Here is a 71524-nt window from a genome sequence, read left to right as displayed (position 1 = left end):
ATACCTGGGATTGCCCCTACCCAAGTGCAGCACCCTGCTCTTGACATTATTGAACCTCATTAGGTTCGCATGGGCCCACTTCTCCAGCCTGTCCAGGTCCCTCTGGATGGCTTCCCTTCCTTTCAATGAATCAACTGCACCCCTCAGCTTGGTATCATCCACAAACTTGCTGAGGGTGCACCCGATGCCATCGTCTGTGTCACTGATGAAGATGATGAAGAGCACCGGTCCCAAGACCAACTCCTGAGGGACACCGCTTGTGAACGGCCTCCACCCTGACACAGAACCATTGATCACAACCCTTTGGCTGCGTCCAGCCAGCCAATTCTTAATCCATACAACAGTCCATCCTTCAAATCCATACCTCTCCAATTTAGAGGGAAGGATGTGGTGAGGAACCATGTCAAAGATCTTGCAGAAGTCCAGGTGGATGACATCCACCGTCCTTTCCCCATCCACTGAAGCCGTCACTCCATTATAGAAGGCCACCAGATTGGTCAGGCACGATCTGCCCTTGGTGAAGCCATGCTGGTCTTTAAGGTCTCTTCCAAACCAAGCTGTTCTATGATTCTATCACTGTGCTGGAGGTTGCCAGGGGGCTGTTTTTATAGCATGATGGTAAAACATGTATTGATCACTGTGGGGCCTAGCATCAACATAGTGGATTTGAAAGATGCCTCAGGCCTTCTGGGCTTGTGTTGGAGGAATGTAAAGGAGCAAGGAGGCAAAACCTGTCAATCAGAAGCTGCCTCTGTCTGCAAACAGTCCAGGACAAAGATCTCAGTAAGCAAACCAGATAATGGTGGTCCATTAAAGCAAGAATGTGGGGACAGATCTGCTTACAGCACTGACACTTTCTGACACATTCTGAAGTTACATTTGCCTCTTTTCATATTGCCTTGACACCATGATATCCTCCTATATTTGTCTGATGACAACCTACATAATAGCAGAGATTCCTAAGCCTATTGCTTTGTACTTGGCATTGTTACATGTCATTTCATCCTCAAATGCTTTTCCAATCCTCTTTTATACCTTCTGAACTTTTTTTATACACTCAATATTCAAATATTTTTTATGTTGATATGCTGCCTCTCAACTTCACATCATTTCCAGATTTCAGTGGGAGATACACATTTTCCCACGACAATATATCCTACATGAATATATTACATCAGAGACCACAATCAACACTGCTCCTGGAGAAATTCTGTGGCATTCTCCTCTCCGGTATGATATCTGCCTTTTCAGCACAACCTTCTATCATTTGCCTTTTAACTAACTGCTCTCTTTTCAATTCTTCTACGCATCTTCTTTGTCATGAACTGATGATCTTCTGTAAGGAATAGAAGGTTTAAGTAAAGTTCAAGTTGATTACAGCTATTGCATTTCTAGGGAATGATAAAATTGAGTAAATAATTTTTCCTTAAGAAATCATTCTGTTATGATATCATGTACTTCTGCTGAACACAAAACAGATTTTGTTCCATTTATTTCCAGCATACTGACAAAAAAGCTAGCAAGCTCATCTTTACTCCATAAGGCCTCCTTGGAAACCATTCCAGGAAAATGTTTGGTCTCCTTCTTTTTCCCTATGGGCGTTTTCTTATTTCTAATATTCCCCTGGAGTGGCCAATGGTCCAGCTCAATTCTCAAACTTTTCCTACCAATTCTGAATGAATGTTCTAGACTTTTTTTTTTATATTTTTGATTTCAGAAAAACCCAGCTCAAGCCTTTCTTTCCCTGAGCACTTCAGTTTAGCCCACTTCATTGTGTAGTTTTCCCAGCTTATCAAAGTTTATCTATTTGAAATCCTTACTGTAGGTACAGATCATTTTTGTTAATCCTCCCATTTCATCACCATTCTCTGCCAGAGACCAGCAAGCTCCTTGGTGTATTCTCTGTCTGAGTGTGAGTTCTGTTCGTTTAGGCTGTGGTTTAGATGTCCACACGAATGAGTCTGAATAAAGCCATCTCACCTGAGGCATCTCCCTGGCATTTGTTTGCAGTGAAGATGGATGCAGTGTCGCTGGCTTCCTCACCCTATCTGCATGTATAAATATTTGAGCATTTTAAAGCATAAGGTAGGCAGCACAAAGATCCTGCGGAGGGAGTCATGTAAGTGTCTGTCTGAGATAGTCACTGCAGGTTCCTCCTACAGACCCTGAAGAGAAGCAGACATTTTAAGGCTGCAAATCAGAAATGAATAATTCTAGTCCTTCCAGTGACTAATTTTGGGTAGGGAGGCTAGACGGTTAGCTGAGATGTAGGCACAGACACTGTAAATAGCTGCTGTTAAGGGAGATGAATCAAACTCCTGCAGTGCTCTAACCAGTTGTTTCTGAAACAAACTACTGCTCTCATGTCAGTGCTAATGAGGTTGTTACCTCTGCTGGAAACAGGATGCTACATTAGCTGGACCTTTGATACGATACATGTAGCGTGCTCTTATCTTAATCAACATACTTTATGTTACTTAGAATTTTAGTTTACTGTTAATTAATTGTAGTGAGATTCACTTGTTGGATAATATTTAGTATAATAATTAGTATTATCCCTCATAGCTTTGTATCTTAAGGGCAAAAGACAATGCTAGTTCAAAATGAAGTGCTGGTCTGCCTTAAACTGTGCACTAGATTTTGGACAGAGTACTATAGTTCCTGGAGACCTCAATGCTAGATAGTTCATATAAGCTTGTGTATATTCACACAAGGTAATCTGCTAATCTGATATCTATTCAGTCATCATACATTGCAAAAATGTTGTGCTAGTAAACATATTTATATTTGCCTAAAACAGTAAATTTGTACATCCATAACAAAATCATACGGTTGCTTTCTTCAAGCCACGTTTTTCTGACGAACCTTGCTTTCCCACATTCTTAGTTCAGCAGTCCGTAGAAGATCAGCAATTTACCATCTTTCTTCAAGCCAAGAGTGCTTTTTTTCCTGTGATTGTCCATAAAAACTTTTGTCAGCAAACATATTACTCTGACAGCAAATAACAGAATTAGGTATTTGGGCTTGTTTGCTTATTTAGATTGCTAAGCTCAACACACCTTTTCTTTAAATGTATGTCCTTGTCTGATATCATGCTAATCTGATACATAAGGTAATAAATGGTTTATAAAGAAATATGTCAACTTTTACTGTAAGGCTACAGGGCAGCAGAGAAAACTGCACTGACTATCAAATAATAATGAAATACCTTGACACTTAGATCACTTTATGATGCTACTATATCTTCAGTTTGACATATAAGAAAACAATAATACTGATGCTGAGCAGTATGGAAGTATCTCATACTGCTGACATTTTGACATAAGAAAGTTTAAGATGATATACAGATACTTGGCACCAGACTGCCTGATTCCTCCAGCTGAGGCCGTGGGGAAGTGGAACTGAATGTCCCCCGGAAGGTGTGTGCAGCACTACAGGGAGAAAGGACCGCCTCGCTTTCCATAGCACAAAGTTCTGCAGCACGAGAGTTGTGCACGGACTGTGGAGCTGTGTGTCACTGCATGAACACACAGCTTCATCCATAAACAACAATCTAATGATTGCTTTGAGCTTTTAAGAACCATCAGATAAAGAATGCAGCTGGCGGACAGAATGCAGCTGTGGTTGTTTGAGGATCTCTGAAATTTCATAGATGTCCCTTAATGTAGCTTTGGTATATATTGTGCACATACTTGAATATTACATGGGATGGAGGTGATCAAAACAGGTTAGGTTTTACATTTAGTTACATCAAAAATAGCCTAGACTGAATTATTTGGCACTAATAAACAAAACTCAGAAGTTACTTAATTTGTAAGAGCAGTGATTCTGTTATAGATGTTACACAGAATTTGTCTCTTAGTACATGTAAAGAATCACAGAATCACAGAATTGTAGGGGTTGGAAGGGACCTCCAGAGATCGAGTCCAACCCCCCTGCCAAAGCAGGTTCCCTACAGCAGGTCACACAGGTAGGCATCCAGGCAGGTCTTGAACATCTCCAGAGAAGGAGACTCCACCACCTCCCTGGGCAGCCTGTTCCAGTGCTCCGTCACCTCACTGTAAAGAAGTTCTTGCGCACATTTGTGCAGAACTTCCTATGCTGCAGTTTCTGGCCATTTCCCCTTGTCCTGTCTCCACTCACCACTGAAAGAGTCCGGCCTCGCCATTCTGCCCCCCACACCTCAGATATTTATAGACCTGGATCAGGTCCCCTCTCAGTCTCCTTTTCTCAAGGCTGAACAGACCCAGTTCACTCAGCCTTTCCTCATAGGGGAGATGCTCCAGGCCCTTCACCATCTTTGTGGCCCTCCGCTGGACTCTTTCCAAGAGGTTCCTGTCTTTTTTGTACTGGGGAGCCCAGAAGAAGCTTGGTTCATGGTACTTGTAATTTATCTTACTATGCTAGCACTAAAGTAGAAGGACTCAAGTGAATTTACCCCCAAGTGCTTGAAAATAATAGAAATAGAATACAATAATGGAATTTGTAATTAGACAAATGCCAGTTTCATTACTTCTGACCACCGTATTGCAGTTCCAGATAAAAGAACAATTGCTCCTTACTCCTAGATGAAAGATCATTTAAATCAAGGCTCAGCAAGGAGCCTGGGACAAACCTGATATATCTATTTCAAGCCATGACAGAGAAGAGCAATTTATCAACATCAGTAAATCCTGATGAATGCCAAGACACACAAGCCTCCTAAATCAAATAAGAGCCTCAACCAGGTTTTGTCTAATAATTGCTTGCTGAAAGCTGAATGTGAGGTAGGACATAATTGGATTCTCTCTCTCCCCATTATCACTAGCATAGCCCTAGATACAGGCAATGTTTAGGATGTTGAGCAGGAACAGGAAATGAACTGGTAAGGGCATAGGAATGGAATTCTCACCTTCTCCAGCAAATAAGGTCAGGTTGTATATGACAGCTTTCTGACTGACCTTTCCAGGCCTGAAATCTGTTTTGAAAGTGAGGAGTTCTGCATTCCATCTCTAAATATACCTGGCAGATATGAGAAATTTGCACTTGTTTTAGGTGCCATATCATACTCAGTTCCATAGTAATAGGACACTGATCTGGAAATGAAAAGGTTAATACACAAATTAAGGCACTGTTTTGGCTTGTGAAACAGATCAGGTGTTGTTCTGACAGGGAACAAATGTGATTTTTTGTGACCTTGGACATATGTAATATTGGTCAAGTCATTTACACTTCCTTCATCTGTTCCCTTTCTGGACAGTGTGAATAGCAGAGCTATACCAGCCTTATCACAAGATAGATCTTTTGAATGTGCTGGAGGAGGAGGAACTGTATAAGTATCTTCCAACTAGAATGCCAACATAATATTTCTCCCACGTTCAACCAAGGCATACAACGTGTGGATGAAGCTACAGAGACTATGGCACCCAAGGGACAGCAGAAACAAGTAACACAGAAAGAACCACATTTATCTAGTTTCCTGATGTTTGCTTGAAATGTAGATAATATTGGGGTCTACATCTGGTATATTGAAGTTTGGCCACTGGATGAAAAATATCACACACACACACTCACAGAGAATTCACAGGAATAAGTGAACTTCCTTCCTTTTCCATCAGTTTTTCTTGTGGAAAAGGAGAAATGGGATAAATGAGATCCACTTTCCTTTAACTTGCCAGAAGAGAGCTTTCCCTGAAAAACAAGCTTTCAAGCTAGCAGGCAAAGCAGCTGTAGTAACCACCTATCAGCAATCTCCTGTAAAGATCACACATTTTAAAAAGGCAAAAAATGTGATCCTTTTCCTTCTCAGCATTTTTCCTGGCTATTCTGACAGAAAGCATTGCTTCTTGGAGAGCACAGTCCTTGTGTAAGTGTGCTGGTGACTAAGCTTGCTGATGTTTTTCAAAACCTACTAGTAAAAATCCTCAACTCTTAGAAACACCTAAATCCCTGGCATCAGGACCATAACAGCCCAGATGCAGCTTATGTAGGCCTGCTGTCTAACGTGGAGGGCTTCCTGCTGTGAAATGAAGTGTTAGTCTCACTCTTGTAAGTGATCATCTTAGAATGGGAAAAAAGGGCAAAGGAGATAACAGAAATACACAGCTTGACCTTAATGAATGTTGAGTTTCCACTGATTTGTGATAGCTGCTGTCTGTGCCAGCAAAATGGTGGAGGATGATGTACAACATAATTACTACCTCGCTAGTGAAGGAAAGGACAGATGAAAAGAAAATTTAGGGAAAGAGTAGCCTGTTTCTTGTCATGTGCATGATATAAAATACACAAACAAAAAGGCGTAGAACCTGGATCACACAGCCAGATGAAAAAGTCATTCAACGTTCACACGTCACTGGATGTCACTTCCAACAATGAAGAAGGGCTGCTGCTGGCACTGCTGCAGTTACAACCTCTGCTGTGAGCTGCAGGGACATCCTGCCATAGTGGACGTAGTTCAAATTATGGTAAGTTTGTTTTCTTTTGGAACGAGGAGCTCAAAAGTGTTTTGATCTCAATGTAGTGGTACCCCACCCCACTCCCATCCATATTACTTTTCTCTGGTTTTAATCAGATGCAGTGAGCAAAAGAATTGAATTTGAGTGAAACCTTATTGGAGCAATGAATGCAACAGCTGCTCTTCGTTCAAATCAATTGTAAGGAGCTGCAGGAGGGGCCTCAGACCAGAACACAGCTACTTGTTACCACTCTAAACAAACGTGCACCCTGTGAGATCCCACCCAGGAATGTGAACCATCTGGGTGGAGGCTTAGAGAGGTGGAGCTTCCGTGGGTGTTCTCGTGGATGTGTGAGGGTGGGGCAGAGAGGAAGGGAAAGGCGAAGGAAGGAGCAAGAAAAGAACAGAGAATATATGATGTTGCTTTTGGTTGGTGGTTTGTTTTTCGGTTGTTTTTTTTTGGTCTTTTTTTTTTTTTTCTTTTGATTTTAAGCAGATGTGAGCTTGCTTTGGTTGTACTCCAAGCAGACACAACTCGTGCCCACGCTATCAGCACAGGCTTAGCAGTTCAGGCTTACTAGCCATGGCTGCGCTGTTTACAGTTTAGAGCTGACTCACGCCCATCCACAGTGCAGGCTCAAAACTGTGCAGTTATATCCAGAAGAAAAGAGAGAGGAAAAAAAATAATCCAGTCACAGGCAGAAAAAGCAAGCTCTGTCTCCTTGGAAATGTATATAGGTCTTAGATTTGCAGAAGGGCACTGTCCATGAAAGTCTAACATATAATTCTCATTTAATATTAGTACTGAGCAATGGGCATTCATCTTGCAGTCCTTGTACCCCAGTCCTGTAATTCAGTAGTAGGCAACACATAGTTTCTGGAAAAATTTCTGCTCTTGACTGTGAAATGAGAGGACATTCTGCAGTTACCTGCTCCATGAATGAGCCAATTTCACAGTTATCAAAAGTTTAGCTGACTTCAGCTTTCAGCTGTGAGATTGACTCATTTTTTTATTCTCTGCTATCTCATCCATATTATGTGATATTAGCTAAATCCAGCTGGTATGTATCAAATCAAATACTGATATACATATGGAAGAAAATGAAAAGAAAAAAATAAATCAATATTCTCAGGTTCCAAACATTCATAAGAGATGCTGAAGTCCAAAATGTCAAGGAGGAAACCTCAAAATATGTCACTACAAATCTCTCAGCTCTCTTCTGTAAGTGTATATGAAGCACCTCAGCGCCTATCTTGTATCTTCACCAACAGTGGTAGCAAAACCACGAGGTTGCTCCAACTCCCTGATAAGAGAGAATGAATACAGTCAGGAAACCTGAATGGCCTTAGAGAAATATCTGGGTGCTGAGCTCCACTTTGACGATTTCTGCCTTTTACAAGAAACTGTCAGTGAAGAAAATCCATGAACTGTTCTTGGAGCAAAAACTAAAAAACTGAATCTCCCCCCTCCTGTGTAAAGGCCCTACAGCTGAGAAGAATAAAATCACATCCTCTTTTCCACTGAGTAGAACTCAAAGGCTTTTTTAAATTCTTCTGGTCCTGATAAATTATTGGCAGTTGCAGCTTCAAGAGGCTGCAGATGTCCAGAAATGAGAGCCAAAAGACCACTGCTCTCAAGTTTGTAGTTCTACTCCTATCCTTTCAAAGAAATTGCTGACGTATAGCCTGAGGAGAGGAGATCCCTCTCACCAAGATGAATGCTTCAGTCCCAGAGCAGGGCTGGAATCACAGTCAGCACTGTGTATGCTGCCTGTAAATGCTCTCTTGATGCTACTACCTTCTGACCATGCAGAGCGCAAGGAGCTGAATTCTGCATGGGATCAAAGGGGCTGCAGCTTTCAACATGGTGCTGTTCACTTTTAGAAGGTGAGAGCTCTCAAGCAAAATGCTGATTTCTGAGCCGTGATGTTTGTATTATGTTCATCCTGAGGATATATATACGCTCATTTCAAGGACAACTCCAGGTATTTTCATGACCATGAATGTGCTTGAACACTGCATTGCAACAGTCTTCTATGAGGACAGTTCTGCCCATAATCCAGTAAGAGGTTTTTTTGTTGTTGTTGTTGATTTGCTTGTGTTTTTCTTAGTTTCAGTAAGATAGGATTTCTTTCTTCAGTCATCTCTCTGTCTCACAACATGATGGTCAGACTAGGCAATGCTTTCAGCCAGTGGTGAGGAGCATGTCCACACCACATAATGAAGGATGTTACAAAGGGCTGCTAAACAGAGCGCTACCAAACAGAGCTGACTGGAGCTGCTTGCTTTACACTGAAGCAAGTACACACTGTGTGCTACAGCATTCTTCTGGCACAATAGTTCCAGACAGGAGTATTTCATCTGAATTATAAAGTAACAGCAATTCTAGCAAATTTATTTCTCATTATTTGGCTACATAGTTTTTAGATAAGATATCTGAAGGGGAACAGAGAAGCAAATGAGCAGCAGATATATGAAGCTGAAGAAAGTGGGCTTGAGGCTGTGACTTCATCTGTTTCTCCTCTAACATCAAGACAAGCTTGCATTAAAGAAGCCAGAGAAGTCTTAAATCAACAGTGAAACCTTGTAATGTATACCTCATTATATATACAGAACATAATGTTACATGTAACATGTTACAATCATATACTACAATAGATCTGTTGTTATTATATTTCCTATTATATATTGTGTTTCACAGCAAGTTATAGATTTTGCGTTTTATATATATGTGAAATTGTATTTACTTCTTAATTTAAGGAAAGATTTTAACATTGATGGAATTCAGTATAGCAGAACAACCTCACCTCTTCTACACTTAAAGACAAGTCTCCCATGTACAGAGAAACTGTTGAAGACAATACTGCAGTAAAACACTGAGGAGTTTGTTCTAACTACAGTGTAGAAACACTTTCAAAGTATGTTAGCAGACAGTGCTTCGGCTGCTTTGATTTCTTTGCACAGGAAACAAGAAATACTATTAATCAGCACATCCAGGCTCAGCTTACCATCTTATGTTAATACATCCATGTCTTTGTTGAAGATAGCACTGTGAATGCTCAAAAAATCGTCGTAACTTCTGCTGGCAATTAGGATAAAGAAAATTAAACCCAGGAGACACACTAGTTGTAGACATAAAGCTGATCCTCACGGAGGTGACTTCATGCCAGAAGCATCACCACCATACTGGGAAAGAAAAAGTACTTCATAAAAATGTCAGTATATTTCCACAGATGTTGTAGACCTCTGAAATTTTTCATGATGTTATGATGTTATCATTCCTACATCAGAAAGGCATATCAAGTATGGCCTCAGCTATGGATACCCGTGTAGCAAACAGAAACAAAACGAAATAGAAGAGAGACCTTCAGTCAGCTATGGCTAACCTTCTTCTCACTAAAGTTCTCCACTGTTGAAATTCCAAATGCCTAAATTAACAACCACAGAATCCATTTGGTGTCCCACTGAAAACTCTTGTTAATATATTTGCTGACCTCCAGAGCTCACACAGCTGTGCAGGTTCCCCTCAAGGACAGCTAACAGTTTAGCACGTGGAGAAGTGAAGCAGCAATATGAAATTTTAGGAAGATTGGTTTATTTTTGGTTCTGTCTGTGATAGAAAGGGCTTTCAGAGTCAGTCATAAATGCTTATAAACATTTTAAATGTGTATTTTCAAATGCTTGTCATCTTTGCAGTTGACAGGGAAAGGATTTGCAAGGGCAAAATTAGGCCCAAAGTTAGCTTGGGCCTAACTTTGCTTGTCAAAGGCAATGGTTTCACAGCTTTCAGTGGCTGACAGCAAGTCTTTGGAAAACCTCATCAATTATGTCTCCACGTTTTCAGGAAGGTGAATGATGTCAACTCTTGTGGGTTTGGGGAACGGTGGCACTTGTTTTAGTTTTGTTGGTTTTACATATTTTAGGGTGTTAGGCACCAACTTGTAGGAGAAAAGGATGTTACTGTCTGACGTTTGCTCTTCCTAGAGTAATAGTAATAAGAATAATCCAGGAAAAGTAAGATCTGGATGTCAGAATTTATAGACTCCATCAAATTATATATTGCCTTCATTTCCTGAGTTTCAGTAACTGCTCAGCATCTCATTACTATGAGAAGACTGATCTATAAACAAATATAATTTATGATTTTGTGGCTAGTTAATGTTTACTCACTACATTATATAAAAGTTAATTTAGGATTTCTCATTCAAATTACATTGGCTATTTATTTGTCAAGATTTCCACTGTGTTTTTTTGTTCTTGTCATCTCAATCAATTATTTATTGACATATTTATCATGAAATAAACACAAAAGCTCAGAAAAACATATGCAAGGAGGATGGAAGGAATTAACATTTACAGTTCTTCCTAGCTAATAAACCAGCCTCAATATTCCTGGTGCAAGCTTAAAGATTGACTCATATCTAACATCAGTTTCTTACCCAGTAGAGAATGCAGTCTCAGTGTAAAGGATGGAAGAGAGAAATCTCGTTAGTGTAATCTCAGCAATTCCATACCAGACCACTGCAGCTACAGTTTATGTTCTCTTGTATGGTTGTGACCTTTCTAATCTAAGGAAGATGAATTCACAGTAGAGAAATATTTTGTGAAAGATTGTGAAGAGCTAGTAATAAGGAGATGCAGATGTGCCTGTTTTATTTAGTTGTTTTGTTTTTTTTTTTCTTCTCATTGTATGTGAGCAGAGGACTTATCACTTACCTAAGTCTCCCTTAAAACTGAACTTCAAAAAAGCTCTTTCTTGTTTTAGGCAATTAGCCAAAATATTTCAGAGAAACTTGATAGTGATGGAAATGTTACGCTATCAGGAAGATACATATCTGAATTTATAAACTGCCTCTCCTCCTGCTATTTATGTGGTCTTTGCAATTTCAAAGGACAACCCAGACCTTCAGTGGGATAAAGCACCTCCCATACCTACCTAAGAGTCTCCATCAGTGGAAAAGTGGAAAAAGAATGCCTAGGGCAGCCTGCTTCCCATGGTTATGCAGCTTGTTCTGGCTGCAGCTGGGCTGAGGGCACACAGGGCACCCCAGCTGCTTATTATCAACCCCATCACAGATTTCCATCACCTGGGTTCTGCTAGCATAACTTATGCTTCCCAAACCTGTGGTGAAATGAGTCTGTGCCATTTACTTCCAATGATGAGTCTTTGCAGGTGCACTTCAGTTTGCCCAGACTGAGGTAGAGAGTGACAGTATGAAAGAGCAGGCCAACAGAACTGGGGCATCAGCTTTTAGGTTTTCATAGATAAGAAAGTGGATGGGGTGGAGAGGTCCCTTCATGTAGCAAAGCTGCAGCTTGAAAAGAGGAATCGCTCCAGTTAGCAGGCTTAAGGCAGGACAAATAATGCATTGTACTGTGGTCAGGCTGTTCCACCAGCAGCTAGTTGACATCTGTCATCCTCAGCTACAGACTACTGCCCTGCTTCACCAGCTAGAGGTGAGCTGGTGTGTGTGATTGCCCTTTGTTCAAGCCCTATGGAATGGTTTGGGTTAATTAAATACTTCTGAACAGTTGTGTTTTTAATTCAGTAACTTTGATAGCCATGAACTATTGAGGTGTGCACACATAAATTGGCATACTGTCATTGCTGAGAAGTCTAGTCTCTAGCTTCAGTTGGTTCAGAGGAAGGAGAAAAAACATCTAAACCTGTGAAAAAGGCCAGGTCTGCTTTGACATGCTTGATATATATGACAGTGTGGAAAGGACTTCAGAATGATACTTGGTTCTAATTTATTTGTTCTAGAAGGATTAAGTGTGCTGTGAATACATGTAGGAAGGGAGCATGTAGGGGGTTAATCTATATTCAGAAAACAAATAGTGCAGTGAGTATATACAGGCATATGTTTGTGGATGCTTTTAGAAAGGGCTGGCATAAAGTTAAAGTCCTGAGAACAGTGCTATTGCAAGCAGAATGACACAGGAGAAAATTTAAGATGATACTGTTTTTCCTCTGGAATTCTCCTGTGGAGATCAGAAAGGCTCTTATGCTGGCTGTGCAGATTAATTAAAGATTTACTACTTTTTAATACCACTTTATCTCATAAGGTGGTATCTTTCTTGGTCCAGCTTTTGTATGCAAGGAGATTAGAAGGTAAGGAGCTGGTATGAGAGAGCGAAAATACTGTAAGAATATTGCTGGTTGTGGCAATCCAGTGTTCACATTAAGAAGGCATTATGGGTGAAGGTGTTGCTGAACTTAAGACAGATGAAGGCCTTCGCTCTTGCTTCACCAGGTCATGCAAAACAGTGCACTTATACAAATAGGTCATTTGTTGCCTCATGCTTGTATGTAACAACGTGGTGGAGAACTGTGTGGTGTGCTTCTTTACTCATTTTAACAAACAGTTGTCTCTCCAGGGTGAGTGTTTCTACAGTACAACTGCATCAAGACTGAACATACTTGTTTGCTATGAAACCCTGATTCTCCTCAGCTTTTTATAAACAACACCGACAAGGTCTTTATCTCGTTTTTATTTCATTTATAAGTATCAGTGAACGTTGGTATTGAGAGGATTTTCCTCATAGAAATCTCTAATACGTGAATTTAAAAAAAGGAACCTGTTTCACCTGATCAACAAGCCCCCAATAATTATCTTAATGAAAGACAATGAAACTACTTCTTTTGCTCTTGATTTCCTGCAACAAAAGTTGTTCCAAGAGAGCACTGGTAAGTGCTGAGGACACTGCCCAATGTCATTGTGATGCCACCCTTGATTTGAAAGGCCATAGGAAGAGGCCTGTGGACTGGGAGACAGCGAATATCGCACATGTGTACAAGGAAGAAGTACAGGCTGGTCAGATTTGCCTTCATCTCTGGAAACGTGACAGAGAAAATAATCTTGAATGTGTTTCTGAACATAAGAAGGGCAAGAAGGTGATTGAGAGTACTCAGGATGGATTTATGAAAGGAAACTCTTTCCTGATCAACCTGATAGCCTTCTATGAAAAGGTGACTGTGTGTGGAGGGTGTGGGTGTTACATGTTTTGACTTTAAAGAGGCTTTCAGTGCTTTTCCATGATACCCTTATTGAGAACATCCTGAGGTACAGGCTAGATAGTGAGATGGACTGATAATTGGCTGAGCTGTCAGGTCCAGGCTTGGCAGTGCAATCACAGGAGAGTGATTAGCAGTGATTGGAATTGCTTTCTGTTCTACAGTAGCTACCTACTAAGCGTCTCCATTTTCTGCTATTCCTTGCAGTACTCATGCAAAGCATGTCTGAATGGAAGTTGACTTTTTGTAATACAGGCAAGGTTTAAAATGTGGTTGTAGTTCCTCAAGATAGAAGTGTCTCTGAAACGTTGGTAGTAGGAGCTTTGTTGGAAACAGTGACATGTTCCAAAAGCTAAATAGCATGGAAGCCTTCATGATAGTAGTGTGGTGAATCTGAGTGCTTGAATGGTTCTCTTATTCAGTGACAAACCATAATGCTGTTCTAACTTCAACATTCTGAAGTAGTTTATGAAAATTCTTTCATATCATTTGAAGTGCCTTGAAGAAGTTTCTTCAAGCTAACTGTCACACATTATTAAGATCTGGTGCTGTCTGGAAATCTCAATTATTTCAGAATTGGAAATTATGAATGGTTAGGATGAAAGACAAGTTTACCAGACTTTGGGATGTCTATGTTTGAAAAAGCCGAACTAACTAAAAGGATGCTGATTGCTTACTTTCTGTATCTGCATTCCCTCGCCTTTTTATCTCCATGAGTTTGAATTATTGGCCTACAGCTACAAGTTCACTTGTAAGGAACTGATCACAATAACAACAGTTGATAGTTTCAAGGGTATCTGGGTTGTTCTGTATCACAAATGTCAGATCTTGTATGCGAAAGGTGTGGAAGGCTGCATTACTTTGGTCTGTGTACTTCCTAAATATTGCTAGAGAAAAGTGGTACTGTGTTACAGGTGCATTCCCTATTTATTTATAAATAGTAACAGTTATGAAATTATAAACTAATTTCTAGAACGACCATAAAAATGGTGAGTATATATATATATATACACATATTTAGCATGGCCTATACCTGTAATACAGAAGTTTTCATTACATATTGGAAGACAGCATTTTTGCTTCTGTAAGGGTTTGGGATTCCATTGAACACATACATATCAGTGTTTTTTTCTTGTTTGTGGGAGGGATTTTCAATCAAGAGGTGCCATTTAACACTATTGGGTCAGGTGTGTTAGAAAAAGGACAGCTGCAGAAAGGAAAAAAAAAAAACCAAAAACTACCAATGAATACTGATGATTTTTTACTGAAGGCTGCAGTGGCTGGCCAGGCACTCTGAAAATCTGTTACAGAGTGTAACACAGAGGGCTGAGTATATGGGTAGCAGAAACAACAACTTGCTGCTATTCTTACATCTTTGAAGTCATCCTACGACCTGCCACTGTGCAAGGAGCACGATAGGACTTGCTGTGAACAACTAGGAACAATTCTGAACTGACCCAGAGAATGCTGAAGGAGTAAAGAAAGAGACCAGACTGCTGTACAAAGCAGCGACTTTCCTGAGCAATTTCTTCCTCCGGTACAATGTTTACATTGAACTTCAGCTTGGTTCAGTGGTGCAAGAATAACATCTGCAAAGAACTGCAGGAGCTGACAAGTTATTTCTCTCGTTTTCTTACAGCTGAAGTTCTATCTTTCATGCTGCTTGCTAGGTTAACTAATTATAAGTGAGATGTCAGTAGGATTGCTTCTCCTCTTTCTGCAAAGCTAGAACACCTCTTCAAGTGTACGGGACTTTCCTCCTTTTCACAGTCTCCTACAGCTCTCAGGACAGTTGTCTTCTAGCTGAAAGTTTATAGGATCTTGAGTAAGTGACAGTGAAGAGGAGATGGGACAGTTTTAAAATTGAACTTATGCAGGGAAAGAACTGAAGTCTTGGTGTAGGTTGCAAGGCTATGTAATCTCCTTGAAAACTTGATGAAGCCTCAACCTCTGTCTGAAGCTGATGTCACCTCCTAAGATCCCTCCCAGCTTGAATTATTCTGCATCTAGAAGCAGAGGGAAAAGATCAACCAAGAATTCAACAAGAAGAAAGGTAGTCATAGTGCTAAACAGAACTCGTAATTTGTTCCACCCAAAGTTGTTTTGGTGTGAATTGGAAGTGGACTTAATCCAATTTTTCTAATGTCTCGAAAGAGGAAATACTGCAATTGTATTCACCAATTCAGCAGTTCTCCTCTCAACAGTTTTCATCTGTACTAATGGAGGTGTAGCTCTGGCTTCTCTTTTGGAATAGATGGCCTATAGTGAAGCTGCAGGGGTTGCTACTGTCATCTACAGATAATTAAAGACATTGTGGAACAAACGCTGGAGAGCAGGTGAATAAAGAAATAAGGAAAGGTTAAGCTCTGCTGTCATCCTGACTCATTTCCTCCCTGTGTCAATTAATATTTAGGCACTGGGCTTTCAGTGTTTCCGTACGGAACTATATCACTTTGGTGTAGCTTATCATAGTATAAATTAGTTAAATATATGCAGGTAGCATGCAAGCTAGTGGGTGTGACCAGTGTGGTGTGTACATGCTTAACAGGGAGCAATACAGCCAGATTTCTGTCCCGGCAAATTATCGATACAAAGCTCCTGCGACAGCACCGGCAGGAGACTCTCGTCTTTTGGGATCCTCTGGTTTGCTGTCCGAGTAACATTACAAGTGATGGGAGCCTCAAGCCCTCCCAGGTACAGAGCAAGATAAGGCCTGCAGCTGCCACAGTCCCAGGGGTGCCCTAGTGCCAGCGCTGGGCTGAAGGAATGGCAGAGCCCGAGCCATCTGCAGGGGGCAAGACACTGTGGTTTTTCTCATTACAGTTATATATTTTATTTCTAAAAGAGATTTGTTGGTGCTTGAACTTGGCTGAAGATTGACTGTGCAGCCAGGCGCTGTGGTTTCTCCCACCGGCACTGCTGTGTCTGCTGCTGATTTAACAGGGCACGTAAGGAAGCAGTTTTTTTCAGGGTTGCTCTTCGCTTTGGGAGGGCTGGAGGATGAAGGGCTTTACACGATAGAAAGACGGAAATAAACAGTTAGAAAAGGGAGAACAGTTATGATGTCAAAAAGCTGCGGAGGGTTTCAGTCGAGGAGACGAAACGGAACCGGGGGCAGGAGAAAGTGAAGGGAAATTTAAACGGGTTGCGATAATTCAGCTACCGAGCGAACGCCGACTCCGAGCGGGCAGGCTTCCCCCACGGCCGCCGCCGGCCCGCGGCGTTCATTCCCGCGGCTCACCGGCTCCAGGCCGCGGCCCGGCTCCCGGGGCGCGGAACCGCCGGCCCTCCTCCGCTCCCCTCAGGGCCCCGACGCCGGCCCCGACGGTCCCCGCGCGGCCCGCCTCGCCCCGCGCCCGGCCTCTGACCCGCGCGGGCCGCCCCTGATTAGCCCGCTCCCGCCGGAGAGGGGGGCGCGACGCGGCCTGGCGGCCAATCAGCGGCCGGGGCTGCCCCGCTCTGCCCGCCCCCTCGGCGAGGCGGGCGCTGGCGGTGGGGGCTGCCGGGGCGCCGGGGGCGGCGCGGCGGGCAGCGGGCGCGGGCAGAGCCGCGGGCACCACCAGCGACGCCGCCGCCGCCAGCGCTGTCGGGCGGATCCGCGCTCGCTGCTTTCGCCGCGTGACTTTGGCAGCGCGCCGCGGGGACATTATGCCGAAGAGAAAGGTAACGCCGGGTCCCGCCTCGCCTCGTCCCCGGCCGCCCCGACCGCGGCACGGCGCTGCCTGTTGCGGGCCCCCCGCCTCCCCCCGCGGCCGCCGTCCCCGCTCGGCTCGGCTCGGCTCGGCTCTCCCGGGGCGGCGTTGCCCCCGGCGGAGGGGGGGGGATGCGGGGGGGGGGGAACGAGGCGGCGGTCGCAACTCCCGGCCGGGGCGGGGGAGGCGGCGCGGCGCTGCGGGAGGAGTTTCCCGCTGCCAACTCCGGGAGGCGGGGGGCGAGCCGCGCTCGGAACGGGCCGCTCCCTTCGCACCTCCCCACGTACGCGCCCACTGCGGGGCCGTTCCCGCCCGCCCGGGGTCCCCCGGTCGCCCGCGGTCGCGGCTCCACGCCCCGGGGGCGGGCGGCAGGAGGCGCTTCCCGGGGGAGCGGCCCGGCCCCTGCCCGGCCCCCCCCCCCCTTCCCGGACTGGGGGCCCCGCCGGGGCTCACGGACTGCGAGGAGGGCGCCCCGGGGGGACGGCCGCGCTGGGGTTCTCCTCGAGGGCTCCTCCCCGTGGCGGGGGCTCGGCCGTGCGCGTCGTAGATAACTGCGGCCCTGCCTGTCGAGTGGGTCAGCCCGAGAGCTTTGTCGCGGATAGGGGTCCACGGATAGCCCTGCGGCCCGTCAGCACACCTCTGAATAAAGCTACAGGTTGATGATGCCTGCAGAGCGTTTCAGTTCTCCTTGTGTTGTGGGTGATGCTAGCGTGTGAGGCGGGCACCTGACATTCAGCCCCAAGTTAGCAGCCCGGTCCCAGCCGTGCCAAGGGGGCTGATCCCTGTGCCCCACCCCACCCTGAAGCTGGAGTACGTGGGGCTTTCCTTCTGCCTTTCTGCCACTGCGCCTTTGCATAGGCCTTGCGTCCTTCTGCGCTTTCTGTACTGCTGCTCGTTGTAGGAAAAAGTTGAAGATGAGCCTGTGCCTATAGGGTGACGCAGTGCAACTCTGAGAACCTTGCTGCCTTCCCACGCTGTTTCCTTTGCCTGTGTGTGAGCTCACTGGTAGGGCTGCAGGCCGGCCGTTCTCAGAGTGAGCTGCTCCTGTAGGGTTTTATTGTCCACGGCGAAATGTTTGTTCAGAGAAACTTTTTCTGTGAGTAACAAGTCCAGGAGAATATGTCATTCTTAGAAGGCTATTAAAAAATTTTATGTGTGTGGTTGGACTGATGGAGATGAAGCGTGTTCAGTAAATGTGAAGCTATATATAAAATATGGAGTTGGGTGAAGCAGTGGTTCAAGGAAGTGGAACTTTATTGCTTTTTGAGAGAAATGGAATTGCCATCAGTGTCCCGCAGTGGTCACTTCCATTCAGAGTAGCAGGGCAAGGGGCAGATGGCATGGTGATGGCTGGGTATGGCATCGCCATGTATCCATGTGGGGACAGAGCCATTGCTGCCACTAGCAGCAAGTTCTAGTAAAGCACAGTTTTTAACTCATAAAGAGACTGCTAATCCCAATGGTTTTGTTAAGGAAGAAAACTCAAAAATAAACACGAGAAAATCTGTTATGGCAGTAAATGAATAATGCTGCAGAAGGGCATGCATCTGCCTGCTCCTGTTTTTGTGGGTGCCTTAGTGACTTAAATGGCTACTCCTTCCTTTTTGCTTTTCTGTCCATCTCCAAATATTTTATCTCTATGCAAACTTCAGTCAGCAGCTGCATCTTTGGGTGATGCTCGCTGTGAGCATGACGACTGGTGACAGCAAGTTGTCCCTGATGGGAGGCTGTGGCATTGCGATGGGTGTTTCACAGGTCCATGAGTTCATGGATGAAAGGAAAACCTTCCTGTATTCAAGTGGTGTAAATGCTGCTCTTGGACAGAAGAAGGTTGAATTCTGGACCCTTCCTAACACATTTCTGCACTCTATGTGTGTTGTAATGGTGTGTTGGGATGTTGTATTTCACAAGAAGGATGGCACGTCGGTGTGGGATAAACCACAGTTCTTGTTGTGGTATCAGTAGTGTGAACACCCTGACATGGGTGGATGCGGTTTGTTTTGTTGCCTGTGCAACTGGAATCAGTTATTGGGTCATGTTGGAAACCTTCTTAACCTTGAAACTGTAACTGTATCAGTAAAGATGGCTCTGCGTTAGCTGGGAAGAATGAACCGTAGAATCGCAGAATGGTTGGGTTGGAGGGACCTTAAAGGCCACCTGGTTCCAACCCTTTGCTATGGGCAGGGCTGCCATGCACCAGAGTGAGGAACTGTCCTTCACTCTTGTGAAGCTTTAATGTGTTCAGCAGAGAGACGAATGGTGCTTGCACCTCTAAGTGCACTGTTTATATGGGATGTCAGTAGGCCAAGTGGTTATGTGTCTCTTGGTTTGGGCCTGTTGGTTTGGGGCTGCACGGCAAAAGGACCCAGTTTGTTAATCCACTTGCAAGCACCATGACCTGTGCCTCGTATGTTGCTCTGAAAGCTCTTAGAGTTGAATGATGTGAGGACTTGATCCAACATTATTTGTTTTTTATAACATCTTTGAAGTTTGTTGTGGCTTCAGAGCAAATAAAAAGAAGTACTGGGATCTAATTCACACTTTTGTAACCTATCTGCTCCCTTGTAGCCAAGGATGTTAGCTTCTGAAGTGCAGTTGATGCTATGAAAACAGACAACATCAGGTTCCAGGTTCCAGATCTGTTATGCAAACCTGTTTTCTCCTAAGTCAGTACATGTACCCAGCTGGTCTCTGTGCAAGGAAACTAGAACTTCTGAATGCTGTGCTTGGAATGCTGTTCCTGTAGTAGAAGTTGGAAGGTGCCGTACTTCATGCTTGTCCAGTGATAATGCATTTATTTGCATGATCCCATTATATTCCCTTTTTGCAGGACTCTTACCTTACCAGTTTGTTCATCAACCAGGTGTCTCTTCAGTGTATTTTCTAATCCTTGTGTTTTGGTGCAGGTTCTCACATACTAACCTATATAGAATGTTCCAAGTTGGAAGGGACCTGTAAGAATCATAAAGTGTGTATTTTCCTCTGGACCTCAACTCAGTTCTCCTTGTGAAATTCTTCTTGGTGTTAGAATTTGTTTCTGAAGTGTTGCAAATCTTCTAAGAGGAATGTAGTCCCTCTTCTGCTGATGGGGAAATGGAGCACAAAAGTAAGTGACCAATGGTCCCTTCATATTAGACGCTCAGTTTAAGATGTCTAAAGTGAAATGGCTACTTCCCCCTTAACAAACACTGCTTACGTGCTCTGGGTGATGCAGTTGTTCTCAAAACTTGTTTTTTTGCTTTGTGGCCTGCACAAAAACTGAGGAACTTGCACTTGATGTCTGGTTCTCTGAGATTTTATTGGAGCAACTTATCTGTGACTGAACACCAATCAGCTGATGAAGCCCAGCATTCTGCAATGCAACTTGGTGTGTTTTCAGCTAAAGTTGCCTTCGTTTTGAAGCTGCTAAGTGGGGAAGAACCTCCAGTGGTGACAAAAGGATTTGCACCTTGCTGTCATCATCACTGGACTTGGAAAGCTCCTGGTCTGTAACTGAGGCCCTTGGTTCATCCTAGAATTCACCAACAGAACACAGAGACAGGGAAATGTGTGGCTTGTGTCATGCTCTGGAAGTGATTACAGACTGCAGGGACAAGGGGAATCAGCAGCAGATGCTCATGTCTTGGCTGCTGCCCGCTCCCCTTCTGCCCCTGTTCTCACTCCAGACTTTACCTCCGCATTTTCCTTTCTCTCCAGACTGACTGCGTTTTCCTTTCTCCTTCTTCTACCTGGGGGCTAAGAGAAGTCAGAGCTCTGAAAAGGTGATTTCTTTTCCATTTCCATGTTAGATCAATCCTAGACCAGTAACTGCCAGAAGACAGGTGAGACAGCAGCAGAACGAGACCTTCTTCTGATCCCCTGGCTTTGGGCAGCCCAAATTGAAAAATTCCTGCACACCAGCAGAACCCTGGGGTGAGCTCCCACCTGTGGCCTCCTCTGCAGGGACAGGCCAAGTGCTTGCTGTGCAGTCAGAGATGCACCTACATGCCACCAAGATGCAGAATGGAGGTGCTGGAGCATTTTAAAGGATTGCAGGATTCTTCTAATACAAGGGAAAAAAAGATCTTTTATAGCTTTTCAGTGTTAGGAGTTGTAGCACTTGTACTGAATTTGTAGCCACTGAAAATTTAAAACTTGATGTATTTGGAGCAAATTGCTGATTGGCCTGCTCCAGGTTTGACTGTCTCAAAGGGTCTAAACTTTCATATAAATAATTAGGCAAAAAAGAAATGTTTATGTCTGCTTATGGTACACTTAGATGGAATACAGTGTAGCAGTGTTGAGTAGCACTGGAAAAAAAAATAAAATATGCTTGAGTAAAGCTGCTGTGCCACATTGCAATAAATGATATTGCAGGGCTAATAAATACCTGCAATGTATATTTATCAATGATTTATTTAAAATAGCTTATAAAGAGATATATTAATGTAATTTTAACTATGATTGGGTTTTAGAGTTATGATGTTTATAAACTCATCAACAGAGGCTTTATAGATGTAAAATGTTTGATTGCTTTATACAATTCTGTAAAAATCTGACTCAGTAACAGTTGGTGACAATGTATACAAATTTTCTTCTAGATTATGCTGAAATGCAACTGGAGTTAATGAATGAGCATCCTCAGTGGTTTTAGATTGTCACTGAATTACCGATTAAAAGTCATGATGCTGCTCGGTGCATTGGAGCATGATCCCTGGTGAGGTGCTACCAGCAACACAGTCTACTTTGAACTCATCACCTTCCAGTTCAAAACTAACCAGATGCAAGTAATCTTTTTGTATGCAGGGATTTTAGGAAAATGCTTAATGAAAATAAAAAATAAGTTTGACGTTTGTTCAGATTGACAGTGGGGATATTTCATGTTCTGGAAATATCAGCATTGCTCGATTTTCTAAAAAAAATAACCAAAAAACAAAAGTCCCATGTGTGTAACTGGAATGTAGCTGATATATGCTACATATATATATTTTATATATATATATTTTATATATATATATATATACTTATATATATATATATATATATAAAATATATATATAATATATATATCACATATATATATCTCACATATATATAATATATATATATTTATATATATATTTTGTTCTATCTTGAAAAGCTTTAGCTTTCTCTACTGCTTTATACCAAGTAGTGACAACCTGTTAGAAAGGAGTAGTGCTGGGAGCAAGCTACTGACCACACTCAGAAGTAAGATCTTCTTAAATCAGTTTTATTGTTGGTGAAATGGGCAGTGTGGGACTTTATGGATCGGACCGTAGTTCAACAGATAGATCTCAGGTGGGCATATACAGACCAAAAGAAGCAATTCCAGGTTAGACCTGTGAGACACTGTATGCATTTGAGGTGTGTTTTTTGGCCAGAGCACTATGCCGTTCTGGTTTCTCTGGCACCAAGACTGGAACTGGCTTCATGGAAGGCAGGGTTGGCTGGGACAGGCAGAGCTCTCCCTAGTAGCAGTCAGTACAAATCCTGCCAGCCAGTATTCATCACACCGGCCTGGCTTGGGCTGTCTTCACAGTTCCTAACTCGGAGGGCAGTGAGGATTCCTTAATTCATTAGTTGGTACTCATCAGAACAACTCAGTGGTCAGATTGCACTGTTGTGGAAAAAGATGTGTCAAGCTCATTTGGTTATTTTTTCCCCTTGGTGACCAATTTTCAATTAATTCCTCCTGTAACTTGGAGGTACTGCTCCTGTCTTCTTATAGCAAGGAGTGCGTGTACTTGGTAACAGGGAAAGCTGCAAATATGAAAGACCCAGGAGTGTTAGGGTCTGTCTGCTCTAAAAGATGGTGTATGTTCCTTCCCAGCAGCATCAGTTTCATGGGACTGCTCAGATGTGTCAGCTCTTCCCACTTAACCTTCTTCCTTGTCCTAATGCTGACTTAGTGGTAGCAGAGGGCACTTCCATGGCTGGAAATGGAGTGTCTGTGACATTTATTTGTGTGCTGTTTGCTCCTCTCAAGTGGAGTTGATGAGAGCTCCCAGTGCTTTCTTCGTACTGGGAGAACGTCCCTGCCTCTGCCACATCCTTCCTTTCTTATTCCAGCTGTCTCCCTCCTCTGGAAGTTTTATCTTCGTTCATAACTGCTTTTAGGTTGTCTGTGGAGCTATTTTTCTGTTGCAGTAGTGCAACGCGTTGCAACTAACCCCACTGGAGCTCTTAATGGGATAGAAGAGCTTGGTGGATTGAAGGCATTGTACCAATCACACCTTCAGTGCCTGCCTTTTATCTGGGACCTGCTGCTCTCATCTCGGGGCTGGATGGTCCATGGCACCAGTTAGTTGCAGCTGCAAGAATGAGGGCTCTTTTCTACATTACTGTCTTCATCACAGTTGCATCCTATGGGAGGGGAGGCATGGTTCACCTTCCTGTCATTCACAGTACTTCTCTTTGTCGGAGGTGTGGCTATTTTCAGGAATCAGTTGCACTGAAAATCGTTTGATTAATCTCTGTCTTCAAGCAGATGGAATATTTTATTTTTTAGAAGTACTTGGTGCTTTGCTTTGCAGATTTGATCAGTTTCATTTAGATGGACTTCAAAGCCTCGTCTTTAAGGTTTTAAAAACTGTGCATGTAGGCTTGAGTCTATCAGCTTCATCTTGCTTGCAGAACTGGCAGCAGCTTTGAGAGGCCACAGAAATAATATTAGTGGTTGAATTTCATCCATCATATTCTTTGAATCTGCCTTTTTACTTTATGGTGGCAGTAATGTTGCTAAGCAAATATCGAGACAAGAATATCGGATGTTTATGAGGGTGGATAGTGCTAGGACAAGGGGGATAGTTTTAAACTGAGACAGGGGAGGTTTAGGTTAGATATTAGGAGGAAGTTTTTCACACAGAGGGTGGTGACGCACTGGAGCAGGTTGCCCAAGGAGGTTGTGGATGCCCCATCACTGGAGGCATTCAAGGCCAGGCTGGATGTGGCTCTGGGCAGCCTGGTCTCGTGGTTGGCGACCCTGCACACAGCAGGAGAGTTGAAACTCAATGATCATTGTGGTCCTTTTCAACCCAGGCCTTTCTAGAATTCTATGAATTTACTCACTAGCTATTAGAGTTCTCAGCAGTGGAGTTGGAGGGAAATGGAATGACTTCAGATGTGCTCTCTTTGCTGCTCCTGTGGCTGATCTGCATTTTTCAAAACATGGCTAATTACTTCAGTGGCTGAGGAAGGAACTGTTGTAAATTACAGCACTGCTGTTAAAATCTGAGCTGCAACCCCTAGAAACTGCTGTTACTTCTTCACTCTGATGTAGGCAGAAAATGTAATATTCAGAAAACTGGCTCCAAATGGCGAATGCAGAAGGAATTACTTATGTTTTCTTAAGTCATTCGTCCCTTCCCAAATCATGCAACTTTGGCAAGTAAATGGGGTAAAAAGCAAAAGCTAACTCAGTTGTAAGACCTTTAAAATGTTGCATCAAATTTCAGGGTGGCTTGAATTATTTTGGTCAGTCTTTTGTTATTCCCATTTTCTGTGGGAATAGCAAAACCGCTACCTGCAATGAAGGTTAAGTAGTTATTCTGGGTGGTTTTGGGTATCTAGAGGTATTCCAGGCCTGACTTTCTGTCTGTCTCGTCTGTCCACTGTGGAGGAGCATAAAGCTCACAGATTTTACTTGTTTAAAAATTAAGGAATGTAATAATGTGAGTTTGATTGTTGTTTTTTTCCCCAGTCCTACTGATTTTGATTATAACCAGGCTATATTCCTATACTTTCAGAGAATGTGTGAGAAAGTGATGAACATTTACTCTATTTGGCTCAAATTTCTAATCAACAAAAGAGATTTTGATCAGGAACTGTTTTTTGTTTTTGTTTTTTTTACTCCTTCCCCCCAGCTGCATATTGACAGCAGAGGACATTAATGGCCTTTTTTTTATATTTAAACTTTTTAATGCACTCTGTGTTTTCAGAACTTCATGACCTCGATGTTCTCCCCCAGAGGGTTAGAAAATGAAATATTCTGCTCTTAATAGGTACAGGTTATGCTGTAATGCTCCTTGAGAGAAAGGAATAAAACATTATGTAGACTGTATTTGTTTGTTCTTTTGGGGTTTTTTCTTTTTTTGCATCAGGAGTCTGTGTTTGATGTAGTACAGGTGGAACTCAGTAGTTCTGTATCTGGAGCAGGAGGGAGTTACTCTGTCATACATATTTTAAAATACTTCTAAATACTTGACAAACCTTAGGAACCTGCAGCTTCCAGCCTCTCTCTGCACAAAATAGAACTTATGTGTGTATATATATGCACATACAAAATTTGCACAGATGACACATGTATGTATAATTTATATGTACATATATTTATGTGTATTTATATATGCACTTATATAAAAATGTATACGTGTACCCATACCTCCTTAATGGAATCTGCATAGCAGAACTTAAAATACTAGAAGAATATACAGAAAAACCCCTCAGATTTTTGAAAGAGTACGAATCAGATATTAGTTTTGATAATTATTTTAAAAGTGCAGCTGCTAGCCAAATGTATTCTACGCTTCGTACATGATTGGTCAGAGTTACTTGATTATAACATTAGTGTCATAGTTGTGTTTGGTTTTTTTTGTGTGTGTTGTGGCTTTTTTTGTTGTTTGTTTGTTTTTGGTTTTTTGGATTTTTTTTTTTTTTTTTTTTTTTTTTTTTTTTCTTGATAAACCATGGCCAGGCTTTTTGTAGGGCAAAACAAAAGTGTTAGAAGGAGTGTACTACTTGATGTCTTCGGGCATTTAATAGGGTGAGATAATTCCACTTGCGGAGTTCATTCTTATTGCCTTGGCAGCAAGCACGGTTCTATCAGCTGAAAACAAATCAAAGAACCAGCTATAAACAAAGGTCAGTGATAAGATGCTGCAGGAGCTGAATGAGGAAACAATGGTTAGAAGGGTGGTGTGGGAGTTGGTTGGCGTTGAATTAGTCAACACGCAGAGCATTCCTTAATCTAAACCAAGAAATAAACTGCATTTTAATTACATTTGTGAAATGGCATAAAATTTAGAACTGCTGCGAAGATGGAAATAATTAGAAGATCTTGCATGTATGGGTAAAGGGTTCAATTGAATTGAATTTAGTCTAATGCGGAGCTCTATTCACAGGGAAGGAAAGGAAGGGAAATGTTAGAATAACAGTACTGTAAAACCTGACAAAGACTTAGGACTCAATATGTTGCCTTTTCCTGCTGCTGTCATTTTGCTGCAAGCTTTTATCTTGTTTTGGTGGATGAAAAGAGTTGTTGGAGGAACAACCAAAGCATTACGTCATGGAAATCGCAGCTGGGATGGTGAGCCAGGAAAGTATCTCCAGGCAGTCCCATCGCGGGCGGCGTATTGCGGTGTGGCTGAGCAGAACAGATCGCGAGGAGGGGAGGAACTGCTGTGGAGAGTGCTCATCTGCTAGGACAGTTAGGGCTTGCTGCCGTCCTAACTTCTCAATGTGGTGGTTGTTATGAAATTGGTATCTACTTTTTGCAAGGATATGAGAGAACTAATTCCTGTCCCACCAGAGCTGAAGTGTTAAGTGTCGGCTAGTAATACGATCCTTCAGAGAATGAGTGATCTATTTCATTTTACAAGCAACCTGCTGCACCAACTGTTACTTCTCATGTACTTGTGCTCTTCATGCTTTTAGTATACTCCCTTATGATAGTGCAATCCACTGTCTGCAGAATATTTATCCTGAAGCTGGTCACTGCTGGTTCAGACCTGCGCCTTTGTATCTCTCAAATAGGTTTGATTAACTGTAATCCTTTGGGTAATTGTGCTTACGTTAAATCACGCTTATATTGCAGGGCTTTGATATAGAAATTGACACTTTGTTGTTTGCTTGTTTGTTTTTTTTCTTTTGTCGTACATCTCTACCAGGTAATCTGGCCTTCAGAACAAAATGAGAAGGGAACTTGCTTGCTTGTTCTATGAAGTGTTTTCTCAAGAAGGTTATCTAGTTTCCTGTTCTCAACAGTTCTGTAGTGGTGCTGGGACTGCAGTTACCACAGCATTGTCCTGCTGCATGGAGACACCAGACCTTGGGTTTACCTCACAGCTGTTGAAATAAATACAAGAACTGTGTATGGAAACAATCTCAAAATCACTATTCCCTTTTTTTAATGCTGTGTTAATCTATTAATATTGAGTCCTCTCAATATCGTTTTCTGGATTGTCCCAGAAAAAGAAAAGGAGGGGAAAAAAAAAAGCCCTGTAACAACTGATTGAAACAACTGATTGCTAATAGGCAGGGGGAATCTGGCCTGCAGCCCTTCATGTTAGCTGTGTGGTATAGAAGTTATGCAGATCTGACAGATCTGTTGAAGCTTAGCTGCAGCTCAATTTGCAATCGTATTGCCAGTGTGTAGTGCAAATGGAGGCATGACACAATGTGTGGTCATCTGAACCTAAAACTTGCTGTTGGATTAAATGTCAGAAGCATATTTATAGTTCTCCAGTCAGCTCCTTTGCTGTGCCTTCTGTGTAACTGTGCCTGGAAAAAAAAAAAAAAAAAAAGAAAAAAAGAAAAAACAATAACAACCAGCACTATTATCTGTATCCTTATCTGTAGTTTCTTTTTCTGTCTGTCTGTCTCGTCTCTTGTAGGCAGCCATGCAGCATCAGGCATGGCAGGCCTATAGAGGCTGCTTCCAGTATAATGCAGGCATGTTGTGCCCTTCCCTGTGGTGCAGTGCCAGCACTGGTCCTTCATTTTGCAGCACCAGACTTGCAGTGTGCACAGTCCTGCCCCAGCTGGCTTACAGTGCAAGGCACGGAACCAGGGTGTGCTTAATGTGAGCAGGTGTCACGTGGGACATGGTGAGCCGTGGCGTTACCTCATGTGGGACAACCTGCCAAGAAGATGGGTTCCATAGTAAGTCTGACTGCTTTGAGCCCAGAGTTCCTCCAGTAATTTGTCACCAGAGCAGAGGACGAGGAAGGGTTTCTGTGGAAGAGCTGGGGATGAAGACTTGAAGGTTTTGATGGTTTCTACATAAAAGTCCTGAGAGATCCAAATAGGTGTGCAGGCTGCTTCTGCCTCTGGCATGCCATGTTCTCTGGGAGCCATGCCTGGCCCAGATACGTGCGTGTGCAAATCTCTGATCCCTGGGAAGAGGAGAAAGTGCTGCAGAAACCTGCATGGAAATCCACGTCAGCCAAGATTTGCTGGAGCCTCTTAATAGAACTCACAGAAGGGAAAACAAATTCCTTTTCCTCCTTTAACTAATATATCGTAGCCTGACAAGTTTTTGGTGCTCTGTCTACATGAAGAGTCCCTGGCCGCAATTGCCCCATGCCGCTTCATTCCTGCCTGCTGTGCTGGCTCAATTGTTTGTGCAGCTGTGCAGTCAGATGGTTCTGCTGGAGCCAGGGAAGGCTATAGATCTATAATCTGCAAATGGATTTATAAGATTTATACACTTGTTTAACAGCAGCAGGCTGTTTTTCAACAAGATCAGTTGCCCTCCTTGCGACATGGTCTCCCTTGCAGCTCTGTGGCCTGCTGGGGAACCAAGGCATGGAGCACACATGGCCTACGACACCTGGCTTGTAGTGATTGCAATGGGAAGAGACTGGCTGTGGGATGAAATGAGAGTGTGGTACAGCTCCTGTCTGCCTGCCACACCTTGGAGATGGTCACAGGGCACATCCCGCTGGGGAGAGAAATGTTAGGCCTTCATAACTGAAGGCTCGGGGAACACCTGGTAATGGCCTTCCTATACCTAAAGGGAGCTTGTAAGCAGGAAGGCAATCAACTTTCTGCATGGGTAGATAGTGCTAGGACAAGGGGAATGGTTTTAAACTAAAATCTAGGTTAGATATCAAGGAGAAATTTTTCACTTAAGGAGTGGTGAGGCACAGCTGTCCAGAGAGCTGTGGGTGCCCCATCGCTGGAGGTGCTCAAGGGCAGGGTGATGCCCTGGGCAGCCAAGCTGATGGGGGGGGCAGCTCTGCCCACAGCAGGGGGTTGGAACTGGTTGGGCTTTGAGGTCCCTTCCAATCTAAGCCATTCTGTGATTCTATGATTCCATTCTATGAACTACTCTCGGATTTTCTTGCTCAGGAAGAACTAATTAACTAACCTAATTGGGCTAGGTTAGGTAATGTATCATAGTAGTATACAGTGGTTGTGGTTCCATTAACAGTATTTTAATAAAACTTCAAATTTGTTCTGTGGTTAGCTTTGTGAACGGTTTTAAAATCTGTTGTCAAGCAGTAATACTGACATCTAAAAACAGACTGCTCTGTCTGTCAGAAGCATAGGCATGGTTTCAAACTAAAAGAGGGCAGATTTACAGTGGATAGAAGAAAGAAGTTTTCTACAGTAAGGGTGTGAGGCACTGGCACAGGTTGCAATGAGAGGTGGTAGATGGCCCCATCCCTGGAAACATTCAAGGTCAGGCTGGATGGGGTTCTGAGATCCTGATGGAGCTGAGGGGGTCCCTGTTCATTGTAGAGGAGTTGGACTAGGTGACCTTTAAAATTCCTTCCGACTCAGATGATTCTGTGAATCTATGGCTTTCATTAACACTGAAACAATTGAGTAAACTACAGTGTGCTAACTATACAGTGTTCAGGGTCAGGATTTGTTCCTGGCCATCACTGCAAGGCTGCTGGCATGTGGCAGGCTGTATGTGAAGATTTATCCTTGTTTCAAAGCTCCGAGGTTCCTAAAGTGAAACAGTGTAAGCCAGCCTGGTGGTGGAGTGGGAGTTGGTTCAATTTACAGTGAGATTTTAGCCTGGCTTCCAAGATAAATGAATTGTGCTGTCTTCCTGTCCCTACCCCTATAAACTGTGAGCCCCTTGGCCACTGTGAGGGGATTATAAAACTTGTGAGAGTTTCTATACAAATAAGTGCTTAGCACAGGAACGATGCTATTTGAGTTCCCTCTAATGGAAAGGATGCAGAGTAAGTTTGTTAGACTTGACAAAATTCATATGGGAGAAGCAGGTGTTCTGAATCCATGAGCTAGAGAAAGGCTGTGCTCAAAGCCTGCACCATATTGTGTGCTGAAGAGGGAAGTTGTAGGAACGAGGCTCGCTGATCGTGGAGCTGCTCGGTTTTGTCTTTTGTACTCCCAGCCCCACACTGTCAGGCGGCAGCAGCTCTTTCATGACTGAACGGAGACGCTTTGAGGAATGCAGCCCCGGAGCAGCCCTGCAGGAGGCTGGCGAGGCTGCATGGCGCAGGGAGCAGCCAGCCAGGCTCCATTTTGGATGCCGGGCTGTTGCTATTCTGAGTTGTGCTGCCCTGCTCACGCAGCTTAACTTCCCGCTGTGTTCCAGCTACTTAGATGGTTGCTCCTAGGCTTTTTTTAAACCAGCTGCTTTTGTGGCACGCTTCGTTTCTGTCAGGAGTGCTCAGCAACAAAGCCACGTTCTGTTTTCTGGTGGGGAGCTGAAAATATCGTTCTGTAAGGATGTTAGCACCCAGTGACACAAGGCAGTGGTCAGCTGCTGCAAACCCCGTGTGTGTGGCTGAGGAATTCCATGTCAAAACCTGAGGGCAGCTTGGGGCAGGTTTGGTTTCAAAGGAGGATGGAGAAGATAACTGAACTGCTTCTTTACTGATTGGAACACAGAACAGCCACCACAGTGCCTTCTCCTGCTGCCTGTTAAATGCCTTTAACCACATGCCTTCATTGTAGTTCTCCAGCTGCTGCTGTTTGCTGTATTCCCATGAATTGCTTGCATCTAGGTGGAAACCATGTTGTTTGCAAAATGTAAAATAATGTAGCTTGAGTTGTAAATAAAATAACATAAGCTGGATTTTTAGCAATGTTTCTCTGGTACCTTTGGCAGACAAACATTAAATCGATCAGGCTGAGGCTTTGCTCCTGTGAAGAAAGCTTGTCCCTGGCTTTCCTGCTGAGGTCTTGGTGATTTACTGATTTTTACCGTTTTGATGGGAGAGATGAGATGAGGGGAAGATACTGTTACAGCTTCCAGCTGAGCACGCCCGAGGCACAATAACAGTAAAGGAGATAAATAAATCACTCATTCCAGTAATGCTGGGGTTTTCTGGTTCACCTCATCTCATTACTACTAAAGTTGGTATTTGGAAAGGAACATGTCAAGTTTCTTGGGGAATTCTAAAGCCCTAGTAGAGCAAACCTCAGGTTTCTAGTCCACACTTGCTGTGCTTTCAAGCACTGATGAGGTGGGACTCCCATTGCAGCCTGCAGATGTTGTAGTTAATTGGCTGGAGGGATTATTGAGGGATGATGGTACGATGCATGATCTGATGCCTACAATCCTGGTGCTCAGTCCTCGTATTCCTGAATGAAGGTATTCTATCCTCATATTCTAGAAATGACATTGGTACGATGCTGCTTGCACCAGCCCTCCTTAAGTTGCTGCAGTGTATGGAAAGAAGAATCTTCACCATAATCTTTGTTTGCTGTTGCTTGGATGTTTTTAATTCTGTAGTAAAAGCACTGACTTAATATTTTCTTTCAGTCTCCAGAGGGTGCTGAAGGCAAGGATGCAGCAAAAGTAACTAAACAAGAGGCAAGTATATTTCCTTTTCAGTTTGTTTGTTTGTTTGTTTTAATTCATTAAGGCATGTGTTTATTTAACTGGAGATCTGCAGCCTTGCATATCAGAAGACTGCATGTTGCTCTGCCACTCTAGCAAGGTGATTTCAGTGGGAGTAAAGGCAGTTTGCTTAAAACTAGAAGTCAGCCGCATTTGTAGCTTATATAGTGTGAATTGGTTTTGGGGTGCTGAGGATTCTTTCAGCTTAGTGATGCACAAAATAAATTTAGATCTTTTCTAGGCAAGCTTTGGTAAGGCAGCAGCATAGGATGTCACTGCATGGAACTGTGTGTCACTCTCTCCAGCAATCTGGCAAGTGGGGTTAATGCACACACCTCAGCCACACTACTTCCAGACTTGAGTGACTGATAAAAGGGTGTCTTGAGTTAAGATACTGTGCCCTGAACAGGAGCAGCTGATGCATTTATGTGCTTTCTTTGTCTGAATTTCTCTTAAGGGCACAGTAACTTCTGTCAGGAAAGGAAAGGAGACAGCAGGTGGTATATTGACCACTACAGTAAGCTGTGCTGGAGCTTGTCTGCCATGGGAATGTAAAAAGAGAGGCAGAGGGGAATGAGGATTTGTTTTCCTGGGTTGTCATCTTTTGTAGCAGACCAAGTTAAATCAAGACCTTGAGAAGAATGGGTGAATATTCAAATGAATCAGTTCTTGTAAATATTTGGGCATACTCATACAGGAAAGAAAGACTGATGAAAGTTTACTTTGTGTGGTTTGCAAAATTGGTAGTCGGTCAGTTAGCAGGAAAAGATGGTGCCAGGAAGATGTCAAAATATTTCAAAAGATGGCAGCGCTTTAAATGAGCTCCTGAGGAAAAAAAAATAGTTGAGACAAAAGGAGGCCTGGGAGGAGTTGATTTTTGGTATCTCAGTATCTTCCTTCAGAATTTCCTATGGAACCAGTTAGTTGGTTTTCGCTTTGTGTGGTGATTTTTTGTTTTTTGTTTTTTTTTGCAAAACGTGGGAAGGCCAACTAAATCATGATAAAAATATAATCCTTTTTGCACCAAATTAGTGTTTTTCTCTGTACAGTTTTAAATATAATTTCTTCAAGGGACAGAAAAGTTAAACATGTAGGATGAAACTTGGTTATAGATTGACATTGCTACGTGCCGTACTTGTCCTTAATATTTTTCTAGATCAATAGTATCAGTAACTACAGCTAAATTCCTTATAGACTGCTGAGCCATGCATAAATGGGAAGTATGTAGTATAAAAATTGTGCCAGGTATCTGACCACAATAATAAAAGTGGCAGTGGGTTGTTCAGGAAGACCAGAGAGGCTTTGAAGACAGAATTGGTGTTAATGGAGGTGTATGGTAACTGTTGAGTCACAGCTTGATCTACTGATGGAGCACCTGGAGAAAGGACTTGGTCAGCCCTGGGAGCACAGATGAAGGCAATTCAGCTGTGAGACTAGAAGGGGTGAAGCCTGGCTGCACCTCTCTTAGGCCTCTTTTAAGGGCTGAGTGCCACTGTGGAAGGATTTCTGGTTAGAGATCCCTCCCTTGTGGAGTTCTCCTCTGTGAGCCTAGATCTTTGGAGATGGGTGAGCTTTCCTTTCCTGTTTGTTCTTTTGCCATTCCACTCCTGTATTGCCTTTCCACTGTGCTAGTCTGTCTGATTGTAACAGGAGGTTTTGTTTACCCCTCAGATATTTGGTAACAGGCATAGGGTGGCATTGCAAAAACAAACAAACAAAACAAAACAACAACAACAACCCATAACAAAGAAAAAGTTAAAACTGTAAGTGCTTGCTGCCTGGAGGAACAAAACAAAGGGCTGATGAAAGGGTGATCAGCTCTTTCCAGTGCCTTCTGTGGGGTTGTAGGAATTAGTTGTCAGAAAGCTAACCTGTGATTGTTCTTTATCCTGGCAGGAATGTAAATCCAAGTAAACTCTACATATTCATCAAGAAAAGGAATTTTATTAAAATTGGTGACCTGTTAAAAGGAGCAGCTAAAATGTTGAATGGTTCCAGGTGGCAGAGGAGCTACATGATATACCATCCTAAAGGCTCAGAGAAACGTATGCCATTTTTCAAAAACCGTCCCACCCACTGAAATGACTGAATGGCAAAATAAAGGGAATGTGTTATATTTTTTTTAAAGGTGTTTTTGTAGAGATGGAAAATCATGAACTAACTCTCCAGCAGGCCAGTCAGAAGCTGAAATACGGTAATGAAGTTCTGACTGTGGAAGGTTCTTACAGAGGTTCTTGCAGCGGAGCCGTTTCCCACATAATATTTGGAGGATGTTGTTAAGGAGAGGGAGATGTAGGCAGGCCAGCTGTATTCACCAGCAGCCCAGCTATGGAGTTGCCAAACTGTTACGTGCAAGACGTAATTTAGTGCTTGCACTGGCCCCAATACCAGGGTAACTGGAAGTGATGAAATGCTCCCAGTACTTTAGATAAGGGATTCTGGAAAACAAAGACTGTAAATCTGAATTGGGAAACTAGTAAATAAAAAAGTAGAATGAGTACATGTGGGTGAATGTATAATGGGAGAGTCAATGCAGGTTTTGCAGAGAGAAGTGCTACGTCATGTAGCTGAATTGTATGTAAAAGGCAACAGGTGTATGAATGCTCTGTCAGTCAATGTGCCGTCTTACTTGCATGCAAAGAGCACGTTTGGATAAGGCTCCCCAAACAGGTTCTTAAAGGAAATGAGCTTGCGTGGATTAAATGGAAGCCCTAAACAACTGATAGCAGATGAAGGTAGAAGAGATAGGGAAGTAGTATTTAATTTTCATAATGGAGGAGAATTATTGGTGGGATATTGAGGACGTTTGTATTTGGGCTTGTGTTGCTGAGTATATTCATTATGTGATTCTAGGAGAACAGGTGATGGAGAAATGACAAAGTTTGCTGAAGCTTATGAAAAATTATCAGGGTGGTCAGAAGTGAGGAAGTCTGAGAATTATGTTATCTCACTGATAACATGGGATAAAATATGAGTCAAATTCAATGTGGAGAAATGCAAATTAAAACAGGGAAAGCTGTTAGTGAGTGTCACCAAATCAGCTATTGGAGAGATTGTAGAGTCACTCTTAATAGCTATTAGAAAATGCCCATTTTTCTAGTCAAAAGGTAAATGGAATGTGGGGACAGTAATAGAGGACAGAGTGGGAAACATATCACAGTGGGCACCCAAAGGGGAACTACCAAATGAAGTTCTCTTGGCTCTTCTTTAAAAAGGATAGAAGGAAAATCATATGAAGGATAGTGGCACGTAGAGGGGGGTGTAGAAAAAGACTTCCAATGGAATCCAGCAGACTCCAGATTCTTGACTTAGCATATGCCATGTGATAAAGTCATCAGTCACGCGGAGAAAGGCAGGGAATAACCCAGGAGCAGGAGGAATGTAGTGAAGCTGAGTGGCAGCAAGCTTAAGAGAAAGGCAATGAGGGGAGGAGGTTTTTCTTTTCCACACAGCATATACTTGCCTTATGGAACACATTACCACAGAATGTTATGGAAACTGAGTGTAAATGAGTTCACTAGGTTATTAGATAAATGTATGAGGAAAAAAAAAGTCCCTTGGGGGCTGTTAAACACATAATGTGTATAAAATATCCAGGTTGGAAAGTCTGCAAGGTGGATTGCCAGAACCCGAAGCAACAGGAAAGTGCACAGTGTTGTTTTGTGTCTGCACCATTTCATAGACAATTTCCATGGATGTTTGCTGGTGTCATATAGAGCGTGCTGGTTGTTTCTGTCCTGGTAGGACTGTTTGAAGGGGGAAATTCCAGAAGCACATTGCAATGTTGCCTTTGCTGACCTGACTGCAGTTACTTCCTTGTAGTCAGAAAGAATAACATATGTACCGACTGAATAGGAATTAAAATGACTTACTGGTCAGGCATTTTTAAGGAACTGGGGGGGGGGGGGGTTGTGCTGAGTTCCTTATGATGATACAAATCAGATATAAAGCCAATCATGAAACTGAAACAGTTGGGGTTATGCAAAGTGTTATAATTAATCTGAGGCAATATATTACCCTTGAAAGATTAAATGCTAACATCACAATTCAATGCCTAAACATTGAGGGATAGAAATAGTTGATTGTGAAAACTTATTTGTAGAAGGTACCTCGAGCTGGGAGTTCTTTGATTACCAGACCAATTGAAATGCTTTAACTTGTTCTCAGAATAGTGTTAGTTTGCTTAACCAGCAGTCAATGTTCTAAATTGCCAGGAAAAGAGAGGATTGCATTTTTTTTGTTAATGTTGCCTACATATTCGATGGCTGAAAATATTTCTAGGTGTTCTTTGATAAGACTTCTATTTTCTTGAACTCAGATCTGAACTTTTCACTACTACTTTCCATGAAGGATAATTAAATGGCTTCAATGAATACAAGTTACTGCATTCTTTGGATATTAACAACAGCTTTTTTTCTTTTGAGTTATGTGGAACTGTGGCTTTTTTTTGTTTTGTTTTGTTTTCAGCTCAACTTAAATGCTTATCATGTGATTAAAAAAGTGGTTTTGATTTACTTTTTTCAGCTGTGTTATGCTGGATATTTGTTACAAGGGAATTGTCTCTATTTTCATTACAAGTGAGATTCCAGTTTATGACATAGGCCAGACCTTAATGGTGTTTGCAAATCATGCCATGTAATTGGATTGTGGGTTCTTCATCTGTTTTAGTGAATACAAAAAATACTGTTAGCAGACTACTTAGCTTACAAGCATTTCTAAGACCTATCTAATATTCAATAAACTTATGAGAAAGTTCAGAAGGAAGTAAAGTTTAGTAAGGAAGGTGATGATGAAAGGTAGAAGAAAAGTAATGTATTTGACTGACTTCTTTCCTTTTTGAAATTATATTTAAGTAAAGGAAATCATGTCTGTGGAGCTGCCCTTGTATGCCTGACTCTTGAATTGAGTGTGGGGGGCAGCTGTGGAAATGAGGGGCCCCTCAGTTTCATGTTTTGGAATTTTCTCACTTCCTTTAGGGAAGGATGTTATCTTTATCGCGCTGTTTATCAGATAGCGTTTCTTACTGGCTATGACAAATTAACAGATTAAAGGACCGTCATTCTAAATATTTAAGAAATAGAAGTATTTTTTGAGAAAGGTTCAGTGTGCAGGTAGTCAAGCTTGCTGTATTTTTTGAACATTTCCTAGAGCAGCAGTGGACTCGGAAGTACTCGTAAAACAGGGAGAAAGTAGTGTTACCATACTGAGAGTAGACTTTGACATCAGTAATGAATTTTTTTTCACGAATTACAGTTTCCGCATCACTCAACCCTTAAAAATGTCCCTCCAAGATGAGGAAACCCTGAGTTGCAGTTAGCAATAGATACCTATTTTGGTAGGGACGTATTTTACGCTGTCATCAAGAAACAACTGATAACGGTGTTGCTTTGAACACCATTTGCTGTGTAAGTCTATAAAGATGCCTTCTCCTTTTTTTCCTTTCTGTAGCCCACGAGACGATCAGCAAGATTGTCAGCTGTAAGTATGTGTAACAGCCCTTGGTGTATGCTTTTCTAGGCACGTGTTTTCTCAGACAAAACAGGTTTGTTATATTTTGCTTGATTCCATTTTTATTCTTGCTGAAGGGTGTTTAAGAACTCTAGAGCTCAATATAATTTATTTTCTTAATTTCAGGAGGTTATTCTTCCCTGGCTAAGTGCAATGCTATCTGTTGCATGTGATGTTGACTTAGTACTATTTTGCAGGCTGATGTTAGCTGTAGAAGTGGAACTTCTCTGTGAAAGGGGAAGGACAGTCCTTTCAGGGTTTAGTTTGATGCTGCCACTGGTATTTGGGTTTAGTTCCTTTTCTCTGTTGCAATGTATCTGATGGGCTTCTTAAAAATAGTTATTTGTAATCTCCACATTCAAGTTTGACTTAGAATGACCCTCAAATTGCCTCCTCGATGAGTCAGCTAATGAAAATAGATGTGTGTACAATGATGAGGTACATTAATTTTTTTCATCTTTTTTTGGTGCATGGTAAGGAGTGGAACATAAGGGGGAAAGGTGAGGTGTGGGGAAGCTGCTGAGCGGAGGTTGGGTGGTTGCCTCCTGGTGATATATCTGACGCATTGTGCAACTAAAAATGTTTTTTAGAAACCTGCTCCACCAAAACCTGAACCCAAGCCAAGGAAAACCACTAAGGTAAATACTCTTCTTTTTAACTACCATCATTGTAGCCAATAATAAGCAAGTACACTCCCTCTTTGCATTGCAAACAGTTGAATTCACAGAGCACTTGCAAGAGGCATCAACTCGCCCGTCCTCCTCCCAGTTCTCCCCTCAAAAAAGAAAAAAACAAATTAGATCATTCTTTTCTTTTGGTTCCACCCCTTCCTGGCCTCATTACTGGCCTCAACAAAACGTCTTGCCTGTTTGATATGCAGACTATGTTAGTTTGTAGTGAATTCTTAGTTTAAGAAAAATCTTCACCTTTCCTATACGTTTCCTGAAATTTACAGGTTTGGTTTCTACAATAGGATTTGAGATTACTCTGTACTGTTCTGTTTTGCTGTCAAGAGGGGCAGTACTTCATTTCATAGTGAGACGCTGTTATCTCTTCTTGAAGCCTGACTATTGCTGAGAATGCACAATTATAATTAAAGGTGAAATTAAATACATTTAAATTGAATGGCTTGGGTTTTCTAGGCCAGTTACAGTCAAATTAAAATCTTATTAGTGTCTGAAATACCTTTTCAAGATTCTGCATGTAAATCATGTGCTTCAGAAACTGTAGATCTATTTGCGCCCGAGAGGAATGCTAAGTAAGAACAATTGCTTTATCATAAAGAAGCATACTGCTGGAAACTCAATCTGGCTCTCCTCACACTCACATTTTTCAAGTCCCTGCATTGGTATCTCAACTGGGGAAGTATCAGAATACGAAGTGAATGTGTAGAAGTAAAACTCCACAACTCTGAGCGCATTATAATTTATCACCTGAAAGTCTCTTGAGCTTCCCTCTTCTCTCTTTAATAGAGTATTAATGAAGAAGGGAGTGCATAGGTTCTGTATCTTCCAGTACATGTTGTGTGTGCGCTGAGCATGGTGGTACGGTGTCTGTTGAGGCTGCATTAGAGAAATCTGAGATATATTTCAGGTGAATGGAGTCCTTTCTGACATAATTCTGGGTAAGGTTTTAATACGGTAGTCTGAATTTTTCTAAGTTGAAACTGGATCCCATTTTAAGGAATCTATTAATCTTAGTCTCCTTAACAAAAAAGCAGCAGATTTGTACTCTGAGCCTGCTAATAAGCAGCCAAACATAATAAAGATTCAGGATTCCTTTTATTGTTCAAAGGTTGAATATTATGAATTTACTAAGTCCTCAGCTCGTTCCTTCGTAGCTGAAGATTTAGAACGATGCTCACAGCACCGGTAAGCATCTCAGACAGGCATTACAGCTGCTGTGTGTCATTGAAGCTCAAGAGAGAACGTAGTGGTTCAGGCTGCCCAGTATCTAGGATTAAGAACATCCCTTCTTGCCTGCCCCACTCTTCTACAGGGATCTTTGAGGAAAGGTAGTCAGTGATTCAAAAATATCCCTGCTCCCAGCTACTGCTGCCATTTTGCATGGATAATCTGAAGAGAATGATGCCACGGAAAACTTCCACAGCTTTTATCCAACTACTTCAAATCCCAGTGTGAAGTATTAAACAAACTAGCATTTAAATTTTTATCTCATTGCGCTTAAAATCCTTAATGTGTATCTTTATGTTCTCAGATCGCAAATGTAAATGCATACCTAGAGCAAGGAATTAAAAAATAAAAAAAAAAGAGTTCTATGGTAGAATAGTTTACTAAAAGCATATCTCCAAATGAAAATAGCAGTCACCATCCCTGGAGGTGTTGAAGTGTTACATAGAAGAGGCAGTGGGGGACGTGGTTCAGTGGCACGGTGGAGATGGGTTGATGGTTGGAGTAAATGATCGTTAAGGTCTTTTCCAACCTTAATGATTCTGTACTGTGATTCTGTGAAACTGTAGATAATTCCTTTCAGTAAATTCTCTGCTTTGTGTTGTTGCAGATAGAATTTTATCAGTGCTTGCCTTCCTAATGTGTCGGTTGGTTCTCACATGGACATGAAATGAATATCACAGATGTTATCAGACTAACAAAAGGACAACCAATGAAAATGCTTGTTTTTTTTTTAAATCCAGTTATTATTTTATATGAATCAAAAGCATAATGTTGTTACACGTGCTGCATGGTGTTTGTGCTTGACTGAATAACAGTGGTATAGTTCCATATACCATCCTTGGATTTGCTTATAGCTATACATACAGAGTATATATCGGTATACATAGCTCTGTATATATAGCTCAACCAAAGTAGTATGAGGGTTTTTTGTGACCCTGTGAGTTATCAGAAGCAGTAAGGAAGCATGCATCAGCACATTTTTTCAAAAAAAAAATATTTAGGAATCTGTATAACTTTGGTGGTATAAATATTCCAGGTAGCTTTCATCTGGTTTTGTTTCAGTCCAGCACATGCAGGTTGCTAAAATTTGTTTCTTAGTTGGTAAGAATGATGTAGGTGAGCTGTCTACTCATGCAGTGTCTGTGCCCATATTTGTAATCTTCTGTCAGAAGGAACCTGGAACAAAGGCCAACAAAGGTGCTAAAGGGAAGAAGGATGAAAAGCAAGAAGCTGCAAAGGAAGGTACTACACCATCTGAAAATGGTGAAAATAAAGCTGAAGAGGTACTTTCCACACATACCTCCTGCTGATTGAATCAGTGCTTTTTTAATTATTCAGCCTTTCAGACATTGATAGCGTGTTCATAATGTTTCTTTTTATTGCCCATAATGTTACTGCAGATTCGCATCTCTCGCTCAACTGTTAGTGTTTCAACATCCAGAGGTGCCCCACCCTGCACACTGTCAGTAAAAGGGCAGATTGAAACAGTGAAAGTTGAGGGTACGGTAGAGCATTCTACTTGTGTGCAGTGAATAGGAACAGATAGTAGTGTGGTGCTTTTCAGTATTAACCGTGGAAGCTGGCAGGTAAGGCTCATATTGCTTTTGAAAAGCTGGGTCCAACGAATTAAGAAGAGTGTGTGAATGTACCTGTTTTGTTTGTGTAAATGTAATGTTGAAGTAGGTTTGAAACCGAGCTGTTACAAGTAAGAAATGGAAGGAGTAAAGATAGCGTGGGTGTTTATAGACATGATGGCAATTTACCATAGTAATTAATTCCTTTCTCTCTTCTCTGCAGGCTCAGAAAACTGAATCTGTAGGTGACAAGAATGAATGAAATATCATGAAAGTTTGGGGTTGATTTTATGTACCTCTTGGACAACTTTTAAAAGATATTTTTATCAAGTATTTTGTAAATGCTAATTTTTTTAGGACTATGATAGTTGACATATTAAACTGTATATGAACATTTCCCTTCTCATAACAGTGCTTTTAGAAATTCCCGTTGTTGCCAAGTAATATAAATATCAACTTAATATTGCAAGGTATGTGTAAAATTGGATCGGCATTCCATACACTTGCTTTAAGAAATTAAGTCTTGTGCATATGGTGATGTTTTTACTGTGCGTATTTGAATTTTTCATGCAGTTTTTCTAGAGCAATAATCAGTGGTGCTTTTGTACTTAGGGTTTATGTGATTTTAATGAAACATGGATAGATGTGGCCACCTGCTGACTATTTTGGGTTCTTTTAATGGATTAAAATAAAAGGTCTCTTTGCCTGCAAAACTACAGCTTCCTAATGTTTTCTCTAAATCTGAGGAATGCCTTACTCATATTTTCAGCCATTAGAAGGAAGACTCAATGGTAGAGCAATGATAGTTTTGCATGCAATCTGTTTGATTTCTCTTTTTTCGCTCATGTCTGATTGGAAATAAAAAATACCCATGCAGGAATAGCAGGTTGGGATTCTCAGTGGCCCACAGCTTAAATGACTTGCAGTTATACGTTCTTCAGAAGCTGTCATAGGGTGAGTAGTGCTGACGTACTCCATCAGGATTTTGTGGCTATAATGAAGCATCAACACGGAGTGAATGCCTTGCTGCAGATGTACAGAAGCTGTTAAAAGGAGCTTTGTTTGTGCTCCATGCCCTTTCTGCTAACCAGAGAAGACTTGCATCATATTCTGTGGAAACCCTTCTTTCTACCTGCAGCCTCAAATCTTCATACAAAGTTGCTGTTCTGCTTCAGCTGAGGACAGTTGATAATACATTGAAATCGCTGTTAAACAGCGCTGTACACTTGGTACCTGGTAGAAATGGAACAATGAATGTTATTTTTGAGGTGGTTGTGGTTGTGATACAGTGGAGTAGCTGTAGAGTAGATGTTTTTTTGTGTTTTTTTTTTTTTTGTTTTGTTTTTTTTTTTGTATCCATCTTTCAACTCTGCAGCTCATTCTAAGCGCCTTTTATAATTTTTCTCCTCTTTTCACTAGGGGCCCTGGTATTTCTATTGTTACTTCTGGGATGGGCGGGGTGAGAGAAAAGATATTCCCTGTTCTCCAGTGATATTGATTTGTATTGCTCAAGTGGTGGCCATTATGTCTGAGGATACTTCTTGCTTGTTTAAGTCAATAAATAAATGACTGTTGCTTGACCTAGTGTTCCATTTATTCTTTGGGAAGAAATCTTCAGGTGCTATTTCTAATTGAACAGGAAAAAAAAAAAAAAAGCCAAATGTCTGTACTTAAAAATTTAAGACTGAATGTAAAAGCAAATAGCATTGCTGTGTGCTAGGTAGTGTAGTAAAGACTGCTGTCAAGACAGGTGTCAGTGCTGCTCTTGTGGTAGGCTTGCCACAGCCAAACAAGAGGATTCTATTCTCTGCACCGTGGGCGTAATTTTGGAAGAAATTTTAAAGTCGCTGGTTTTGGTGATGGAAGGTAGAAGGCTGTAACGAAACTTGTGGCCTCATGAGAAGGAAAGTACATCTTTTTGGTTTTTTTTCCACTGATATGTACTGAGCAGTCCTGTGCAATACTCTCTGATTGCCCCTGTTGAAAAGTTAATGTAGATGCTATAGTTGTGGGATGTTGTGTCTGAACTTTTCCCACAGAATCACCAAGATGATTTTTATAAGCATTTACCAATTCAGGGCTTTATCATTTCTGTGGAGAGGAGTCTTTATGCTCCTGTAATTTTTTTGTAGGTAGCTGGGAGAAGCTCAAGCTTACCTAGACAGGGAGGTCTTGCAGTGATGATTCACAACAGAAATGCAACACAGGCGTTCTCTTAAGGGAGCTCCTTTTACCAAATCTCCAGCAGAGAGAAGTAGGGTCCTTCAGTTAATTGGGCAGTATCCAAGCCTAACAGTTTGGGCACAAAATTCCCTTGTCAGCTTGACCAGATTAGTAGCTGCAGTTCAGAGCTAGAGTTGTGGTACAAACACTCAACAACAGCAAATTGACTTGGCTGAGGTATAATGAAACACACTATCCTGCTGATTTGAGTAATATTTTTAATTTTTCAGAAGTGCTTTGTGAATGTGGTGCTTTGCGATGTTTTTCATCTATGTGTCAAGTTCTCAGGCAGGAAACATTGCAAAGAACTGTATCGAGTTGTAGAATGCTTTTTTTAATTATTATTATTTTTAATTAAATTAGATGGCACCTTCAAACATATGTAGCTAAGATGTTCTGTGGGCATCTGGTGATGCACAGAGCCCACATTGGAGTTTTGAAGTGTTACTTGAAAGTGCCAGATGCCACATCTCAGCCGTGGAGAAACTCGCATCAGCAGTATTTAATGATTGGTTGCTCTGTGCTTATGCACAGGGTTTGGAAGAATTCTCAACTGTGTGACCTTTCTGAGAAGTAATGGATGGGTACTTCAGGGTACTGACAACCATTTTATTGCTTTTGTTTTAATCGGGATTGTTTTCAAATTTAAAAAAAAAACAGGTATGTCAGAAGCAAGACTGAATGATCAGAAAGTATCGGCGTTCTGTTGTTAAAGATCCTCCTTCCTTCCCTGAGCTTTATTTGATTTCTCGTGGCTGCTACTTTCTGCTGTTTCCATGTCCTTGGGTGACCTTGGGCTAATTGCATGTAGCAGCAAAAGTTGCTCTTGATATTTTGACCTTTGAGATAGCAAATGCAGCATTTCGGGAACGGTGAGCTGCAGCAGAAACCCAAACATTTAAGGGGGTGCTAATGGAAAATTAATGCTTCTGCTAAAGAGCAGAGAAAATTAAGGGAGAGGGAGAAAGAATAGCAAGAAAATAGATTACTAGGGAACTTAAGGGATATGCCAGTTCTCGTATTTGAATAAATAGAAAGAACAAATGTGTGTCAGAGTTAAAGTTCTAGTGGGAGATACAAATATATATATATATTTATATGCTTCCTTCAGGAGAACAAAGAAAAGAACATGGCTTGATTTTAAGTTGGTGTTACATTCCTAATAAGCCTGAAGTGCCACAATCTTCATTACATTTCTTATACAATTAAGCAGAAATGTATATAACCTAAGGAGAATTGTACAACTGAGAAACAAGTGGCCATTCTGTGTTCTGTAAAGAGAAGGTGTCATCTAATGAGCGAGGGAAAAGTAATCTGGAATGTGGAGTGTACGTCTCTTTGGAATAGATTGCTTTTGACCTGGCAGCTCCTTGGATCTTTGTTTTCACTTAAATCATTGTATGTGGGACACTGCTGGGCAGCAGATTGGGATTTGATGTAAAGCTTGGCCCCCATTTTAATTTATGTGAAATGAGTCAGTAAACTTCTACATTTGAATGGAAGTGTAAAAACATACAAGGGACTGTCTGTAAAAGAGCTGGGTAGCAAGAGCTCTGTTATCCTCCTGACTTAAGGATCATTGTTCCCTTATTTGTGGGAAACTCCCAGTGCAATACTTGTACCCGTGGTTAAACTATTGCAAACATAATGGTCAGGAGTGGTATTAGAATGCAATAAACAGACGGTTTGCAGTATTTACAAACTGTGAACTTGCTGTAAAACTGTTGGTTTATGAATTATGACCCACAAATTGCCTTTTTTAAGGCCCAATTCTAAATTTATAGGAAAATGAAATCATTAATGCCTTTCCTAAAGAAAACGGGCAAGATGAGGGATAAGCTGTTTTCCTAGGTTACTCTATTTGTCATGTGCTGAAGCATTAGCAACAAAGTAGTTCACACATAAGAAGCAGACTGTCAAGTGTTTGACTAGTAAAGCAAAATAGTATTTTATTGTAACACCTTCCGAGATAGTTCTGGTGCAAAGTGACATAACTAACGCTGCTAATCTGTCTATTGATACTAATCATTCTCCTGCCACCCCTAATATGGGTTGAAAAGAGTAGTTTTTTATCTGCTGAGATAAGGACAAAGTTAGTAATGTAAATTGATGTCTGGGCAACAAATTGAGTGCATGGGCCTGCTGTGTTTGCCTTTACCACTGAATTTGTTACAGTGGTATAACTTGTAGGAATTGTTTTATTGCTGTTTTGACTCATTCAGAAACAAATTTCAGAATTGAGGCCTATAAAAATGAATTTGTTTTGGAAGATGTCAGGTGCTAAGCTGCCTGGCATGAGTCTTACTGTAATACTGAATAATTGAATGTGAAGCGATAAAACTTTTAAAGTGACAAGATAAGAGTGTGGATGTAATGACCTTGTCCAGGTCTTCCGTCCATTTCCAAAATCAACAGAAATGCTGCTGTGGTTCCTCATGAATAACAGTTTTAGAACAAGAACTTCTGCCTTACATAGGACAGCTGGAAGGCCATTCTTCTAGGACAGGTTTTCTTAGAGGCATCGGAATGCAATATTGCAATGATCTAATGTCTTAAACCAAACCCTTTTCATTTCTGATAATTTTCTATAATGGAAAAAGATGGAAGAAGATTTGAGCTCTTACAGGAAGATGAAGGGATTCATAACCCTAGAGATGTGAACATGTAAATAGTACCTGAATTAACCAACAAGAAGAAAAGAGCAATGGGTCTAGAGAACTTGTCATTATTTACAGTCACTTCAGGGACATCTATTGTGCCCAGGAGGGAGAAGCTGGGGATCTCCCAGGGTCAGGTGGCAAGAAAACTCCCTCCTGGCTGCAGGTGGGGGAGGAGAGGTGTGAATGCCCTGCAGGGACCAGCTGCAAAATGAATGACAAGAAATGGGTGACTGCAATCTGGGTTTGTAGTTGTGGAGGAAGAGATCTCATGCAACACAAGAGAAACTGAATTTTTTTTAGGAACAGATCAAGCAGGGAAACGTGACAATATTATTTGCATGTGTAAGCGACCCCTGAGTATCACTACACCTTTCCCACCCCCACTAGACTTGTATCAACAATTCAGTTACTAAGTGTACTTTTTGGTTCCCTCTGGGCTACTGTGTATTTTTCTAATTAAGCATCACTTGGGCATCAGTGCCAAATTTCCACTTGTAGGATAACTACTGGTTGATGAACCTTTGCAGTCTGTGAGGAATCTTTGCCAGCATGGAGAATGGGGTATGTGGAAGTTTAATCTATCAGGAAACTGACACTGAGTCTGGAACTCAGCTTTGAAGACTTCCATATCATATTAGGGAGTCTTACAAATGTATCACATTCAGTTGTTAAATGTTTAGGGTTTTTTTTTCCCCATAGGCTCTATTTGGAACGCTATTCTAGGACCTCATTACTCTGCTCATTAGAAACTCCCTGTACAGGGCTGTGATTTTCCTTTGGTACTTGTAACTGCCAGCATGTGAGCCTTCAGCTGAGCACAGTATTCATGGTGACAGTGGTCACAGTGAAAGATTCCTAAAATCAATAGGAGAGAATCTTCTGTGATGTGAACGGAAGTCTGCATCCTCTACTGTTCAGCTTATCTGGAAAAGAGGATAGAAGATAAAATCTCACTGACTTTTTCTGGCATGAAGGTGGTGGTCACGAAGGATAAGGGATCTGTTTTGGCATCGAGGTGCCAAGAACGCTGCTGTATGCTCAAGTGGCAACAGGTATCAACTTTGGAGGTGAGATAGGAGGTTGCAGTTGATGGTAAACAATCCAGCATTTCAAAAAGGTGGTAAGTGAAAGCAACAGTGATGCTCCTTGTCTGATGAATGCATCAGTTAACAGGGAGTCTTCTATCACCTGATTTATCCTTTCAGGATGGGGCGGTGCTTTTGGTTCCTGCAGCTGAAATACATGAAGTAGTATCCAGAAAGCAGCCTGCGGTACTGAATGCCACGTTCTCAGAAATATCACATTCTTAGAAAAGTCGATGGCTGATTCCATTTCTTACCAATAACAATAGCCTTGCTTTGTAACAGCAGACATGGAAGACACTGGCTGTCTCTTTGATTCCATGGAGTGTCATGCACTTGATATTGTACACTTCTTTACAGCAGTTCATCTCTGTGGTCAGCAGTTTGATATTCTGTCACTGTTGGGCTGTGAATGAAGGGCTCTGTTACCTATCACTTCTCTCAAAGCTGCCTGGATTTTTGCCTGCTTGTGAGACCTGGTTTCATTAGGTAACAAGCAGTCCCAAATCCAAATCCCACATAAGAATTCTTGTCGGTGCTCTTTGTGCATGAGCCTTCCTGCTCCTGCTGAGGTCTGACGATGTGTTTGATCTCCACAGCTCTCCTTTGCATCGTGCCTCGAGCACCTTTCATAGATTCATTGTGAACGACTGCAGCCAGCTGTTCACTGCCTCTGACTGCAGGTAGTCAGCAGTTTGGAACGCTGCAGAAGTTTGAGACCTGCTGTGCATCTCCCTGTTGACTTAATTTATGTTTACCTCCATCTAATGTTACGTTGTTTTCTTTCAACTTTTCAACAGCCGTATGCTTTCTATTTTTCAATTTTCCATTTTCCACATCAATTTTTCCTTCAGTGATCTTTACTGTAGTCCTGAGAAGCTTTTATGGTCAGTTGTTTGAACCTCAGCTGCCCTGCACACAGAGCATTCATGGGATTTCTGTCAACTAGAAGCAGAAAAATGCAGGTGATTCCAGGCTCTCTACTCATTATGGCTTAAGTTTAGGATCCCTGCACCCCAAGTTTTTGCCAGTATTTACAAATCTGTGCCAATGATATAGCAATGTTTTGCTGTATATCATATGCTATGTAAGTTACCATATCACATGATACATATAATGATTGGTATCTTTACTATGTCAAAGGAAAATAAGATCATAAGCTCCAAGTACTTATTGTATTAACAACAATTAAGCATTTCACACTTTCATCATAATTTACTGGTCAAAATAAGATAATTCACGTGCTATGTGAACTATACTGAGATACATTGGGGTTTTGTTACAGACTTGCTGGGATTTGACTCACCCTCTAGAACTTCTGAACGCTGATGTTGGATGTGTTCCACTTTTTATGTACATATCTCACTAAAATCCAATTTTGATTTTTAGAATTGAATCACAGTGGCAGTCTTTGGCTTTCAGTCTGTCTCCTTGTCACTGAGCTGGCAAGTTAATGGTGCCAGGGTGGAGCCCTCCAGCCCAGCTGCTCACCACATGGGCCAAGCTGCACCCAGCTCCTCTGCAGGCATCCCTGCCATGGCTCAGGACTCAGCTCAGTCCGAGCTATAACCACCAAAGCAGGAGAGCTGCATCTGTGCTGTCAGAGTTTTAACAGTGTGAGCACGGCCAGAGTATGGCAGTCAGCCCCAGAGTGTGAGCGCTGGTACAATTTGGCTTAATAGCACTGATAAAATTCAAAGCAGAGGGAAGTAGCAGCAAGTTCTGCTTACCTGATACTGGAAGCCAAACCGTTACTGTCTGTGATTATGCCATGCCCTGCCCTCCTGCGGAGCCCCATGCTGGTGGAGGCACTCAGCAGCCCCTGAACGGCTCTCCTGCAGGGAGAGGAAAAACGTGGGGCTGCCAATGGAGCTGCAGGCTGGAAGTACCCCAACAGCCTGCCTCAAAGCTGTACTCATGCTGACAAAACCCCGGGAGAGTGGTGGGCCAGGAATCACTATGGCCGCTTCAGCTGGAGGTTTATCTCATTTTATTTGAGTTTAAATTATTTTGTTAAAGACCTAAAGAAAGAAGCAGGACTTCAGACTGCTAATATGGATTGTTTCCTTTACTACTTGAGAACTTAAGAGAGCTGAGGCACTGCCACATTATGAGAATGTAAGAGTTGTGTTGTGGGTTTTTTGTTTGTTTATTTTAAATTAGACTACGTACAGGAGTACCTTTTACTGATTTGGTTGGGGATTTTTTGTGCTTTTTTTTTTTTTTTTTTTTTTTTAAACATGGGCTACATTGAAAATCAATTATAAGTAATAACTTAAACAGCACCAGAACTTGGGTGTGTGCAACTGAACTCAGCCGCCTGTTTTGCTCACATTTGTCAGTGAGCTGCCTGCAATCCAAGGAAACAAAAATGTTGGGCTTTAAGACCTGGCTGCAGTGCTTAACCTTCAGCAACCAGAAACACTGAGACTGAAACCTCAGCCGAAGCCTCTCTGATTTGAAATTTCTGATTCTAAGCTTTGGGATAAACCAGTTCTTTCATAGCTCAGGCATTTACCTGAAGGACGCAGGGCTGGCAGAGTTTGCTTCCGGCATGCCAAAAGAATGTCCAATTCTTTTAACCTTATTTTTTCCAGTTTTTTAAATAGCTTCACACTGGCTCTGAAGTTTGTTATAGCACTGGTGTTCTACCCCTGACTGCTTGTTCACCCACGGCTGTCTGATCATCTCTGTTCCTTGTTCATCTCATAAATACAATGAACCCAAAGCTCAGAGGCCACTAGCACTCTAGGAAGGATTTTTGGTAGTTGTTAGTCAACTCTTTTTTGCTTATACAAAACAGAATTCTCTGAAACTTACCTGTGGGCTGAAATTTAAGCTTTAAACTGAGATGTTAATATAGGTTCTGATGCAATTTTTATTAACAGGATCCAAGTGATCCTTTCTTTGATAGTCAGTGTGCTATGTGCAGTGTCACCTCAATTCCCCGTGAGCAATTCCTCCCGCAGCTCAGCGGAACAGCACACCTTGTTCTTCTCCACCCCCCTGATTTGTATGAATTGTGTTAGATTACATAGGAGAATTTGTGTTTTCTATTTTTATTTCTCAGCTTGTGGGAATCTAATGTTTTTTTTTTATCTAGGAGAAAGCAAACTGTGTAAGCCTCAGCTTTCATTTCTAATAAATGTCTTACCGATAAAGCTTAAAGCATGACCCAGCTGTTCTGTCAGACCAAACCTGCCTGGCATGCAAACAGCAAAAAAGACGGTATTTCTGGGTGAGGATTTTGGAAAGTCCCAGCCCCTCAAGTGCTGCCATGCCAGTGTGGTATTTCAATATTTAACAGGGTGTCTCAAACACCATTTGTATGTACACAGGAGGCTCGATGAATCTCACACGCTCATTTGTCTCTGAAGACACTTTCAAACACATACAAAAATGCAGTACCTGGACTAAATAGATGCATTTCTATCATGGCTGCAGTAATGAACTCCAAAATTAGAAGTGTGTTAAAAAGAAATACCTGTGCATTTCTTTAAGTGCTCGGTCTAGTCATCATAAAACATCTTGTTTCTTTACATTAGTTGATTGAGTTTTAGTATTATTCAGTGCTTTTCTTACAAGGGCCTGCTGAGAAGCAATTAGGAATAGTGAAACTTGATGCTGAAAGATCAAGTTCAATTACTTTTTTATTTCATCTCAGAAGCCTGAGCTTTAATAAAACCCATACGTGCAAAAAGCTGCAGCGTGTAAAAGTTGCAGAGCACACTTCAAGAGCACCTGTACATGAGACACTGACCCCAAGTGAGAATGCCTGTAGCAGAGAGTGTAGCATCACTTGTAGATCCCTGAAAGGATATTCAGGTCCCCACAGCTATCCATTCTCACTTGGAAGCCACAGAACTGCTTGTCTTACTTGCAAACCCGATAGAAAAAGCGTTTCCAGAGCATGCTTACCACATGGACCCCACCAAAATGGTGGCCTGCCCCTCACACAGCAGCTGTGTGGTTTTTATCTGCTTGGGTGTGTGGGAAATACCAGTTTAGTTCAAATTCTTCCCCACGTAGGTGAGCACAGAAGAGAACAAAATATTAAGAAACGTGGATCCACGGCGCAGGATTTTCTCAGAAGGTGTAGCAGTAAGTGGGGATCAGGACCTCAGCGATGTGTGCTTCGTGGATGACTGACAGATCACACACACTGTGCCAAGTTGGCACAGCCAACCAAGCCGTTCAATGCTGACAGCATGGAAGTCTTACACTCTAAGTGCAAATATTGGTACTCCTCACGTTACATCGCTGTTATTTTGGGGAAAGCAGATATTTCTACAACATAGAAATAAAACCACGTCACAGCTCTAAATGAAAATCAAACGACATTTGAAGGAAAGACTTGGGAGAGATGAAGCCTCAGCGCCAGCAACGCAGTGATGCTGGGGTAGATCACACTAATGACCCTTCCTTCTGCATTCTGCTATCACGGGGTATTTCTACCTCTAAGTGTCAGCTCTTCGGACTGCTAAAATCTCTGCCCTGGTGATTCTGAAGCAAAATATATCTTATATCTTGCCTCCTTCACATTTTTGATTCTACTTCCTCAGTACTTAGTTCTATTGCCCAGAATACTTTTCTTGATCCTAACTGCTTTCCTCATACACCTCTGAACTATGATTCTTTGGGGATTAGGCGAAAGAGTCAACACAGAATTCCAACATAAGGTGTACCGTCAGTTTCATGTTAGAGTTCTAGGGAAAAAAAATCCCATATTCTCAACGATGAGTACATAATAAATAGAGCAGTCTTTTTAGAAGATTTATGACCAGATATCAAATTTAGCCTGTCTTAGGAGCCCAAGAGGAGCATAACTGACTCACTTCTTCTGACAGATCATTTTAAATGTAACATCACAAAATTTTACTCACATTGATCTTCCACTCTTCTCTGGGCAGATGTTTCTCACGGCCTCCTCTGGTTTTATCTAAACTGCACTGTGCATATCTGCAAACACTGAAATATTTTCCTTCGGCCTTTCCTGTAATTATAAGTGTATCAGACCGTATATTGGATAACAGCATGGCAGAATCTGTTGAGTTATTACATTGATGTTTATCTGTAACAGTCCATTGCATTAGCTTTATGGAAGTTCCATGGCTATACCACTAGCAAGTACAGTAACTGCAACTGGTTTTGAAAGTTTTCTAGGAGTGACCTAAGAAAATAACTGCCAGTATAGAAAGCAACAGTGTAAACACATCTTCCTCCTCCTCCTCATTTGCTTGTGAGTACGCCTCCTCTAAAATACACCCCGTCTATTTGTTTTTTGGAAGTCTCGCTTAAAAAACAAACAAACAAACGAACCATAAGCCTTAAAATTCTGAGAAAACTTTTGAGATGTCATATGGGCATGAAACCAAAGATGGCAAAGATCCTAAACTCTCAGTGAGGAGCAGCCCAAGGGCCAACAGTTCAGTACAACAGTTCGGTCTTTTTGTTGTAACTGTGCGGATAGTTTGGCAGCGTATTCAGCATAGGAAATTGTACTGTCAAACCGATTCGGTAACTTTCCTCAAAACTCTGTTACAAAATACAGGGGGGGACAAACTAAATGACTAAAAACTAAACGACTAAATGACTAAATGACTAAAGAGGAGAAAAACCCTTAAACTGGTAGAAGTCCTTTATTCAGTAGGAATTGCATAGGTCTGATTCTCAGTTCCTCCATCTAAGGGATTTTTTTTGAGTCCATTCAGAGATTTAATAATGAAACTGAAAGAATGTCGCAGTTGCTGCAATTTACATGTATTTGGGTAACAACAGGCTGCAGAGAATGAATTTCAGTCAGACTCATTTACTAGTCAAAATACAAATGGCAGATAGATCTAACTTGAGAAGCTTGATGGTATAATTTATAACGTATTGTTTATTTTTTATACACAAATGTCACGTAAAAAAACCACAGCGACGTTTTTATAAATGACTTGGCTTTAGCTCTTCTGCCTATGGAAGATTACTAATAAACATATTAGAGGTGAATCGATCTGCATACTTTTATAAAACACGAATTTGCCAATGATGATGGTACTTTGAGTAGCATAGATTTCTAATCCTACGGTGCTTTCCACCATCATGAGAAGAAAACAAAAGGAGAAGTGGCTTATTTGGGGCTGAGCGGGAAGGCACCTACATTCTGTGCCAAAGGGTGCACTGGAAAATGTAGAGGAAGGCGCAGGATTGAAGCACATGGCTCAGAATTTGGTGCCTGGCATGAGCTGGTCATACCAGCTACACCTGCAGTAAGGAGCTCTGCAGTGGGGCTCAGCCAGGTCACCAATACAGCACGTAGAAAGGATGCATTTCAGGCACGAGGCATAAACAAGTGAGTATTTAATACCGTTTTGATGTGAAGCTATTTTGTTAAATTGTAGGTTATTATTTAAAAGTGCAGAAGGCATTTACTCACGGAGGCACTGTATTTTGGCACAGTCGGCTCTTTCTCAGGTGGAGAACATACACAATAACAACAAAACAAAGTTGGCTGGCTCCATAGTAACATCCCTGTCTTCTCACCCTTGAAAAATTAATGGTTGGCTTCAAGAGTAAGAACCAACACTCACAAAAAGATGAGCAACTGGTGGTGATCATTCCCAATGGGGGGAGGGGGAGGAAAGGAGGAGAAATGAAACAAAACAAATCGACTAAGGAAGCTCAGTTAATGTTTTATGTTGCTCTCAACCCCCAGCCCCCAATATTGTGCTTCAAATATTTAGCTACATTGTCCGGCTTGGCGATTTACAAACCATAAATACTTCTCTTTGTCTATAAAGAAAAGCCCAGATTTCACAAGAAACAGAAAGCCTTTCACATCGAGAGCTGCAGCCAGCAAGCAGCGCACTTTCTGGTTACAGCATTATTAAACTACACTGATAAACTAATATGGGGAAAGAAAACGAATTAAAAACAATAACAAACACACAAACAAACAAAAAACCCAACACAAAAATCAAGAAGAAATCAAAGATACTACATTCTTGTTTCCCAAAAGCAAAGAGTAATTGAAGGGCATTCGCTCTTAACATACCTGTATTAGGATATTTACACTTACTGAAGAAGGGGAAAACAATGAGAATAAAAATAAAAAAAAAAATAAAGAAGAAAACAGGCCACGGCAGCAAGTAGAGGAAATGTAAAAACCTTTGGGGCAGTTCATAAGTGACTCAGTTTTATGTCTCAGCTTTATTAGCAGCAAATTCTAGTAATCTTTCTTTTAACAACATTATTGCAGTGAACGAATGTGAATATTCCCATTTGAAAGTCACAAAATGCTGTAACACTCTTCGTATCTGCAAAAAGAATACACAGTGCGATCAGTGTTAAAACAACTGAATTACCAGATTAAAAAAATCTGAGATTTTCATTTTTTACTCAAACGATTATTATACCCAAATAAAGAATTCCTTTTTTTTTTTTTTTTTTTTTTTTTTTCCCTAAATAGAGATATTTCAGAGTGAAAACGTCTTGTTAAAAAACATTAAATCTCTGTGATAAAACAGCAGTGGTGCGTTTGTACATAAGGATAATGCAAGGTGACAAGATCACACGAAGGAGGGGGAATTATTTGAAAGCACAACACTTGAGACCACAAAAATCAGAGTCGGGGGTATTTTTCTCCATGTAACAAAAGCAAAACTGCAAAAAAGACTGAACTGCAACAGTAAAAAAACAGCAAAAAAATAAAAATCCCATGAATCCCCCCCAAATTAATGCAGTATTTATTGCTGCTGCAGGAATTCTTACAACCGGCCTCAGCACGTCTCACCAAACAGCTACAACCCTGCATCTTCTCTTGTGGCTAGCGGGGCTTCACGTTAAGCCACAAATAAGCAAGGAAAAAATCAGATCTCATCGGTAAGAAGAAGCAGGATGTGCGTTTGTGAGAGCTCTCATTAGGTGCCGTCTGGAGGACTGCTGTTGGTCAGGCCTGAGTCAGGGACTGGGATTCCATTTTGGGAGACCCTCTAAAATATTAGATCAGAGACAAAACCTTTATTTTAGCATCAAAACATTTCAATTCTGTGGCTGTATTTTGAAACACATCACGGAAAGTTACGAGCCGCTGCAGAACGACCAAGCTCAGTATATCCACAGCAGTTTTCATCTGCTTTCAGACTCTTTTAACTGTTACAAATCCCCTCTTCCTCGTCGCGTAGTTGATGCTGTACATAAGTCTGCTTTCCTATATGTAAACATCAGTGGAAATTAAAACGTTAATCGCAGCATTCACGCAGCCCTTTGTTGTGAGAGCCACCTCCGAGAGACGTTACCACACGCGTTGTACAGCGCTAAGAACGACTCGAGTCACTTCATTTCATCAGCCTTTATTAGACGCCGGAAGATCTAATTTTGCCATTTCGATTCGGCCGAAGCGTTTATTTAAAGAGGAGCCTAAAGACAGAACGGGGACTGTTACAAAAGGGGAGACGCGGACATTTTGAGACGCACGAAACGAGGGCAGCTCCGGACACAGCGATCAGAGCGCGCTCTGGGCCGGCCCGGCAGCCCCGGGCACGGAGGCAGGCAGGCGGGGCCGCGGCTCGGGCCCGGCGCGCCGCGAAACCATCACCGCGGATGGCTGCGCTTCGCGACAGCCCTACTTACCGGGCTGGGATTACGATCTTCGTCCATTTGCATTTATTTAGCCTTTTTAAATAGAGGGTGACCACGGCCAGGCCTTGATTTATCTGTACCGCTTTCGCCCCGCTTTGGCCCACGCGTGCCCGCAGCCCGCAGCCCCGCGGCGGCTCCGCACGGCCGGCAGTTACCTTACAGAGCGGCGAACCAAGGCGCCACGATCGCTCTGGCGGCGCTTTTGTGCGAGGAGGGCAACGATTAGGGAAAAATAAAATAAAATAAAACAAAAGCAAGAAAGAAAGAAAGAAAAAAAAATTAAAAAGCGATTTTTTTTTTTTTTTTTTTTTTGTCCTAAAAGCAGCACCAGGAACGGCAGCACCGCGTCGCTTACGCGCTCCGACGCCTCGCGGGGAGCCCGCGGGCAGCGGCAGCAGGGAGAAGAAGGAGGAGGGTCGCGATGCCGCCCGCCCCCCACCGGGGCCGCGCTGCCCGGGGGCGCCCTGCCCGCTCCGCTCCGCGCTGCGCCACTCCGCTCGGCCACTTCCCGGCTCCCGCTGCCCGCGCGGCCCCGCCTCCCACCGCCGCGCGCTGTATCCCTCCGCGCTCCGGCCGCCCGCCCGCTCGGCGCAGAGAAAGCGGCCTCATCCCGCCCGCCGCCTTCCCGCCCGCCCCGCCTCCGCCGCTCCGACATCTTCTCCCCGCGCGAGCCGACCGGCCCGCCAGTCAAAGCGCTCCCTTCGGTGTCGGCGCGGCGGGGCGGGAGCCGCGGGCCGCCCGCCCTCCTTCCCCGACCGGGCGGCGGCAGCTGCGTCCAGGGACGCGGGGGGAGGGGCGCTGCGCTGCGGGCGGCGGGGCTGAGGCGGGGGGCGCGGAGCGGAGGAGGAAGGGACTCTTTCTCCGGGCGGAGGGATCGCGCTGGCGGCGGCTGGCGGTGGCGGCGGCGTTGCGGGCGGCCGCGAGTTGTTGTTTCCTCCTCCCGCCGCCGCGCTGCCCGCGGGGCGAATGCCGGAACCGAGGCGCTGCCCGCGGAGCCGGCGGTGACGGGCGCGGCCCCCCCGCACCTCCCGCTTTCCCCTCGCCATGTCCGGGGACGGCGGCGGCAGGCACACGGCGGAGCTGCGAGCGGGTGAGTGCCGGGCGGGAGGGGGAAGAAAGGGCGGGCGGGCGGGTGGCGGGGCCGGGAGCCGCAGCCCTCACCCTGCCCTCTCCCCGCAGAGCTCTACTTCCTCATCGCCCGCTTTCTGGAGGACGGGCCCTGCCAGCAAGCGGCTCAGGTAGGGACGCGCGGGCGGACGGGCGGGCGGGCGGATGGCGCCGGGCCTGGCCGGGGAAGGAGGAGGAGAAGGAGGGGGGGGGGAGCGGCGCGCGCCCACCGCCCCTCTGTCCTCCTTCCTAATTTTTGTCTCTGTTTCCCCCTTCCCTGTCCCCCGACCCCCTTTTGTTGCTGCCGCAGGTCCTGATCCGAGAAGTGGCGGAGAAAGAGGTAAGCGCGGCCCGCCCCGCCCGCGGCCCCCCCGCCCCCTCCCTCTGCCTCCCGCCCCCGGCCCGGCCCCGCTCACGCTCTCCGCTCTCCGCTCCCCCCGCAGCTGCTGCCCAAGCGCACGGACTGGACGGGCAAGGAGCACCCGCGCAGCTACCAGAACCTGGTAAGGCACCGCCGGGCCGCGGCCGCCCGCCGCGTGCGGGGCTTCGCTGCTTCTCCCTTTTATTTTTCTCCCCTCCCTGAGCTGCCTGTCCGAGAAAAATTGAATTTCCCGCAAAAAGAAGGAGGGGGGGAAAAAAAAAAAAAAAAAAAAAAAAAAAGCAACTTGAAAAAAAAAATCCGAAGGTGTTTCCTTATTATTTTTTTTTTCTCCTTCCCCTCCAGATTTTTTTATTACTGCATTTACTCGCTTCTGTCGCGCCGATCCCCCCGCGCCCCTTTCTCCCCTCACGGCTCTGACGCGGCCGAGGGGCGCAGCGCGCGGCCGCACTGCGCGAGACGCGGAGGCGCCGTGCGGGCACGCAGCGCGGCGCGGCGCGTCACGGGGGCGCGCCGAGGGGCGGGGCCAAGCGAGGCGCGCGGCCGGGGCCGCCAGCAGCGTCGCCAGCAGTGCCGCCAGCAGGCGGCGGCGCGCCCCGCGCCCGCGGGCACCGCGCGGACGCACAATGGCTCCGAGCCGCGGCGGCGATCGGCCCGGGCCTCTCCGTGCGCGGTGCCCGTGGTTCCGAGGTGCAGGGCCTGCTGTGTGCGGCAGTGGTGAGCTGCCGGGTTCTTAGAGCAGATGCAAGCTGTTTTGCTGTTGGGTTACTTGTTTTTTTGTTTTGTTTTGTTTTAAATCCTTTTTTTTCTTCTTACTGTGTGCTTTCATAACAGGTGAGGGTCTGTGGTAGCAAAGGTGCTGCCTTGCAGTGGTGTAATTCTTGCTAGCAATGGTGGGCCTGAACCCATCCATCCATCCATCTCTGTTTTCTAGCACACTGTGAGCTGTGCTAGTTGAGAAACTGAACTTAAGGTGTCTGACACGTGCCTGTTAGCAACTTGTTGCCCGTGTTGTTTTCTGTACCACGTTCTAATTCATCCTCTACCTGCAAATGACATACACCTAGGAGGCTGAACCCTGCCTGTCCCAGCAGAGCTTCTCTCCAGGCTGCGTGCGGTGGCTCTGAGCTCAGCACTGAAGTGTGGATGATTTTGAGCTCACACCACAGGGAAGAGAACAGTCCCCATCCCGGCCAATAAGCCCTGCTCACATGTGCGTTGTTCTAGACACATGTAGGTGAATGCCACAACATGAATCGTGGGCACTGACTGCACTTGGAACAGTTTATATATTGTGCTGTGGTTTTCTTTTTCTAAACCATGAAGTGGGTTTGCCAGTGCTTTGTAACACACGTGGGTGTCAAAACACTGATAGCAATTGTCCTGTTGAAAAAGTGTTCCTGCATGGTAATACTTTCCCATTTTCTTGAGATTAAAGATAATAAAGAAACTCTACCAGGAATTTTAAAGTGTTGATATTTCTGCATGATTTCTTAAACTATTAACAAAGATTTTAAAATTATTATTATTATTTTTTTAAGAACGTGTTATCCATTTCAAGTAACAATCGCACATGACTTGGTAAACTTGATACGAACTTTTCTCTTAAGGTGTTTCATCTTTCAAAGATTGGAGGTGCAGCTTTGGTGTGGGATGGGTTTGAGATTCTTTTGTATCATCAGCACGTAAGAGACATGTGGACAGAGAAAGCGAGGAAGAAAATTGAAAGGTTGAGCTAAGAAATCTTAAGGAGAAATGAGTTTATTCGGACTCTTGTTTCGAAGCATTTTTTGTTTGCTGGAATGTAGGTAAATACCTAATTTAGTCAGAGTAAGTATATAAGGATGTCAGGTGTATGTCTTACAATTTGGCCTCGAGTGTGAGTATGTATGTTTGAAGATATGGTAGTGACTAGATCCTTTCTCCTTTCCTGCTCCTTTATTCCTAAGAAAGCTTTCTTCTAGCGTTCAGCACCGATCAGGAAGTCTTCCTGTTCTGCTCTGTCCGACCTTGGAGTGGAAGAGGGGAGAAAAAGAAGTTGGTTACTTTGCGTTTGATACTGTCCTTCCTTGTGTTTGCTTTAGCTTCCCTTGTGGAAGTTGTGTGAACTTTGTATCTCTTGACATTTCAGGTGCAAAAGCGTATTTGCAGGGTGTCGGTTACACTTGATACAAAGAAGTGGTTCTCAGGATGTCCTGTTTCATTAAAAAAAGCTTGTTGGTCTCTGACCTGAGAATCGTTAGCTGAAGCGAGAGGCTGCTGTTGGTTTGTTTGAACCTCTGTTTCTTTTTTAATACCTACCTTTAAGATGCTGATCCTTGTTTCTGAAGGAAGCAGTCTTTGTCATGTGTTGATGTTACCCTCGGGTACCCTGAACTTGCACTGAACTCTACAGAGGGGTCCGAGAAAAGCTAAGAATCAAAAATACCACTGAATGTAGTGCTGTAAAGCCTTTTGCTCTAGAGGGGCATAAAGGCTCTGTGCAACAGCTGATGGGATTTAAGCCCCAGTTCCTGTTTTATTATTTGCAAACTGATGCTACTTATTACAGATGTATTTATGTGGATCTTGCAGAGCGTGTATTTCTCAACGGATGATGCTTCTGGTTTTGTCTCCTTTGTGAAAACATTTACTTAGGAAATCTTACTAGATGTGACTTTTTAATACTAGACTGAAATTCACAGTCTTCAATATTTTATTGCTGTAGCTCAATTGATGCAAATGATGTTAAACTTGTTAAAATTTTAACCTTGTAAATTACTTTGATTTTTCTCTTTGGTCAGCAAAAGAAAACTTTGTTTCCTTACAAGCTAATGCTGTTGCAGGCTTGTAATGCTACAAGAAAATACATGAATTCAGAAAAGCCATTCTGCTATGTTTTGTATTCTGAAGTGGCTTTCTTTCAACTCAGATGGTTCTGTATTTTTTCCTGCAGTCAGCATTTGGGGGTGAAGCTGTCCGATTCTTGCTCAGAGGCCATAGGCTGTTACTTTCAGCATGCCAGCTGAGTGTTTGTATGGTTGCTATTACAGTTTGTGTTGGGACAGAGGCTTTCTGACAGCTGTGTCCTTAGGAGTCTGTTTGCAGGTGACACAGCAGCAGGATGGTGGCAGGACTCTGCAGGTAGGGATGTTTTTTCTTCTATCAGTTGTGAAAATCGAGCGAAGCGCTGCTTTTCCTTTAATTTTGAAGGACTGGGGGTTTCTCGTGAGAGGGGATGAAAACTGAGGAGTCAGTAGATCGCCGGTGCCGAGTTGGGGGAGCAAATTGTTTATAGGCTTTGAAACATTTTTATTAGGGCCTCGGCACATGAACAAGCCACGGTGCATCATTTGACACCGGGGTAATTGTTTTTTCATGTTCCAGTTCCATGTGAGTGTCGCTGATCTAATTGCGTGCCGTTGCTGAAAGCCGTCCAATTCTGCCGCATCCTTTATGCGCCCATCCAAGTGTGCGGTCAGTCGGGTAAGGGAGCTGAACTGTCTGAAAAATGAGCAGCACCAGAATGCTTGTGGGATGATTCAGCTCGAGCTCTGCGCTCAGCAGCGCGGGCCCGACACCAACGTCAGGGAGATGGTGAGGGCCTGGGAGTCTGCTGGGGCTGTTCCTTCTGGGGAAGGACGGGGTGCTTCAGCCAGCTGAAGGTGACTCGGGATGTGCTGTGATGATTTGAAGCTACCCTACGGCTGTTCTAGGTCTTCTAGAGTGCAAACGTGGTGCGTATGATGAGAACTACTGCATTAGCTTCATTCTTATTTAAAATACCCGCACAACCGTGGTGTTTTTTTTCTCTGTTGAGTTACAATTTCAGTTGTGTCGATGGCGGTTGAGGAAGGAGATGGCAGAGAACTCGCACCCAGTAGGATGGCAGTGCCATGGGTTTCGTAGGCAGTGCGGTGTGCTGTGTTGTTCTCAGAAATGTTTGCTGCTGTTTTGCTAGCATCTGCCGCTTCCTCTTCCCCTGCCCTCAAATGCTAAATGTGATTCAAAGTGAAAATGACAATTTATTTTTAGGCCGTTTCTGTGTTCATTCTATGTAACTTCGTGCACCTTAGCGTAAACAGAAAGAGAGGATTGGTGGGACTGGGACACTGGCACTGTACACTGACACTGACCTTCATTGTTTGTGACACAGCAGAGCATTTCAGGCAGCAGTATGGTTGCTGTTTAGTAATTGGTTTCTTAATAAGTAACCAAGCACTAAGTGATTCATTTCTTCAGGGAATCCTGTGCTGTGAAGGTATTCGAGAAACAGGGAGGAGAGGGAAAACTGGCACTGAATCCGACAGCTGCACCATCACCTTGTTCTAGTTATTAACAGTATTTTGATGAAGGTCTTGGTATTTTGGAAGGTGATCTGGAAGGCATATAAGTGATGGTAAGAAAACCTGTGAGGTGAGTGTGATCCCTGGCAAGGATTTGGGATTCATTTTCACTGCTGCTATTGGACGTACGTAAACTGACATGACTTTTAGCTCCAAAAGAGGAGCATTGCTGTTGTGTACATTGCTCCCACAGCTAAGGACCAAACCACTGCATGGCAAAGTGAGCTGTTCTGCACTTGTTCCTTTGGACTGAGACTGAGGTGTTGAAAGATGGATCCAGGAGGACTGTTAAAATTCCCAAGTGTACCTTCCCTTTGTCTTATTTAAAAAATTTTTTAAATTCCCTTATTTTTGTAAGGCACGCTTCAGAATTATTATTTTTTAAAAGGAAAAAAAAACAAAACAAAACATATGCAGTGAGTTGAGTACAGTTTACATGCAAGCCCAGAGTAATACACACAGCTGAGTGGTCCACCAAGCTGAAAATGCTGCTACTGTTGTTCCTAACTTACTGTGCAGTGAGTTGCAAACCTGCAGCAGCCTGTTTGTCTGCCGAGGCTTGGGGATTTTTATCTGCTCAGACCTCACCTATTAAAAGCACAAAATAGTTGAATAACAGGTCATATCTTTTCATAGAGCCATAGAATCATTAAAGTTGGAAAAGACGTATCTTCTTGGAGTGGATAGTTTTTCATCAAGGTCTGTTTATTTCAGTAGAGGTTGTGTGTGTTAAAATAATATGAGTTCTGCAGGGGTTACTGACTTATCTTGTGAGGTCACAAATAATTGGGAAGTGTGTGAGAAACAAAAAAACGTTTTGGGCTAATTGTGAATTCTTCACAGAATCACAGAATGGTCCGGATTGGAAAGGACCTCAAGGATCATGAATCTCCAACCCCCCTGCCACATGCAGGGCCACCAGCCTCCCCATTTAATACTAGACCAGGCTGCCCAGGGCCCCATCCAACTTGGCCTCAAACACCTCCAGGGATGGGGCATCCACAACCTCTCTGGGCAGCCTGTTCCAGCACCTCACCACTCTCTCTGTAAAGAATGTCCCCTGACATCCAAAATCTTCCTTCCCTCAACTGAAAACCATTTCCCTTGTCCTGCAGTTACCAACCCTTTCAAAGAGTTGATTCCCCTCCTGTTTGTAGGCTCCCTTTAGGTACTGAAATTCTCCAGTTTCTACCTGTAAGTCCTGTTTTCCTTCCAAGCTGCCCCTCTCAGAAATCAAAGTGATCCAGAGAAAAGTAATTGCATGTTCCTGCAACTCCTAATGTTGTGGTGCTGAGGCAATAGCGAGCGGTACGGGCTATTCAGTTTGATTGATGGTCAGATGTAGTGCAACAATTACTGTAATTCTATTTGGAGCTTGTTTTGGGTAATGTGCTGTATAGCAGAATAGTTAAGGCTGGGCTGAGTGCTGGTTTTGGTGAGATTGAACTCGCATCTTGAGATCAAGGTAGCTGACTGGCAGATTTTATTGTTGTCCTGCTGTGGAAATGTGTCCTTTGGAAAGATGTACAATGAAACTTATTGGTAAGCATATTAACTATTGGTGTGGGGGGAAAGCAGCTGTACTTTGGGGAACGTTTCAGTACGTGCAGTGCTCGGGGAAGAGTCCGGAACGGGGTTATCTTTTAGCTGGTGTCTGAAAGAGTCGGCACACGGCTGCGTTGTGCAGTGCCCATCTGACTAAGGAGTTAAGTTGTGATGCTGTTGATTCATCTGTTGAGATTCGGATGCTGAATTATTCTGCAGTGTCATGCAGAATGAAAATATGAGCACTTAGGCCTGGTTGGAAGGTAACGGTGCTTTGAGCTTCAGTCGCAGTGGCTGCGTGCTGTGTGTTCCCCTGCTGTTCTTGTGTCACGAGCAGAGCTGGGGTAGGAGGTGAGGGGCAAAGCTGAGGGTAATGCTTTGTAATGCAATGTAGAAAACATTGGTCATACTTAAGATCTGAAATTTTTACACTAACGAAATTCGGATTCCTGTTACGGTAGTGTTTAAGAAACATGACAGAATCATGACAGAAGTGAATTAGCTCATTATTCCCCTTACAAAAGTATGTCTTATGCATTCAGAGTTAAATGTTGCAGAAATACTGGCAGGAGGAGGAAAGAAACCAGCTAGAATTTCTTCTAGGTGGGGCTGGCAGTAAAAAATATCCCTGGTTTTTATTTACTGTCTGACATCACAATTTCGACATCAAATTTTAAGATCTGTGTTTGTAGTCCAGCCTGCTTTCAGCTTAGAGCTGCGTGAATTGTAACTACTTGTACATCTGTTGTGGCTTTTTCCCTGCTTCCACTTTCTCCTTTTGAGATTAAGACGACTTTCCGTCATTCTCTTGGCTTGTCATGAGCTTTTCTATTTCTGACAAAGCTGTGAAGTATCCTTTTAAAAAGTGATTTAATTTCCTTTTTTGTCACTTAAATCTGACTTCAAAGTCTTTTTTTATTTGGTTTCCCTTCTCTCTCTGAGAGCACTAGGAATATTTGGTGTTGGTTTTGCTTCTTTTCACGGTTTACCAGAAAGGAAGAAATCATAGAACTAAGATGAATTTCTGTGTTTAAGCACTTTTTCATTTTTGGTTTCTACTGTAATGCTAATTGTCACATTAACAAATTAATAGTGTTATAAGAGGATTATTTTCTTTTTCCTGAAGGAGAAGAAAGAAGTTTTCACCCAGAGAAAACTTAATACTGTGTTTTAAATAAATGAAGTCCCTTCATTTGCCTCTTTGTAGAAGCAGAAAAGGGAAGGGAGTGAGTAAATAACACTTGCAGTGAAATGAGACTTTTCACCTATGTAGATTTTACAATGAAATGAAGCTTACTCTGCTTTTTTCTTGAAAATAAAATTCTTGTGTATGCTCAATCTCATAGATGTAGAATATATCTACTTTCCTCTTACATAGGAAAATAAGAGGCACGTGTTGACTGCATTTGGTTCCTGAATTTTTTATAAACTTCCTGGAACTTGCAAGTGTTAAATGGGCCCATGCCACTCCTTAGTCCTATTATTTTTGTTTTATTTCAGCACACAGCTCACTTGGTGTTGTGTTGGTTTGTTAACGAGCTGGGTGCAAGTGCTGCTTGGTGGCAAACTGCTTGTTAGGGAAATACTGCCCAGAAGCATCGCAGTGCCGCTTGGTATTGCTGCCTGTTTTCACACAAATGGGCTTAGACAAGAAGAGGATGTAGTGCGGATAAAAGGTTGGTTTGAAGATTGTACCTGCTAATGATTAAGAGCTCCCTTATTTCAAAACAATTGCGTAAGGAATTGAGCCTGCCTTATTTCTGCTAGAAAACAAACAAACAAAAAATGAACACATGGCTTCTGACAAATCATGAGACGTGTGACTCAAGATGCAAACTAGCTGTAATTGTGGAACGTGTCAAAGCTGATTTGCTTCATTTGCCTGAGATTTTGCGCGCTTGCAAGGGTGTGTAAAAATGAAGGGTGTTGAGCGGGATAAAATGGCAACTGCGTTGCACAGGGAGCTTAATGCTGGTGGTCGGATGAAAAGCATCGCTAATTGTTAGTCTTCGGGAGACAAGTTTGGATTCCACAGACACGAGGTCTGGCTGCAGAGAGCTCTCGTACAAAGGGCTGTATTTGTTAGGTTTGTGCTGCTGCTGATAGGAGCGAAGGAGAATAAAAATGAAGGAAATAGATCCGGGCTGCTGATGGCAGGAACCATGCATGGCTTTGTTGCTCCTTGCAGCTATTCTAATATTCTGGGGCACTCAAGCGTGCGTTCTGACTGCGATTCCTCCTTCTCTAAGTAAAGAGAAGCGAGTTTCATTTGCATGTTATTGATAAGGAAAATGAATCAGAATAGCAAGTTCTGAGCGCTGCGGATAATTTTTTGTCTCTTACGAGTGCCTGTCTGATGTCATTAAATTTACTCCAGTGAACTAATCTGTACCATCAGCTGTAACTTTCAAGTACTTCTCGAATAATTTCTAATATTTTTCAAGAGAAGCCTTTTTCTATTTTTTCCCTTTGTTTTTAACCTGTGTGAATTTTGTAAATCATGTAACTGTAAGGCAAATTCAGGCACCTTGCAAGGCCTTCTGCAGGGGAAATGTAATTAATGGCAGGAGTGGCAGAAGAGGCAGCTTTTCCTTCGTCACTTGAAGCGTGGGGTGGTGGCAATTCCAGGTATGAGCAGAGCTCTTCCAGGCCCTCAGACACGAGCAGTCTGTATGTTAGCAAATCATTGGAATACCTGAAGCAACTGCAGCGTGTCAGCAAGATGGGAGCTTGTTTGACAAAGAACCAGGTATATTCCTATTAATTGCATTACAGAAGGACCCATCTGCCTAAAATGCCAGTTGTGGCCTTCTGTAGTTGCAGAATAACACAGCATCACAAGTTTTTACTGCAAGTCTTTTCTGCAAAGTAGTACTGTGAAGTCACGCTTCAGGCTGGGTGAAGGACAAACTACTGTGTGCCAGATCCCATACTAGAGCAGAGGATTGAGTTCTCATTCTCCCTCTTCATTTTTCTGTTTTAAATATTCTTTTCTATTTTTTTTTTTTTAAACCGGCAATAACTGAAGAAGAAATGTTTTTAAATGTCCATCTGAAAGCTTTGTGCTTAATAGCATTTTACTGCTGTCATGTATTTTGAAACTTTTATGTAAAGATGTATGTGGCGGTGTTGCAGAGGATGATCTATAATTACGGTAGTTCAATACAATGATCATATTGGTTTGATGATGTAGTCAAGTGGCAAGGAGATCTGCTGCTGAGAATAGGAGCCTGTTTTGGTTCTGTGCAGCTGAAAACTGAGCAGTGACAGAAAGTGGTCGTGGCTGGTGTGTGTATTCCTGTGTTAAACTACAGTTTTTAAGTTGAATTCCTCAAGTGAACGTTTTGGTTTAGATGTTTTACATCTTTAAAAAAAAAAAAAAAAAAAGGAAACAAGGCAAATTGTGGAGTTTCAGTAATGCCTCACAAACTTGGTGAGTTGAATGCCATTGTGCCAGGTGCGTTTTCTGCAGAGCTATGTTACATATTCAGTGTATTCGAACCTTTCAGTAATTCTGTAAACATTGCATTCCTTAGAGTGCTTTTCTTAATCTTATGTTATGGTAATTGAAATTGACCAGACAGACAATTAAATGTAATACTGAATTTGTTCTTATACATTTTTCATTGTTATAAAGGAGCTTATTAGTCTATGAACGACTGTGCTTTAAAGTCACAGTAATAAATGTCAACAGATCTCTCTACAAGTAGCATACTTTGAATAGCAGATTTAATTAGGACCAGCTGGAACGAGTTATTGTTCTTAAAGGTCATTATATGTTTTTATCTTCTAAAGAAAATAATGGTATATGAATTTGTGTAACAATCAGAAAAAAAAAACCAACAAAAAACAAGCTTAGGAATTCTTCAGAAATACTACGCTTTTCTTTATCCGATGTTTTGCTTCTTCTTTCGTGCAATAGGTGAAATACTACCGACACTTGGCACCCGATCACTTGCTTCAAATATGTCATCGACTCGGACCGCTTCTAGAGCAAGAAATCCCCCAGAGCGTCCCTGGAGTGCAGACGTTATTAGGAGCTGGCAGACAGTCTTTGCTTCGTACGAACAAAAGTATGAAAATCGTGTGAGAGCTTTGAGAATTTTTGCTATTTCGTGCCTGGGAAAATCCTGTTCTCCATTCTTTGTGTAATTCTTCTGAAACAGGTTGCAAACACGTTGTGTGGAAGGGGTCTGCTCTTGCTGCGTTACATTGCGGGAGGCCTCCGGAGTCACCTGTGAACTATGGCAGTCCACCTAGTATAGGTAAGTCAGTTTTATTGAGGCACTGCCACTGTACAGCCTGACTCCCAGGGTAATTGATTGTCGTAACGATGAGTGCGAAGTAGAGTTCTGTTTGTCCTTGTTTGTGTCATATTCCTTGCGCTGAATATTAATACTTAATCAGATGTCATAACTGGTCATATTTGCATGTTTGTATGTGGAAGTTCTGCTCTGTCAATTCTGCTCTGAAGCTAGATATTTTTCTCTTCGAAGCATACGGCTGAATAAACTACATTTCAACAGTGAATAATACCAATAAAACTCATTTTGTTTAAGGTATAATAATGCTGTCAGTAGATAAATAATTTGTGCAGTGGACCAACTTAAAACCAGGACAGCATAGTTTATACCTGTTATTGAAGAAAAAGAATAAGTCACATGGACTGGTGATGTTTTCTTTGGAAAGTTGTGAGTGTCTTGTAGGAGTGATCATTTCTGCTCTCTGGTCCATTGAGTAATTTCATAGCTCTGCTTTAGTTGGCTGTGTTGTGTCATGAAGCATGCATATACATAATGTATATTATATGTAATAGGTATATCATTAGTTACTTTTTTAAGCTTTAGTTAAGGTGATATTTTGATCTCTGTTCTGTGTTAAAACTACCTGTGGGAAGAAAAACTGTCAAAACATGATGTGTATTGCTACCAGTACTTCTCTAATATTAGTTTAGTCAGGGAGTGGTCTTTTTTTCTTTTTTTTTTTCAATTATGTACAGCTGAATGTGCAGAAAAGCATATTCAGAAAATCTTACAAGGCTTCAGAGTAGATCAAGCATCTAATTAGTTCTAAAAACAGAACAGTGGTTAGTTAAAGGTATGCCTTGAACAGGCTAATTTACACCTTCTTTCCTGAAAGCTGTTTAAGCACATGATTAGTCAAACATCATTTGACCTCTAAGTGTGTGTGTGTGTGTGTGTGTTTGTGGGGGAGGGGGAGGACAAACATACTTTCTCTAGAATCTTTCTATAGATGTAATGAGCAGCAGCAATGTTATACAGATTTCTTTTCAATCATAAAGCAAGGACATATTGCAATCCAGAACTCTTTTTTTAGATGTAGAGGCACTTTTATTTTTCTTAACACTTGGAAATTTAAGGACCTGGGAAACTTAAAGGTGACTGAATGAGTTGAGATGCCTCGAGGAGTAAATATTGCAGTAGCAGCAGGTTTCTGGGCCAACCTGAAGTTGAGTTGTTTAAGCAACGTTAATGCTGTGATGCTTCACCTTGCTGCTGAAAGATAGAAACCTGGTCTTCACAGCAGCCTGGCTTGCCAAAAATGTAGTGCTGAAGATACATTGGGAGAGCTAGTAACAATGTAGAAATGCACAGCTGGGTGCTATTCAGGCGCACTCAATATGGTAACTTGCTGTAGCAGTTCTTGGAAGTTGGAACTCTGTTATTGGGATATTGTTACTCTGTTAGGTTTCTAATGGATGGGGATAAGAGCTCAATTTGGATATTTAGATTATTTCTAATGTTGAAGAATCGCAAAATCAAATATTAAAGACACATAATGCTTAATAAAATTACTCCCAGAGGATTATGGTTTTGTCCTATAGCTGAAGCAGAAACATGCTACAGCTAAGAAGCTTTTGTGGCTGAGCGCTGCCAACCTTGATTTGGTCAGATGGCAAAGTATTTGGTGTTCTAGTGGACTTGTTATTTGAAGGCTTTAAAAGAGTGTGGCTTTGGTGGGTATTTAGAGCTAAGTTTTCAAAACTTCCTCACCTACTAAACGTGTTGGCTTGAGGCAATTCTCTTAAACCCTACATCAACAAGATTTTATTTACATATATCGTTTTAATATTTAATTATGAAGAATTGCTTCCATGTTGTATTCTAGATGTGGGGGAAGAAACGTTTGTTGTTGAATATTTCCCATCTCAAGTGTCTGTGCATTGTCTTGAACACTGAAAATTGGAAAATCTTGGGCCAGGTGAGCAGCCTTACCTGCAAGATGTGTGGAAGACAGAGTTGTCTGATAGTGAAGGTTTCCTTGGTGGTGACTGTCTTAATTTTCTCTGTACTTGGCATGTATACTGAAATGTGCTTGAAGAAAAAATTAGAGCAGAAGGCTCTGTGTTACTTTGTACTGTAGCTTAATCCACAATGTGCTTTTTTTCAAGGGACAGGACCAGTGCATGAGGTCTGCCAGTTAGGTATCAAAGGAAGCTGTATAATTGCCATGTACAGAAGTTGACTGTTAGGAGAAATAACTCTCAAGACTCTTTTTATGGAAGAAAAACTAGGGCTTTCTAGGTAAATGTTATTTTTATGGAAACTTTTTGCAGAACACCAAATATCTGCAAAATTACAGTTACTTCAACGTACCACTTTTTTTCATGACCAATAATTTCCTTTTCCGAACATCCAAATAAGTGCTGGTAACTGCATATTTTCAACTGTTTTTTGAATGTTTGATTCAGACCTGTGTGTTAAAGCATTTGCTTTTGATTAATCCTATTCTAGTCCAATCCTTGCAGTGAAACTGGGAGTTGGAATAACACTTAATTCATAAATTGAAATTATTCTTAAGTAAATTCCTGTAGGAAGGCTGTGTTTTACATATTTGCTGTTTGGAAACTTATTCTTCAGGCTGCGTATATTTCAGTTGGAGAGCCCACTAATGACTGGAGAGTGGAAAAGAAGTCTGTCTGTTTTGTGGAGGCTTTTTCCTTTATTTACATATACTAAACATGTAGCTATATTTGTTCATTACCTAGCTTTAGGAACCAATGCAATCATGATACTGTTATTATATGCTTTAGTATTAAATTTTTTTCTACGTTATGATAGCAGCCTTGTAGCTAACTTATATGCACTTAAAATACATCTGTACAGGTACTTACTTCACCAGAAATCTACAGTGTATGTCTAATATAATAGAAAACCAAAACTTGTATAACGAGTAATCTCCCTCTGTGTTTAATTAAAATCAAAAAGGAGAATTGGAACTCAATAATCTTTAAGGTCTCTTCCAACATAAGCCATTCTATGATTCTTTTGTTTTGTTAAAGATCCGTAAAGACCTTCAGGGATGCAGAAGCAGAAAAAGGAACTCTTTTTAAGTAACTTTCAGGAGCTCTGGAAAAGCACAGAGCCAAAACTTGAAGTTCTGAGTTCAGAGCTCTTAGGGAAGCTGGTTATTCATGTGTGAAGACCTGAGTGAGACTGGCTGCTCATTCTCTGCTAATGAAGAATATGTTCCCTGGCTGATTAATGCATCTGCCTGGTTTTGCTGAATAGTCCACTTCAGGAAAAGTTCTGAGAGATTTTTTTGTTTTCTCAGTTTCTCTATTCAGTTATCCTGCTGTTTGGGCTGAAAACAGAACACCATGTTCTAAAAGCAGTGCAGATGTTTGTTTTCAGAAATTTAGTAAATACTTAAGGCTTAAAAGCTAACTTCAGACCATGCTGTATAACCATTTCCCTGTGATAATAAAAATAAACCCAAAATAAACTAACCCAAAAGACCAACTTTTAGTTTTTTTATACTACAAATGTGATACATTTTCAAGTACCTGCGTAAAAGTAACATTTGTTATTTATTCAAGTCTAAAGAAAATTATACTAAAATGGAAACCTTGTGCAAGAAGAAATAAGAAGTCTTAAGGTACTCATATTTTGAGTGAAACTCAATGACTAAATAATACACAGAACGTAAGTGGGGTTATATTGAAGTCAAGGATCAGGTTGGAAGTACTTAGGATAGCTTTCATTTGTTGTTGCCTTTCCAAGTGTCTCACCTCCCCTCTCTGAATTGTTAAGGATTTGACACCTAATTCCATTGAGCAAATTGACTTCATATGTGAAGCTTAAGATGTACGTAGACTCTTTGTATTCTCAGAAACACTCCTGTGGGGAGTCGGTATGCTTTAACTTTCCCATAGACAAGTCCTGACTCGCTCAAATTGCTAGCTTTACCATGGTGGCTGTTACCTGTGAGCCAGAAGATTTAGATTTATGCATGGAGTTTAGAAGCTGAACAGAGAAATAGTAGAAAAGCAGAAGTCAACTCAAGCTGCCTTCTTGACTTTGAACATCTTTACAGAAGGGGCATGGGGGAGGAAGCCTGAATGCATGATGCTTTTAATATTACTAGCTTTGACAGTAGAAGGAGGAGTCAGGCAGTCTTGCTTTATTGTTTTTCAACAGCCCTAAGTGCTGTAAGGTCATTAGAGGTGTGACTAGCTTCTCACGTTATGAAACTCGATTCATTATGGGTAGGAGTTGTAAATAATGTGTTCTTCAGGTGTCCTTCCAGCTTTTTCTCTTGAATCCGATTCAATTTTTGTGTGAATGGAAAAGGAGCAAAGTTGGTTTCTGCTCTGTGGAATAGAACTTTCATCCATTGAATTCAAGTCCAGAATGGAAGAAAATAATACATAAGCCGTAGTGATTTTGTGCATGCTTTTAAAATGTAACTTGGTTAAAAAAAAAATTGTGTTTATCAATGGGCAAAGCACACTGTGCTCCCTCATCTCTAAAGGCATATTTATGTTCCAGGGCAAAACTATATAAATAAAGGGATCAAATTGGCTGCTTTGATAAAACTAAGATAAGAAATCCATGGGGGAAATAAAAAGATCAACATAATTAATACAGCTATGTC

The 71524-nt window shown here is 42.4% G+C and overlaps 2 protein-coding genes and 1 long non-coding RNA gene across 3 annotated transcripts in view; 2 read left to right on the top strand and 1 right to left on the bottom strand.

Annotated features, from left to right (window-relative positions):
- The first annotated feature begins 17004 nt into the window (after positions 1-17004).
- Positions 17005-40897, top strand: HMGN3 (high mobility group nucleosomal binding domain 3). Its single transcript, XM_042886228.1, has 6 exons — positions 17005-17111; positions 31608-31658; positions 37134-37163; positions 37784-37831; positions 40276-40389; positions 40507-40897. Exons 1-6 carry the CDS (start codon positions 17097-17099, stop codon positions 40636-40638), a joined length of 390 nt encoding a protein of 129 aa, XP_042742162.1. The 5' UTR covers positions 17005-17096; the 3' UTR covers positions 40639-40897.
- A 14068-nt stretch (positions 40898-54965) lies between these two features.
- Positions 54966-55673, bottom strand: LOC122191362. Its single transcript, XR_006182387.1, has 2 exons — positions 55426-55673; positions 54966-55048 (listed from the first exon to the last, which is right to left on the bottom strand). It is a non-coding gene; the product is annotated as an uncharacterized LOC122191362 (long non-coding RNA).
- A 641-nt stretch (positions 55674-56314) lies between these two features.
- The window catches only part of LOC122183081 (pleckstrin homology domain interacting protein), a 107124-nt gene continuing 91914 nt past the window's right edge, over positions 56315-71524 (top strand). Inside the window, 6 exon segments of the mRNA XM_042876841.1 lie at positions 56315-56360; positions 56450-56508; positions 56688-56717; positions 56821-56880; positions 66549-66699; positions 66793-66891. Coding sequence (XP_042732775.1) covers positions 56315-56360; positions 56450-56508; positions 56688-56717; positions 56821-56880; positions 66549-66699; positions 66793-66891 — 445 coding nt within the window.

Source organism: Lagopus leucura, unplaced genomic scaffold (genome assembly GCF_019238085.1).
Source record: "Lagopus leucura isolate 7727_CA_CO unplaced genomic scaffold, USGS_WTPT01 Super-Scaffold_73, whole genome shotgun sequence".
NCBI lineage: Eukaryota > Metazoa > Chordata > Aves > Galliformes > Phasianidae > Lagopus > Lagopus leucura.
This window is presented reverse-complemented; position numbering and strand designations above follow the sequence as displayed.

Bases quoted from the DNA above. Each gene is read 5' to 3' on its own strand.
- HMGN3 (XM_042886228.1), top strand. The intron at 31,659-37,133 runs GCAAGTATATTT...TCCTTTCTGTAG, and splicing joins CAAAAGTAACTAAACAAGAG to CCCACGAGACGATCAGCAAG. The intron at 37,832-40,275 runs GTAAATACTCTT...ATCTTCTGTCAG, and splicing joins AGCCAAGGAAAACCACTAAG to AAGGAACCTGGAACAAAGGC.